The 71550-nt window shown below is 41.0% G+C and overlaps 1 long non-coding RNA gene across 1 annotated transcript; it reads left to right on the top strand.

Moving 5' to 3' along the window:
* Positions 1-21643: 21643 nt before the first annotated feature.
* On the top strand, positions 21644-58543 carry LOC128906637 (uncharacterized). Its single transcript, XR_008465260.1, has 3 exons — positions 21644-21740; positions 23573-23710; positions 58376-58543. It is a non-coding gene; the product is annotated as an uncharacterized LOC128906637 (long non-coding RNA).
* Positions 58544-71550: the final 13007 nt, after the last annotated feature.

Below are 71550 nucleotides of genomic sequence, written 5' to 3'. Positions count from 1 at the left end.
TGGTGTGTATTTGCAGTATTCCAGCCCTTCCGCGGTGTGTGCAGTACCCAGATTGCAGATGGCGATTGAGACCCGAAAGCTGTTGTGAGCAGAGATTTGGTGACTCTCTGATCCAGAGTGGCAGTGGCTGAGCTTCCCCTGACAGCGGTGGTGCAAACTCTGGGGCTTTGGGAGCACTGAAGCACCTTCCCTATTGTTCACGCCTGTCACATATTAATGGATGCAGAAGAGACTTGTCTCCTTAGCCCCGTTAAGCTGTGAGTTTTCGGCTCTGTGTGAAGTAGCACAGGCAAGGTACATGATGAGATGCAAGCAGGGGAAAAAGTGCTTTTACTGACGTTTGCAGAAGCAAGCTAAACACCTGTGAGAAGCGGGTGCTTCAGGGACACCCACGTTTGCAAATTGTTCATGGGTATCTTGGAAATAGCACTTCTCTACTTGTGGAGTGATTAGTTACCTCTTCAGCACTGGCAAAGCTTGTGGATGATGAGCTCTGCCTTCACCTGCAGGTGTTGCCATGGCAAGGGACTCTAGAAGTACATTCAGGCAACAAAAACAAAAAAGGGATAAAGCAAAAATGAGAAATGGGGAAGAAGCGGGAGCAGGAGAAGACAATAAGAATATCATAGTGAACTGGTGCTTTGCCAGTGAGAGCTGACATTGTTTGCGGCTGCCTCCTGTCTCTCGTAGCATCCTAAGGTGCCGGCAGGTAGCTTGTGACTCCCACGGGGCTACCAGTTGCACTTGTGCTGCTGTGCTGCAAACGTGCTCCAGCTGTAAGTAATCTTAGAGGGAAATGATCTTCTTTGTTGCACCCTAACTGTATGCTGGGTGAGGCCCCATTTCCTTCATACCTCAGTTTTCTGCTGATGGAAATGCGGGTGTGTGGAAGGAACGAGAGCTGCGGCCAGTCTCCCACCCAGGCAGGCTTTGGAGCAGGACTGCGGCACCTCTCCTTGCAGGCTAGATACCATCTCTGCCGGTGACGGACTATTTTTGGCCTCTCCCAGGGTAAAGACTTTCATGCACGCTATGTTTATGGCAGGGGAAGTCAGCCCAGAAAGAAGAGTGCTCGGTGTGTGCTCCTCAGGGTGTTAACATCTGTGATATATATGCTTGCCCTCGTTCAGTGAGTGCGGCTTCATTCCTAATTAAGAATTGCAGTAATCAGCCAAGAGGCTTATTGTGTGAAGTTGAGGAGCCAAAAGTATTTGTGAATTCAGTTCGGATTCAATGGATTTTTTTCACCCACCCTAGAAATGTTTCATTTCTACATATTGCAACAAAGTGCTTTCATTTTGTAACAAATCTAATTTCCTTCTTAGAGTGTGAAATGGTAATTTTGTTTTGCTGTAAAGACTATTCTTGGGTTGATCCAAGCCACTAGTATTGTTGTGAGGTTTTTTTGAAGTTTGGTTGTCAGCTTGAAAAAATTAACCGTTTGTACAGTTGGTTACGTGAGGCTGATCAACAGGTCTGGGGCCATGTCTGAGACCAGGGTCTCTGCCAAGAAACGGGATCAAGTGGCGAGGCTGGACAGCCTCCCTGCGTTTATTTTGCCACGGGCAAAATGATGTATCCAACATGTTCCTTACACAGCTTTGTCTTTGCTGGCTGTGGGGTAAGAAAGGGTACATATAAGGTAATGGTTTGTTGCTTTGTTTAAAACCAGTTTATAATTTACTTTTATAACTTTTCTAAGTACTACTTCTATAGCTTTTTATAAATAATTCAGATCCACTTGTTTTTTATGGGTCAACGAATGTACCAAATTCCAGCACAATGTTTGGGGTTTTTTTCTGTCTGGGGCCTGAGAGAAGTCTCCCAGCCAGTGCCCCTAAATAACATCTTGCTGGAGGATTAGATGTTGTGTGCAACCTAGAAATAAGAGCAATCACAGCCTATTTAGGAGATATTAACCCGTCAGGAATCCCATTCCAAATATGATTTATAAAGTGTTACAACATCGCTGCTACAGCATCATCCGGCAACTCAATTAGAAATGCAGAGGATGCCGTTTGAAAGCCCCTTTTGGTCAATGAAAAGACACCATCAGCGTCAATGGTGTGTTAGACCAAACTCCATGGAAAGGAGTCCATTATCAAGGGGTGACCTTTTTCTTTGAACTGAAGTAAAGATGCCCCAATCTTAGACCCAAAACCTGAGGAATGTGATGTGATTCCAGTGTGGGTGTGTTTGTTGTTGCATTTACGCTTGTGCATTGCATATCTAAAGAGAAGCCTTGGCTGTAGTTCAGCCATTTACTTTCACACTCGAGTTTGGATTTAACCCTTGACCTTCTGTGGCATCATCATTCAGCCTGACTAAAATGAAGTACCTTAGGCCGTTTTCTTCCCTTTCTTAGTGCCCAAATGGGCAATGTGGATTATGCCTAAGGTTTCTGCCCTCCTGCTGTGGACTATTATGGCATGGTTGTCTTTGTGCAAGAATCCTTCATGTGTAGTATTTTCGTCTTCATTGTGTCCATACACACATGTGTTCTTGGAGGTGCTTCAGCTTTTTTTTTTTTTTCCTTTTGCCCAGTCATCTGGATTTACTCTCTCAAGCTTTCAGTAAAGGGTGAGTCGCTTTGTGCTTCTCATCTGGGCTTGTCAAATTTTGTTATAGAAATAGATAGTACTTGGCTGATTATATGCTCCTTTTAGCTTTGTTTCTACTACTTGCAAGTGCTCTCAAATGTGTGCCCACTAAAAGAAGGTCCTTCCTAGTTTAGATCTCCTTTGATTAGTATCTTGCAATTTCATGATAATTTTTGAAGCCTGGGCGATGCTGTACACAATAGTATTTATTCTTAAGTTTCCTATGTGGATTCTACAGTCTGTTGATGAGTGGTGACCCTGAGCTACAGCTGCAAAATGGTTTGCAAGTATAACAATTAGAAGTATTTCCTTTTCATTTTTAACATCATCTATGCTATGGGAGCCCAGAGAGTGATGGTCTCTGCTACGCGAGGGCTCCACAAACATGTAATAGTAGATGCTAGCAGAGAAGGATAATTCTTGGCTCACTCATGTGTTCTGCATTTTAAGGCCCCTTATGCATTTTTTTGTGTTAAACGATGATACCTACCTACATAGCAATATTATCTTTCCCATGGCCTTTTTTATACGGGCAATCTGGGGGGAGGAGATATTTCCAAACGTCATCATGCAAGCTAATAAACTATTTTAAATGAGATGACATTGAACTTCTCTCTCTTAAAATTCACTTTTATCCATATATTATTTTTGTGTCTTGAATCAAGTCATTATTGTACAATATTTCTATTCATAGATTCCCCCAAACAGATGTCTCCTGCCATCTTCACATTTTTGTTATTCTATGTGCCTGTATATATTTATTTGTACCATTTTTGCCAAAAACACCACATCTGTTTAAGACGGAAGCATATTTTACCTGCCTGACACCTTGCCCTTCGTACTGGTTATCTATATATTATTCCACACTTGCTGCTTCATGTGTTGCACACAAATGTGGTCTCTGCCATTTGCTTACCCTTGCATTCTCTCTGCATGCCTTGCTATGCCTTCTAATTAGATGCACTTCTGTTCTTTCATTGCTTGTTAACCCTTTCTTTTGAGAAGCAGTTTGTCTTAGCCCTGCGAATGCCCTCCGTTTTTTCCAAAGTCAAGTCTATTTCCCTCAGTAACCTTGATTTCACCAGCTATCAGTTATACCACAAATAATTCAGCCTCTAATTAGTCCATCTGTTAACTATTCAAGTACACATGACTTATCTTTATTATGTAACATAATGGTCAGTCTTCTTACCTGCTAGTAGTGTTTTGGTATGAAAAATATGTTTTTCTACTTAGGACGTTCCCATGTTGCCAATGTGCCCCCTATGGAATCTACTGCAGATTACATGGTTTTATAGTCTGTGCCAAGGAAAGTGATAAGGATTTCCACCTCTCTGATGTTTTTTATTCTGCAATTGTTGTTGCTTCCAAGTGCAGAGGCTTTGTAGTTGCCAGTTTTTCTTCACCTTAGAGAGGTTGGTCCTAACAGATTTTTATGGAAAAAAAAGATTTACCTCTGATAACAAAGGCGGAATAATTTCGGCCTTAATTTCCTAATGCCAGTGATGTGAGCCAAGGTTAGATTTCTGTCGCGTGATGAAAGTTGGTATTAATCGACCACTTGAAATATTTAACCTATATTTTCAGATAAGGCATAGAGTTGAGAACTTTTCATCCATTCAAGACTGTCACAATCTAGAGGACTAAACGTTAGTGGTCATCAAGGTTCTAAATTAATTTTCAGGGAGGTTTCTGTTTTTATACAATATTTGTAATTATTTGGAAAAAACCCTGCATGTTCTGGAAGATTGCATTTAAGATTTGGCTTCCTTGGAACACAAGAGTGAGCATGGACAAATGCAAAGCATAGCAGCGTTACTAGACTGTGGCTGTTGTAGGTGTGCTCACAAGGGTTTATAAGACTTCACCTTATTTAATCCAGAACAACTATCATATGCTTGATAGTTCTTTATTATTACATTCTCCCTGCAAAACGTGGAAAATTTTTCTAGAGCCAAAAGAAACTTCTCCTTTCGCATTTTGTTAAAAACAGCAATCCTGAAAAGACGTCTTCTACATTTTTATTTTCTTGAGCCATATGTCATTGAAGGTCTTACAGTTTATCAACTCCTGGAGAGATTTCAAGCAACTCAGTGAGCAGGAATAGGTTTCTTAGAAACTGGACGAGAATCTTTTGAATTTTACTTGTGTGAAAACTCCATTGTAATTTGTTACAAGTCTGTCACCTACCTTGAAAACTCCTGAGATTACACCCTCCATCCAGAATTTTGCACAGCTATTTTTAGTGCTGTCCCGCAAGTTCCACGTAGCCGCCTTACAAACTAGCCACCGATTACAGCAACACGTTGTTCAATGTTATCCCTGAATCTCCTTTATTCCTTGCACAATTTAGTGGGTCCCAAAAGTTCTTTGATGGGACAGAGAAGAATTAATGCCAAAGTTGAATGAGTTACAGCCGCTACCACCTAATTAAAATGATTTTGTGCCAGTTGCTTTTGTTGGGTAGGATCCACACATAATATAATTTTAATCCTGTTTATATACACTCCTGGGACAGATCTGAGATCAGCGTTGCCATTTAAGTGAGGTTAATCAAGCATACTGTATGCAGCTTTTGTTTCTCTATTGTGTGTGAAAGGTGACTACAGCTGATGGGATCCTGACTGGCCGTTCACTGCGAAAACCACTACTTTCTTGTTAATGGAGCGTCTGATCATTAACCTAACCCCAGCCCCGGTGACTCTTTCTGCCCGGTCCTTGGAACTGTACAGCTGGTGTTATTCACAGAGGAGCTTATAGTTATGAACTGGGTTGTACTGGCAGCGGGTACGTGACTGTACGGAGGGTAGAAAACAAGTGAAAAATAATTACATCTTCCCTAAAAACAAACACTATTTTTTGTATTCTTGGTGCGTTTTATGTATATATAAAGGACATTATGGCAAAATGAAAAAGACCCTCATAAAAATCCTTCTTGAAAAGTATTGTTGCTGACAGCCGTGACCTCTGTGAGTCTGCATGTTTACCCATAATTCATAATTAACAAAGACATTAGAACTGCCACTGGAGGATTCTGGGCTTTATTTCTTTCTAACTGGGCAGTACTAATGCTGGAAGTGCTCCCAATTCAGTGATTTAACATTTCAGGAAATCTTGGAGAGGCAGCAGAAGCCTCCTTATATAGTTCATACTCTGGGACTGTGGTTATACAGATATGGCTGAGATAATTATTCAGCTCTTGTTATTGCTGTAGTTCTGCACCTGATCCCTGAGCCATTAGAGCACTCTGCAGGTTATTACAACTATCAAACATCAAGGTCTCTTTTCTAGTCTCTCGACTATGTGGTTATCATTTTACTTCTTTTAAATCCTCCATCTGCGGAGAAAGCGTCTATGCTCTAACTTGGAGATCTGCTAACGCTTTTTTTTTTTATGACTTCCCAAATGAGGCCCTTTTCTTACCAGCGCATTAGCATAATAATATAAACTTAGAGTTTCTCCACTTGTGTTGTTTTTATTTTCTCCCTCTCGTTGATTTTTTCTTCAAGACACTGCACTTACACTTTAATCTCTGTAGAGGATGAGCACAGTAAGGTGAGGGTCTTCAGAACCATGAAAACCCACAAAATCTTCCCAGGATGATATTGTTTCTGATGGTGGCTTAAGTTAGTGTTCGTTCTTAGCCGATACGCTTCTAGAATGCTTTACATACATTTTGGCTCCTTGCTGCTTTTAAAGCTGGACAAAAATGGAATGAAAATAGAATGATACCTTCAAATGAGGCTTTGACTCTCGCTGGACTTAAAGATTCATTACTTTGTGTGCTGTAGGTGGGTTAGTCCTCAGCATTTAAGATGGGGAAGCTTGATGGGAAAAAATCTTTGCTGTATGTGGGAATATCGGTCTGTTGTCGCCTGGCTTTCACCAATTACCTAAAAACAAAACCAAAAATATGATGAAAATCACGTAGGTCTGAATATCCCAGTCCCTCTTTTGGCTATTCAGGGTGCAGGCATTCTCTCAGATGATGATATTTCAGATAATTTTGTAAAGTAAGAGCCTAGAGCCAGACCTCTGCAGGCTGCGTCATAAGGGAAAACAAGGAGCTAATGCTGCATTATGCACTAGAGAGCTCAGCTTTTGGAAATCTATGTTTTGCATTATATCAACAAAACACCTGCAAAAGGCATTCCATCAGCACCAGGCAAACTGATGAGGGATCTAATCCACCAAGAGTCAGGGGCAGTCGCAAACAGTATGGCAAAAGGAGGAAACATATGGTTGCCTACTTAATATTGCTGTACTGTCGTCCCACGACATATTCCCCTAAATGGGCATTAGCTTTATTGGTAGATCAGAAGGATGTGGCATGCAGGAGAAAATAAAAACATCGTATATGTGGGAGGTTGTATTTTTTTTTAAACACAGTGTGTAATTTAACAGATATAATTTATGTTAGACAGAGGAATAGATGTGTATGCATATTATACTGTTTTTAAAATCATAGATATTAGTGAGCGTCTCAGGAAAGCTGTGGTTTTATGTAATGAAAGCAAATGGTAATTATGCTTTGACTTATGCTTTACTTGTTCTCCGATTATACTTAGGTATTTTTACTGTCTCCCTGCATGGCCTTGCATGAGAATAGCACTTTTACACCAACTCTTTGTTAAGGTCTCTCAGCAGCAAAATTTAGTATTTTGGCTTAAGAAAGCCCCCAGTTTCCCTGATTGTGTTTTATGCTCTATCAGTGTGACATTAAAATAAATGGAATTTACCCATCAGTAACTGGGAGGGACTTGAATATTCTCAGATACTGGGATGACTCTGAAATATGTAGAGATATATAAAGTAAGGATGTATCTAACCAGTTGAACTGGTTAAAATGGTAAAAATATGTGGGTTTTAGGATTGAATGACCCATTAATATTTTCTCTACACTTTTAGGAGCTATAAGAAAAGGCAACTTTTAAACTTTTTTTTTTTAATGAGTCCATTGATTAAGCTTTAAAATTACTGTAGCTGATTAATTGTAAGAGTACATTATTCGTGCATGCAATTCCAACCGGCTACATTGCAGGCCACAAATAGCCTTTCAACTTAGATACTTATGTTAAAAATAGGACCTACATGTGCACATACAAAATACTTTTTCAAAAATTCTCCTGTTGTAAATATACAACACTGTTTGCAGAATTCCCCACCAACATTGTTGATGAAAGCACACAGCTAGGGAAACAAAGATAATTTACTTAGCTGAATATTACTGGCTTTCTTAAAGATAGGTTAATTAGGAGGTAGTATCAAAACAATTTAGAGCAGAAAGAAAAGGCTTTGGGAACAGCACGGAGAAGATAAGCGGTGTCACCCTTAATATAGAGTCCGTTGTTCTACACAGCTTTCCCTTGTTTAAAACCAATGTGCGCTTGCCACTTTAAAGCCATGGTCTTAAAATGTCATGCTTATGTGCAAAAACTTGTACTTGCATCCTGTTGGATTTAAGAAAGATAAAAGAACTGACTTTGGCCTTAGGATTAAACAATCAGCACCTAGTTTTAATTAATCCCTGTCTTTAAATAATAATAACTAGATTTATGATCTTTATTAGCTTATATCTTGCTTTGAAATGTGAAACCACATCAATCAGAAAATGGGTCATGAACTAATTTTGGGGTATTTAATATTATACTAAAAGTAGTGCCTTGTTATGGTGTTTCTCATAAAAGGTGAATAATGGGAAATTGATAGAAATGGTTAATTATGCATTTTCACTTTGTTTTAGGACCACTGCAATAAAACATATTGGGATGTCAGAGTTATGCTTGTGTGGATGTGACGTAAGACTTTTTGATTGCCTGTGCCATCACCATTTCATCGTGTTTGGAGGCATGTGCTGCTGTGAATGACACCCTGTGGCGCTCCAGTACCTTTGGAACTAAGGTGACTTCACTTCTTTTCATGCCAGAAACGTGTGCTGTGTTTATTCTGTACCAAGGAGCAGCAACGGTGGGCTGCTGCAGGCAAGTCAGGAGCTGAGGGTGACAGCAAGGCTGGTAGGGGCAGTCTCGTGGATAAAGGGCACAGTCCTGCAGTGCCGGAGCAAGCCAAGGTCAGGTCTGGTCCGATGATGGGAAAAGGTGATGTCCAGTGATGGTAAGCAGGGTTAAGAACAGATCACCAGGCAAATCCACAGCAAAGTTGTCAGTCTGAGGCAAAGCCAGGAAGGCAAGTTAGTTCAGGATCATAGAGGTAGGTGGCCAGGCACAGTTACATCTGTGGCATAGCTGAGGTGAGGACAGAGGACAAGATCTGGACCTCCTGACCACCAGTGCAGCTCCTATAAATATAGCAAAGAGGAGATGGCCCTGGCAAGGCCTCTCACAGCCCATCCTCACACAGCTCTTTTTATAGCAGTCTGAGCCAAGGGTACAGAGCCGCAGCGTATCAGAAACGGCACTGAACATAGGAAGCCAAATCCGGGGTTTGAGGGCTGCATGTGCATAAAAGTATGGCGTTACATGATCGGCCTTTTGGATAAAGAGGACGGTTAAAGAATAAATCCTTGGTTTCCTGGTTCATAGTCCCTAAGCCTAACACCGAAGTGCTGAACTTCAAATTAAAGGTAAATTGCATTCCTTAAATTTCAAAGTGTTTTTGCATACTTAGCCACACCAGCCCCTCCAGAGCCAGTGGGAAACGAGCAGCTAAATCCTTGTGAACGGTTTAGAAATGTAATGTGTTGAAAAATTGCTGACTGGCATGTTTTGCAGTACTCATTGCTGCCTGGATAGATACCATACACTGAAAGGAAAAATATGCATGTACTTTTCATGGGTGTTTTATAGGCCCATATTCTATGCTATTCAGAACTCGCATCAGCTTTCCAGTGACTTGTACAGATGTTCTTGATTGCCAGATTAAGCCTGTTATTTATCAGTTTAAGAAAGTTAACAAGTTTTAAACACCTAGCAGTAGAAGATATTTACCTGACCACATGGAAACTCTTAGTCACCTGTCTTGCTAACAGTTTTACCCATGGACGAGTGCCTGAATGTTTACAAAATCAGACTGTGCGGGAAATGCTTCAGGCTAGCAAGCAAAAGTTAAGATACGTACTTATCCTTCTATTTATATCGAGTATAGTTCTGAGATTTGACCCATATTTTATACAGGACTGCACTCAGCAATGTGTTCTGCATTATCTTCTGCTACGGAAGAGCTGGCAGTGGGGGATTCTTCCAAATTGGGAAGGACGCGGTGGCAAAGGATGGGCTGAAGGCTGGGAAAGAGATCAGGACTCCATGGGTGTTTCCTGCAGAGCTGAAACTGCAAAGTGTGTCTACCTGTTCTGCCAAAATAATGTTGCCAAAATTGAGCATCTGTGGCGCATTTCTCCTTGGTGACAAAAGGGAATATGACTTCTTTCATAAAGGGGTGAGTTGAGCACTCAACAAATTGTTAACATACAAATATAATACTGGAAAAAAAAGGTCGAATTTTTAGGTAACGCAAAGCCAGTACTACTGCAGGGGAATCTCAGCTGAAATTCACTGGCATGTACACCACAAAACCAAAATGAAAAACTTGGCCACATCCTTAGCTTGCTCCACTGCAACTGTCATTGCAGCAAATATTTTATGTAAACTCACCCTCTCCTTGGAGACTTCTTCGGTAGTTAGGTAATAGGAGATGGTGCTTCAGTAGTTCTTGTTGATTTCTGTTGCAGTTATACCTTAATGTCCATTGCTTTTCTCACTTTCTTTCTTTTTTTATTTATTTTTGTCCCTCAGAAAACAGGTTTTAAGGAGGGTTAGATTTTACTTTGTATTCTTACATAGCAGTCATTTGGTAACGTTAAAAGTCCCTATTCGGTTCTCTGTTTTAATGCATGCATGTCACTAGTGGTTAGGTGTGCTGTGATATATCCTTTTCCATTTCAAAAACATTGATCTAAGTCTCCTTCACTGAGAGGGATTTCTTTTTTTTCCTTCTTTTTTTTTTTCCCTTTTCTTTCTTTTTTTTCTTCTTAAATAAATCTTAATGGAACAACGAAACATTTCAGGTCACTCCTGTAGGACCGCTCTGGTCTCAGTGTAACCGCTGCTGCAGAGCATGGAAACTTGCTGGCACCAAATTGCAAAGTGACTCTGCGGGGGCTGGATGACTTCCAGCCAGCAATGAACCACAGCCAAGAAATGCCAATATGGATAATGCAAACAAGAGAGATTTGGGGCACATTTCGATTTAACCATCTGATTTAATTGACAGAATAAATGCACCTGTCATCGGGTAATATTCTTGTGATTAGTTTTGGCTGTGCTGATGAAACGATGTTAAAAGAATGTCAGAACAACCTGTCCTGGGACTCCTACAGGCAGTTTCAAGCTAAGGAAGGTCAGTTTTCAACTCTTCTTTCTTTCCTCCTTTGTGATTGCATGTGTCTTACTGAGACACAGAACAATTTATCTTGCATATTTTCCCTCTGCAGTCGTTCTTATGGGTCCAGGGTCTAAACAAACACACTTAGTGAAACGATAGCCTGTTCTTGTACAGGTTTGTTAAGGCCCTTCTGTATTTGCAAGGGGATGCATTCACAAGGTCACGGTTTGCCCAATTGTACGTTGTCATTCAGGATTGGTGGGGTTTGTGGAAATGGCAGCTTGTTTAAGAGCCAAAGTGTGGTCTGCACTAGAGCCTTTTACCTCTATAAGTAGCTAGTTAGTAAGAAAGAGACTGGCTTCTGCAGGCCTGGGGCCATACCCACCTGAATTTAATCTCCCGTACCAGGAAGCAGGAGTTGGTTCTGAGTAATAGCATGTCAGGACCTACTTTTGGCTAGGACAGGGGCCATTTATTGAGCCATTTCAGTGGATGAAAAAGTAAGAGATGGGTTAATGCAAGCTGTGTTTATCGTTACTGCATGTGGTGGGGTGCCTGTACGTGCAAACTGTGGATAAAGCCCATTTTGCTGGTACAGGATGAGGAAAAACTCTTGGTCTGAAACAATAAATTGGCAAGCTGGACAAAGGTTTGGATAAAAGACAGATGAGGATCTCCATATTATGGGGGAACTGTTCTATTGGAGGGCAAAGGATCCTAAGGAGGAATTGCACCTCCTTGATAGTACCTGCTGCACCCACTTACCGTGTTGCATGAAGTAGTTGTGGCCACGTGGCTGCACATCTCTCAGTACAGATGGAGCTGCATCTGTCCCTGTTTCAAAGGGGGAAATTGAGGACAAGGCAATTTAATGACTTGCCAGAGGTCACAGCTAAGGTCTGTGACAGCACAGGGAATGAATCTAAATTCCTTCAGGCCCTGGGCCTTATCCACAGGACAACAATTCTGTTAATAAAAAAGAAATAATAGAAGAAGAATAAAAGAATAAGAAAAAGAAAAGAAAAAAGAATAAAAGAAGAAATAAAAGAAAGAAAGAAATCATGGATTTTTTTCAGCATCACACTTCTAGTGGTAGTTAATCTTCATTTGGGCTTACTTAAAAGCTTCACTTTGATATTTATTGGTTTTAAGCAGGGATGTTAATATACTGAGAAGGGAACCTGAATGACAAACCTTCTTGTTGAAAACCTGAATGTACCTTCCGGACAGCCTCCCCGTGAGCAGTAAGCACTGGCCACCCAAAGTGGCGCCAGAGAAGTTAGACGCTTGGACACCTGCTTTTGTGGAAAGGTTAGTCCAAACTCCTGCATCTGCTTCACACTAAGATGGCTGAAGTAGCAGTGCCAGACAGGGATTTTGACTAGATAAATAAATTCAACATTTGAGTATGTTTGTGTGCTGAAATACAATTTGTGAAAAAACAAATTGCTTCTGATTGACAAGTTACAAACGTAGGGTGGGAAATGTAAACTAGCTTTCTTATGAACTGGATTGCAGAGCCAAAGTGGAACAAAATATAAAATATCTTTCTTTTGACTAAAGTAAGATCTTTTTTTTTTTCCTAAGTCCATATGAATGAGTTTGGCAAGAAAGGGGTGAAACATGTCCTGTGTAGAGATACTGCAAAGATTTAGATGCCTTCCAATTCCATTTACGTTCCCTGTCGTATGGGGTTTGAGGCTGCAGTGGTTTATTGCACAGGTGTGAATTTCATCTTGAGAGCAGAATTGCTGTACAAGTGCTCTTGAAAATGTTTTTTTTCCTTTGTCAATTTTCTAAGCGTAAACTTACGTCGGCTTCCAGATAGCACCGAAGTACTGCTTAAGTTACACACAGCTAACCATGAAATTTGGGGTTGTGCAGAGTTTCACTCTCGCAGCTTAAATAAGGTTTTGATTTCAACCCTTTTACACGCTACATAATGAAAGAAGTCAGTTAATGACCGGGCCCTGGAGAGTGCCCTCAGTTTGCCGGTACCAGTGGGAATGCTGTGTGGGGTGGACATAGCATGTGGTACCCCGTGCCGGGTTAGAAAGACCACAGACAAAAATTGCTTTTGATGATGAGAGTGTTGTTAAAATGAATTTCTAAATTTTATTTGTAAGCCTGTGTTAAAGGAGGCTGTTTTCCTTAGCGAATGTCTACAAGTGCTATACAGATGTAGGAAATGTTAAAGCAATATGTATTTGATAAGGTTTAGTCCAAAGGGGTATGTAGTGGCTCCTGCGTGTTCCTAGCATGTTCTCCAGCAACAGGTCTGGGCCACCGAGAAGGTCCTGGCTTAGGTTAGATGTGAGCGTTTGTGCTCTCCTGCACAGTTTTGTTTCCACTGGTGCCAATGTGAAAACTCCTTTTATTATCTATCACCAATGTGAAGGTACAGTTTTTTTCAGCAATAATTTTTGGTTTTGGTCAGTGCCAGTGCTTCAACAAATATATACAAATTTCTCCTTTTAGGAAGCTTGTTTTAACTCTAAATTTTCTGTGACGCTGCCTCCCGTTGTATGTCCACTTTCAGAGGACTGGAAATATTCAACTTGAGAGATATTTTCTTCTAATTTACATGAGGAGACTATTTATTAGGTGTAATTAATTGTATGGATTTCAGGGAGAGTCTGTAAGGCAGGAGCTCTAAAACTTCAAAACAGCTCAGAAAAATGGGTCTGTGCATATTTTAGGTTTGAATTTGTCAGATTAAACACATTAAAATTCTATGAGAGAAGAAACACTAAAATATCACTGTAAAATGAATTCAGCAGATTTGTGCCATGGACAAGGCTCACAGGAAGAGAGAGGAGAAAGCAAAAACAAGTTTGCAGCTTCCATGTGGTTGCAAGCATGGCCACTTAACTCCTTCACCTTGAACTTGGAAAATAAAATTCTATGTTACCATGAAAAATGAGGAGACTGAGGAATATATGGTATCATTTAGAAATATGTTGTAGCTTGTAAACATGGGCCGGTTTCTTTGGGTTTTGGTTTTTTTTCAGTAGTCTTGGAGGGACTTGGCATTGAGAAGAATACCTTAATTTGGTTTTGAAAGTAAAACTGTTCAGCAAATAAAATGCAAATGATGTTTTCCAGTTCCTTTCTGTCTAGTTTTTAACATTCTACAAATAATAAACTGAAGCTTTCATGAAAAAGTTCTATTCCTGCTACCGTCCCTGGCTTTAAGTTTCAGCTAACTCTTGAGAAGATGTGTCCTAGGTAACAGCGGCTCTCCTAAAGCTCTTAAACACTCTTGAAGTGTTACAAGCATCGTTAGAGCAAAGTGCTTCTGGGTGATGGATGTGGGGCAGGATGGCTTCCCTAGATTGGTTTCCTTTGCTTCCTCTAATCTGCTTCAGCTTCCCTATCGCTGTGAACAGCTCACAGAGAGAGAGGAGGGAATGAGCTCCACGTGTGAGCAGATGTGGGGTGACTTGCTCTGGAGGAAGTTGGTGAGGGCGGAGCGGCTGTGTTGCTAGAGGTTCGCACTTGGAAGAGCATCACCTTTCCACAGCTGGTGGCAGGGAAGGGCTTTGAGGCAATGTGGGAAGTTGGGAGAACGTTTTGCTTCTAAGGAGAAAAATGGAGCATTTGGAGAAAGTAAAGAGAACTGATGCTTATTTTATTCAATTCTGTTTCTACATAGGGTATTGGAAAAACAAAGTGACTTTTGATCCCAAGAACAAAAGTATAGCATAGAGTAAATGGGTTCAAATTCTATTAAGTTAATGAGCAATGTCCTCGCTGGGGGTGGCTTTGGCACTAAGTCTTAATATTAATTCCCAGTTTCCATACAGCTATCCCACTGCATCATTAAATCTCACAGGAAATGCAAATACACGTTGCCTGTCATTTATCAATGAAAATATTGTTTAACATTTGCAGTGTATACACAACCCATTATAAAACTCAGTGGTGCATGCTCAGAAGCAAAATGTATTACTGTAGATATCAGTAGATAACTATTTATAATTAATCCTGTAGGAATAGCAGTTCTAACAGTAAGAAACATCTGAACTAAATGGAGGGTGAAAATGCCTTAAGTTATTTCCATGGCTGTTTAGGCTACTGGATTGGTCATTTCAGGGTCAGCCTTCGTTCAGACTGCAATAGAATTAAGCCAGAATTCATTGCCCAGCAAACAGTAAATACTCAGAGAGGAGATGAGTCTTATTCCATGGTCTAGTTTTTGGTACACTGAATAAAAAATGTTTTGTTTAGGTTTGAGTGACTGTACAGATAGAGCAGCTTTTGCTTCAGTATACCCTGGGGTCGAAAGAGTCCGGGTGAGGTCCAGCTAAACCAGCCCTGCAGCGGTGCCTGTCACAGGTGTTTCAATCAGTTCTTCTAAAGAAAGAATTTTTAATTCTCCTTAATATTCACATCATCAATTGGGGAGAACCCTCATTTCCGCCTATTAGCATGGCTTCCACCTGTAGGACATGAAAAATTATCTGAATTGAGTTCATAAGTGATTTTCCTGAGAAATGACTGCATAATCGATTTTTAGCTGAAGACTGCCTTACATTAATGACATTACTGGTCATTCTGCCTCTAATACTTAAACTGTCACCTCTACTTCTGTTTCTTCCGATGTTCTCTAATACAGCCCATTTTCTCCCCTTCTCAGCGCACATATGTAAATACATAGGCCTTTTACACCCGCTTCCTGATGACTGAGAGTTTCCCAGACAGAGCTAAATGACCTTTCCTAAAAGTACGGGGTGTTTCTTGGAAGTAAAATGCATCAAATGGAGATTATTAAACCCAAAATACAGTCATAAATTACTGCATGTGAGAGCGGGGCAGGATCTGTTCTTGGAGCCCTGGGGCCGGGGGCGGTTCCCAGGGGCTGCTGCAGTCGTGCTGTCTCGAAGTTGGTCTGAGCCTGGCAGCCAGCCCCCCCGAGGGGTGAAACCCTCAGGGATATATCACGTTATATATATAGATGACATATATTTATTATATAGACGTAATTTTGTTGGTTTTTTTTTTCTTGTTTTTGAAAGAGTCATGTTTCTAAGCTAATTTGATCCCTGGCCATTTGTTGTTGATTATCAGTTGTATGTTTCTCTCTGCCACGCTTTCTCTTTTAATGTAAAGGATAGTTCTTAAATTGAAACTTGAAATGTACCATGGATGTACCCACCCTTTGCAGTCAATCCCTGGTGTGTTAAGACAGCATTCTAGACTAAAAAGCCTTTCAGATGTGGAGGAAAAAACACAAACGAGAAATGAGTTAAACTCTTGCACATCTGTACAGGAGCATTGGAAAACATTAGAATAGAAGTAAACATACAAAGATGGCAAAATGACTTGTGTTTACACCGCTGTAAAGATCTGTCTTGTTGCTGACCTGTGTTAGCCAGCTTCTGAAAGGCTGTTTTAACATGTAGCGTTTCCAAGTCGTGCAGAGGTGGTTGCTGCCTTGACTGTGTGCACGGCCTCTGACGGCCTTTGCTAGCAGAGAGCACTTGCAGCCAAGCTGACGTTCACACAGTCTTAGGGCATGGCTAAAAACCTTTCAGTCTCTCGGTGCTTCAAGGTGGGCACAACTTGAATGGGCATTCAAAATTTGCTGCCACTTGTGTGTACCTTGCAGTGTATAAGAAACCCTTAAACTTAAGTTGTGTAATTCTTACCTTCTTCAAGTAGTGAGTGTGCGTGTCAACAATATCACCTGCGGTGTGGCTGGATCTCTGTCCTGTCTTTCATCCTTTGCTAGTGAGAATGACTCAGGTGCCTAAAATACCGCCTTAATGCTCCTGAAACATCTGCAAGGAGTGACATGCAGAACAACACATGGTCTATGGGTGACCACTTGTAGCAGACCAGACCTTCTAGAGAGTCCAAAATGACTCCAGATGTGTTGGGGACCTGAATCCTGCATGGTATGTTGATTACGTGGAAGTTTATCTTGAGTACGTCCCGACAGCTCGAAGCTGTGCTCAAAATTCAGTACTGTATTGATGAAGTAGAGTTATGTGAATTAACTGCCTAAATTAATGTGCCTAAGTTTTTTGTGCTAAAAGTAGCACAAAATCATTTTTAAATAGCACTTCGGAATTTTTATCATATAAAACCCAACAACGGAAGAGAAATCTGAATGTCTACATTGTTTTCTAATCAGGGCAGTGTATTTTCCTTATTGGTTGTCTGTGCTGAGAAGGGAAACGATCAGGCATTTGAGGGTTTCTTGTTGAGGCGAACCACGTATTCCCAGCTCTTTGTGGCTCAGGATGCTGCCGTTCACAGAGGCAAGATCCAGCTCCTGCGCTTGCACAGGTCTTTGGGTAGGAGTGAGGCCCAGAGGCTGAAAGAACCGGTCTGTGCATTAGTGTTTCGCCCCTTTCTTCATTTACTGAAGACTAATGAGACCTCTAGTTGCAGTTCATAAGGGATTTTTTCCCTGTAACACATATGTTTAAGACAGAGTCATCATTAGGGATGCCAAGTGTGGCTAAATGTAAGGCAAAAGAGACTTTTGATAGATGTTTTCAGCCATCTGCCGTATTCTTAACACATGGAAGGTTTAATATTTCGGGAAGTTTATTTCCTTCAAACATGAATCTAAGGCAGCACGAGTGTTATATGTTTTAGGAGTTCTGGATTCAGGAAATCTATTAGCTCAATGAACATACATTTCAATTAGCTGTGTTGTGTATGAAATAGGGCATGACAACAGTTTTATTGTATTTTCCTTTATAACAGGCTTTTAGTTGGACTATTACTACAGAAATAGATGTCCAGGACAATTTTGCGTTGCAGTGACCTGTTGCGCTGACTCCGATTTTTACTTATAAAATCCTTTGCACGTCTGTGTTACGTTTCTGCATGAGAGCACTGTTTCTCTCCTTTTGTCCGGATTCTGTTGTCCGTGGGTTTGACTGAACACCTTTGGCAGTGGGAAGGGTGCCACTGAGTCGCTGCTCCCCATCAGCACTGATTTTAAATCTTGCTCTGCTGTTGTGACAAGGGAATGATGCTAACCTCTAATAATGAACGCTACACTTTTCCCCCCGCTTCTGTCTGCACGCAAGTTGAGCAAATGGTTCATTTAAAAACCAATATATTCAGTTCTTACTTGTTCAAAATATTTGGAGGTTTGAGGTCAAAAATGGCTGATTATTCAAAACAGCAAACTGCAAGAAAAGAAACTGTCTTGGAAACCCCTAAAAACTTGCCAACTGACTTTTCTGTTGGTGTGCCCCAGCCATTCCTAGTCTCCTCTAAAAAACCTGGCCCAAAACCTTACAATCTGTCCAAATCACATAAAGATACTGGAAAAAACTGACAAACTTTTCCAGAAAATGCTGAAATCTGAATGCAGAAATATAGCCTATATGTGCTCTGTGATAATGAAACACCCTCATTCAAAGCTGACTGTCCTACTTCAGAGGCTCCAATAGCTAAATGCAGGAATTGGGGAAACTACTGGTGCAACATTTGTATTTTGACAAAAATAATAATAATAATAAAAAAAGTCTTTCCAATCCTTAAAACTGTATTGAAAGAAAAATATTTCCTAATAATAGAAACAGTTTTAAATAAGCTATACCTGATGCAATTTTGGAAAATATAACAAGCAGAAGTCACGATTCTCCCCCCAACAGCAATCAACCAACTGATCCCACTCAACAACCTAAAATGCACGTTAAACCTGTTTGTTTCCACAGCTCAGAAACAGCAACAAGAACGATTTATGTGACTGAGTTAATAGAGATGATTCCATTACAGTTTTGGTGCCCTGAAAGATGGCACACAGGGGCTTTGTATGACCTTTCCTTTAATGTTCAAGTAGTTTTGAAGTGCCATTAAGAGGTGATCAGTGGTAATTGTCTTAAGGATGCCACCCACCCTTCTAATAAGGATGTTCAGTGAGACCTGACCTTAAGGTCTGATTTGATTTTCAAAAAGCTGTTGCCAGATAAGCAAAGCATGTGAGTTATCTGCTTTACACAAACAAAAAAAAACCCAAAAACCAAATCCGAAAAAATTCCACAAACCACAATTTTCATCCTGCCCGAAAAAAAAAGAATAAAATAAGAGCAATTAATTCTGTTGTAATTCAGATTTCGTAATATCAAATGTACTACTGGAAAACAGAATACAGAATATCCCATTTTGGAATTGGCTTCCATAGTTACAAACGCTCTAAACTGAGGAGAGGCCAAACATCTAGTTAATGTTATGCCCATCATCATATGATTAACATTCCCCGATACTATTCGTATAAGGCTTAGATATTTTTTTCCTGTTTCTGTCATTCACGTTAAATTAAGTTCTTGCTTCCCTGCCTTTAGTAGCTAACTTTGTAGTCTGAAAACAATTTATTGTGCCAGCAGAGCAAAGCCGAATGGATCTGTGTGTGGGACAGACTCCGTAGCATTCATGTCAATTATATTATATTAGGGCTTTCCATTAATTTTGTCTTCCAACTTCATGAAACACTAGAAGGCAGATTCATCTTTCCCCTGATGTAATTGTATTGATTTCAGTGGTGCTATTACCGAGGGAAACAGCAATAAATGGCAGGAGAATCTGGCCCCAGAGTTTAGCCGGCCTGAACTTTGTTCCAGAAGAGTTGCCGAACGTGATTGTTATTACTTTCTTTGTTTATTTATAGACCTTTTCTTCCTGTGATCACAGTATTCTGTGACTTTCATACCTACGATCATCAGGCAAATTGCCTAATCCTATTTGACGTTAGTTTTCAGTAATTTAGCATTTGGTTCTAGAATGATGATCTAATTTTGTAAGAAAATCTTTGTTATATTGCACAAGCCATTTTTATTCCAAGGTTTTCTCTTATTAGACTATCTCAGATGTGACATGCCTTCCTCTTTCATATAATCCTGTTACGAACACTCTCTCTGTTTAACCTACTTTCTCATACAAGTTACTTGGATCCCAAGAAGGAATTTGTTAGGAAGGAGATGAGCTGTAGTGGCATCTCACTGTTCAGTTTCATCTATGTTTTACACTATTTTTAATATAAATAGCAGAATTCTCTGTTATCAATAACTAGTTTATTTGTTTCAGAATAACTGCATGATTATGAATGAGATGCTCTGATAATTTTTTTTTTTTTTTATGGTTTGCTGTTGTATTATTTGAGTTGGTGGTGAAGCATGATTTGTGCTCAGGTTTTTCTGGTATAGGATCAATGTCTCCAGCTGCAATTACTAATCTACGGATAGATTTACTAGTACTGTAAACTGCAGCTAAGGTTGACTTGCAGTATCCATTTAGTCAAGAAACACAAAACCAGATATAGTTAGATTGGAAAAAGTGATCTGCAAGTGTGCAGGCGGACTGATTAGCGATAAGAATAAGAAGGAATAATGATTTTTTTTTTATGGGCCTATAGCTCTAGGCACTAGCTCTCTGTATTTATAAATACAGAAACTAGACATCTTCTCTAAAAGGCTGTAGACTGCTGCCCTCTGGTTTTGACTCTGTGGTCATCGTAGGTAGGTGGAATCAATCCAGCGTTCCTGTGCTCTCTCCGTCTGCAGACACGTTTGTGGTGGGATCTGTACATCTGTAGTAACCCAGGTGTTTGGTGCTGCAGTGACAAACCCCCCTTTTATTTTTGGACCTGTTTTTTTGTTTCCTCGCTGCCGTGCAGTGAAATAAGTGATTTTTGTAGCATTGAGAAATCTCCTTGTATTAAAGTGCACGGACCATGCAGTGTTGTAAAACACAGACATACAGAATTGCTGGTGAAATTATGCTCACTGCTTTGCAGCCTCTGCAGACTTACGCTCATTTGAAATACAAGTAATCCTTTGAATATTGAGAACTGTTTCAGGCATGTTGAGGAACTGTGAGAAGGTGTCAGCACTCAGTCAGTAATTGAAGTTGTGGGCAGGTTCCTGTTTTCTGTTTGTGCAGACCACTATAAATTGAGCTATTCAGACACAAACAAACCAGCCAAGCCCTCAAAACTGGTCAAGTACATTTCAGGGAATGCTGGCATGGAAAAATGGTGCCGGTATCAAGCATTTCATTCCAAAATGTAGCCTTTGCGGTACATAGGAAAAAAATAAAACTAACATAAAACCCTGCAACCATCTAATAAAAGTGAAGATGGAAAAAATTGCTTCAAAGTAGAGTCAAAACACCGGGTAAAAGGCAGAAACACAACAGACAAAAATGCTACAAATTCCATACAACATCTGAAATGAGATTACAGTGTCAGGACAATGTAATCATACGCTGAAAATGGTGTTTAAACTGTATTCTAGAAACATTACTACTACGCTGTACTGATATTTAACAGGAAAGTTTTTATTTTATTCTTGCATGTGTCCTAAGAGTGAGATGAATGTGTGTATGTATCAAAAAATGAAGACTGTATCAAAATTTGCTTTAAAAAAGATTACAATGGCATATATATTTTTAAAAAATAAATCACTGGTTCCTATTTTTTAAAAAATTGAATATTTAGTGTATGATAAATGCTAATACAACTTCTGTTTCTGCTAGCCCAGCTATATACTAACTGAAGAATTCATATACATAGTTGAGGTGGATGGCCTGTGGATATTGTACACAAATAAGCTTTCTTAAAATATCTCTTTGCCGCCGTCAGTGACGCCTACTTAGAATAAACTGACCTCCAGGCTTCTAGCACTGCAACTGAAATGGAATTTCTTTTTATTTGCTTTTAAGGAGAAAAACAAATGTCAGTCTTCAGATCGTTGTTATTACACGAGGAATGTTTGCTGTATGAAATACATTCACAGATTGTCCCTAAACATAAGCAGCACATACTGTGTATACAAGGTAAGTCATTATTTAGTTTCTCTGGGGTTTCACATTTAACCTGTTAGGAAAAGAAAAAAGAAAAAAAAAATGCCAGCAAAGAAATCTCTCTCAAGGTTCAGGTGCTACAGCCCAAATGATCCTTTGTGCAGCTGCAACTCTAGTGCTGCTGTCTGACTCCTCAGCTCCCAAGGCTTTGGAAAGAAATGTAGCTGGCTAAATAAAAGCTTTGTGGCAAATTTACAGTTATGCATCACTTTTGAATTTCTTTTATTAGGAAGTTCACTTTATCTTGTCCGGGCCAGTGTGATGTCTGACAGAGGTCAGAGACCCCGTGCAGCTCGCGACTCTAGAGATTGATGGCCAGGAAGGCATGATTCTGCTAATCGTCTTCCCAGCAGTTCCTGTAATTTTATGCCAATCAGACGCCTTTAAATAATTACACTAATTTCTTGGAGATACTTATGAAGTACTCTTCAGAATCTGTGTGAGTCAGGCATAGGCGGTTACAGGGAAATGCAGAGCAAGTTAGTCTTCTGTAAGTGAGAGCAAAATACTGCATTTTGTCTGGAGCCTCTGTGTTCTGGGGGTACCTTTCACACATGCACCTAACTTTGCGAATGGTAAAACTTTATAGAAATTCACAAAGCGATCAGAAAGAGTAGTGGGAGCTGTTAAGCACAGACATCACCTTTGCCTCATAAAATTCCCGAGCAGCATAATCCTGGAGGCTGGGAGAAGATGTTGGGGAAATAAGCCTGTACATCTGCCTGGTTCTCATGCTCTTCCGAAGTGAACTCCAGTTAGCAACTGGCTCTTTACGAGACTCATGCGGATATACAAGCACCGTGTCTGTGCGGACTCTAAAAAGGATAGCAGATGCAGACACGTTATTCTTTGCCTAAACTATAGCCGTAACCATAGCTGGTCCCGTCTGCCCCATAGGCATTAGTCTTCTATTCAGTCTGCATCACGGGAGGTAATGGATGCAGTGATGGAAAACAGAGCTTTTACACAAAAGACACTGACTCATAGTCTTATCTCTGGGCTCTCTTTTCAGGTTTCTTTTGGATTCTGTGAAGTGTATTAGCTATTAATTTCTATTTTACATAATTTTATTTCTTCTTATAGCTGCTTAAAGGTATAAAGGTGGGAATATTTTTCATTTAGCACATTAAACTCAAGTTCTACATAACCACTTCAAAGGAGAAATTGAACAAGGTTCTATTACTAAGCACAAAATCAAATGGATTTGCTCTTTATGGGAGTTTACTAGGTATCAAATGTATAACCCTTTATGCAAGTTCTGTGAGGAGGAGAGGATCAGCTCCTAAAACTTTATACTGGCACCTGTGGGTGAGACTCTGCAGTAGATCAGTAACGATGAATTAACCAGTTGTGTAGTGACTGTTCACTCAGACCTACAGCTAAAACTGGGGCTAATCCTTAACGAGAGTTTTTCAAAAGTGGGAAAAAATGCGGCTTGTTTGTTTTTAAAACCCATTTTTCTTAGTTCTGCACCTTCTGATTTCAAGGAGGAGTGGAGGCAGGAATGCTGAAAATACAGTAGGAAAAACTAACTTTATACCTAGGAAATACATTTTGGATTGCATTAAAAGTCCTGATCTTTTAGGATTATCGTCTCAGATTTGCAGGCACCCAAAAGTTCTCAACTCTGTAGATAAATACCCGTGTTTGTAAGAAGCACTTGGTGTTTTCCTGATTAGAACTAACTGCTGAGCTTTCTCCATTGCTAAACATCTTGTTGTCACATGCGTCTCCAAATTTTTGTTACAACTTTATTAAATATTCTATTTTTAAAAAGATTTCTGTTTTGCGGCTCTGACTTACAGAGTTCACTCTTCCTCGGCTCCAGGAAACCACTAAAGCACATGCTTAATTGACTACATTCAGCTGGATTAAGCTCCTGTTTAAACGTGAAGAATACGTGTTGCTGGGTCAGAGCCTTGAAGAGTCTACGAGGCAACTGGGTGAGTAGGGGCTACAGAGACTGAAAGGGTATAACGCAAGATCTTCAGTTTTGGATATGAAAGTCGAAGTCGCTGGAATTTATATTAGTTAAAATGTATTTGTGTATGTCAATATCATATACTACTGGGAGGGGAAAGAGGTGGAGATGGACGGTTTGGTTTGCTTTAATTAGGGGGCGTAAGGTTAACTTCTGGCTTTGGGGCAGGTGGGATGCATGGGGGTGAAAAGAAAGCCTATGATCTTGCTGAATGTTCATGAAACAGCACGGTCTAGCAAGTTTTATATGGATGCTAGAGGAAGCTTTAACCAAAAAGGCTATTCCTGCTCTTTGTGTCATACTAATGTTATTTTCCTTCGTGGTTCTTGATGAGTTGAGTATGTGGCTCTCAGAACAATCATATTTTCTCTAAGAAAATTAAACTAACATTACAACTTACTGTTGCAAAATGTGAGGCACCAAATCTCTAAAAGATGTAGGCACTTGCATTTCCAAAGCCAACATAAGAATGAAATGTTTGCTGGTGTTGTTAGGGTATAGAAAATACAACTTAATATTGAATTCAGATCAATCTATGCAATGCTTAGAATGTCCCAAATTATGTTAAGTCAAATAAAAAGTCACTTTGCTAACATTTTTTCTTACTTCCTTGCACACCGGTTTGCTCTCTTGTGCATTCAGGCTGAGGGAAGGTAACCTCCTTTTTACAGACGGATTGTGCTCTGCTGTTTCCGTTTGCATGATGTAAATCAATATATGTGTTCAGAACCTTTCCAGCGAAGGGTATGGCTTTCTTTCCGGTGTATTTTTTGTGATACAGACTTAGAAAATTCCTTTTCCCTTCACATTTATTGCATGTATTCTTCTGTAGAGTGCCCATTCTGTTCCACATTTCCAGAGGAATTTGGGTCATTGTTTACTTGTGGCTTCATTAAAGAACATCCAGTAGCTACCAATTTCCATCATCAACCTTTGAATATCGAGCACGATATTATAATACTCTTTGAAAGCACTGCATGTAGCACAGAAACCTGCGAGAAGCAGAGCAGCTCTAGTCAAGTTATAAAAAGAGCACTACCATTGCTGCCTGAACAGAAGGAACGTGTGGGGAGATCGAGGGCATTGCCATGACAATTCCGACTGGCGGATCTTTGTTCTTGTTGCTTTCTGACATACACTTTCTTGTTCCAACATCAGGTGTAAATGATGATTATGAGAAGCCGTGCTTGTTGTGGAGAATACATGGCCAAACACCTCTTCTTCTGTTTGTTGGAGCTACAAAATACGTGGTCAATGGAGTCTAATTTGAATGAAATTTTATGGGCACACAGAGGTTGGAGTGAAGCAAGGAATGCTCTACTTTGACCTCTGTAGCCTCTCTACAGAGAGCTTAATAGAGAAATGTTTTAAATTACAGTATGTTCCAATTATTGTACATTTATGGGACGGTGTGAGCTCCCTCTACGGGCTAATTTAACGTCTGCAAATTCCAATAATTCTTTTTTGTAACAAAGCCTCTGTGTAGCCTAGTGGATAAGGTGCCTGCCTAAGGTTTCTAAGGTTGTGCTCTTTTGAGCGTGTGCAAGATGGCTGCCACAAAAGTGTTTGAAGCTGCCGCGTTTGAAGCTGCCGCGTGTGTTTGAAGCTGCCGCATTTGAAGCTGCCAGGTTTGAAGCTGCCGCGTGTGTTTGAAGCCGGCGCGTTTGATGTTGCTGAGTACGTTTGTAAATTTGAGGCAGACTTTAATATTGTTAGACGGTAGGGGAGTCCTTTTCAACCTTTTTTCATTTTTCACTTGAACTTTTAAAAAGTTTTATTTTAACTTTTTTTTAAACTATTTTAACTACTTATGTCAGCTGAGGAATGCTGTGATTCACAGCCATTATTGTAAGGAGGCTGTTATGTATTTTTAGTGCTGCTGGGACCATAGGAATTTTTGAGTGACTTTGACTGCAGACAACAATGTGGAGAATAATCCTGACTGTGAAAAGTGCTGTTGGGGCTGCAGAAAAGTACAGAATAATTTTGACCAAGGGCAATCATGGCTGCTTTTAGAAGAAATACGAGTATGCCCGGGTGTTGAATTTGTGAGTTGCTGGGACTGGGAGGAAAAAAAATTGCCGGAAAGAGAAGTTGGAGTTTTGTAGAGAATTGCCAGTATGTTCAGCTAGCTGGGAGCTGAGAGCTTAAAAAAAAAAATTCCGGTGGGACTGTAGAAGAGCCATCAGTGATGGCAAGAGTGAAGAACTTAAGCTGCTTGGACAGTAGGGGGAAAACGTAAATGGTGCCCTTTGTTGAAAGCCATGAACTACCAAAAATGATAGGAAGTAAATGCCGAATGTATTTGTTGAGAGATGTAAGGTGTAGTTTGTTTCTTCTGGAGGAGAAATGTTTTGTAATGTTATATTATTTAGGAATGTGATTTTTGAAGTCTAAAAACTGCCCAAGAGTCGATATGGGACTGGAAAGTCATCAGCTTTTGGGTGGGAGAGGGAGGGACTTTTAAAATTGTCTGAATGCCGGTTTTTGCCTGAGCAAGCAGTATCTTACTATAGATGTGAAAGTGAATATTGGTTGAAAGCTAGAGGTTCATACAATTTAAGTAACTGGATGTTCTACAAATGTGAGTGATTAGCTATTGGTAGACCACAGGAGGATGACTTCTACTATTGTTCATCATTCAACTGTGATTTGGGAGCAAATGTTTTGTAGTTCTGGGTCTCTGGAGGTCTCCTCTCTGTCATTCCCATCCAGACCTGGAGCATCTCTTACTGCTCAGGTTTGTTCACTGTCTTGGATACCCTCTGGAAATCCCACTGGCTCTGGTAATCTTTCAGGCATTAGAAGGTAGATGTGGTAGCTGGCATATTAACATGCGTGCTTTTTTACCATATCCATCCATCATTTATCAGATTGAATTCTTGGCACACGACTGGGATCAGTGAGTCTATACCACAGTTCATCTGTATCGAGATGTTGAGATCACAGATTATTTTGTTGATAGTGTTAAATCTCCTTCAGATTGAATCAACACCTTTTAATTTTTCTAGACCTGTCTCCTCTATTCTAGTGATTCTTTGTTCAGATGCGCTTTGTTTTATCATCTGAGCAGCTAACACTAAACATTGTTTTGTATGGAATTACACAACTGATGAAATGATAAAAAATTGTGTGGTACATTACAAAGAGTTGGGTAACTGTTCATGACTTGGCTTCCCCGTGAAGGTTTGCACTTAGGGATTTTTAATTTCTGTACAATAACAGACGCCGAATGGATCCAATTGATACTGTTTGTGATAAATCACTAGTATTGTACCTTTCTGTTCTCCAGGCATTACTTTTTCTTATTTTAGAATATTTGTTATGTTTGTTTCACTTGTAATGTTGTTCTTACTTTCTTTAGTTTATCAACCACCTCATGAAATTAACTTCAGTGTTTTCTTCGCTGATTACCCAGGCTTTTCATTACCTTGAAGTATTTTTTTTAGCTAAACCAAAGTAGTCTCTGTGCCCTGCCTGGTAAAATTCCAGAGGAGCTCAGCTGGATTACCAGTCCCAGCGCCTGGCCCCACTTGCTGGCTTTTACATAGGTTTGGTGCAATGTTTTGTCCTGACTCAATGCATAAACTTCCTCTCATAGTTTCAGTCATAGATATGGGGCGCTGTGATCTCAGTTACCGTATCAGATGCGATGTTTTTCTTGATCTTCAGTAACCTCTTTCATTTTACTGTTAATGAAGTTTTTATTGAATGTCATCAACCTTAACACCATATGATTCAACCATTTTTTTAAAAATAATTTTGTATTACACAACAGTGTGGTTGCTGCTCTATTTCCAAGCTCGGTAAATCAGATGGTTGCTTACTTTTTGTGTAGTCTTTTTTAACAGAAAATTTATTGGCGTTCATTCTAAACTTTTAATTTGGGTTTTTCTTCTGTGAGTTTCTTGCTTCATCCTTTCCAGTGTGTAGAATTCCTTTTGTTTTACTATGGTCATTGCTAATTTTAAGTGGAATGCCCTGTTAGCTTGTTTATCAGTGGATCCCACAATCAAGTTCAGTGCAGCAGTCCTAAAACTTTGCCTTCAGTTTATGTTCTTGCCCTTAACACAGAAAAATGATTACTGATGGTGATAACGCTGGAACGTGCGAGTAGCTTTACCTAAGAGCTTGCTCCTGGTGTAAATTAATCGGAAAGTTATCCAAAGCAAGAGTATTGCATAGGCCCTCGATAAAATGTCTTGACTTCTCTAAAACAAAGGTGTGAAAATTTCAGACAAGTCTTCAACTATTTAATAAAATTAATAATATAAGCCCTGGTAATTTAAATTCCCCCTGTTTCTTAAAGTTTGTGTATTTTTTTTATCCCTTTGTCAATTTATATATGATTAGGTTTTGAGGAATGTAAAGCTATTTGAAACAGGAATGTTTCAGTTTTCATTTGTGATCCTGAAACTTGCCTCTGTTAGATGAAGTTGGTGATACTATGCTGGTTTATAAAACAGCACTGATAATCAGCCTCATGAATCTCATTTCGTATTAAAATCCTACAATAGTTAATACTTTTGTTGAAAATATTTCTTGAATAGTTGTATAAAAACTATCAGTTCACTGTGCACAATGCTATGTATTTTTTCAAACTGTTAGAAATAGTCTGTCTGTGCACTCTACTTTTTAAGTTTTCCTCATGGACTTTTAGCAATTTGTGATATTACTAGTACATAGTTGTGCTTAAAAACTAGTATTCTAGTTATACTTAATTATGTGTAGTTATATTCTGCTCTCAGTCACATATGAAAGGTTACCGACAAGTTAGAATATACGAAGGGTTTAGCTTATTGTTTCTTCTCCTCTATTGTATGGTTAATGCACAAATGGGATTATAAGGACTCGTGATGTGAGGTTTGCTTCTCACGTATTCTCCCTTACTTTTAGCCGAATGAATAGTTTGCATATCTTGATCTAATAGTTTTTTTTCAAGAAAATTGTCTTTGGGCAAGTAGCTGCACGGCTGTAGTTGAAAATTACTTACGTTACTGTTTCTCAAATTCTTGGCTTCCTTTTGTTTTGGAAAAATATCGTGTTCCCAGTTAGATGGACTTCCAGCTAGCTAAACATGGTCCAGCTCTGTTTCAAACTGTGACACCTAAAATTTAGCTGGAAAATCCATACTTAGATGGAGTGGCCTGATTTTAAAAATGCTGAACTTTGAGAAGCTCAAGAATTGGCAGATGATTACTACTTCTAAGTTGCACCACACGCATAAAATTTTGAACACAACTTTTTGAGCTGTACTTTAGGCACCTTGATTTAAAACATTAACCTTCGTCTCTTTTTAATAAGCACAGACTGTGTTTGGCATCACACATTCCTTTCCCCCAAACAGCTTATAACTGGAGCAAAACAGTCAAAGCGTAGCTAGGATATAGTGTGACATCTGGGAAATGGAATTAATGAGATACTTATTTTTCTTGTATTTGTTTAGCTATGGAAATGCATACCAGGCTTTTGTCCATCCATACCTCATTTCTTAATTTTGTGACTATAAAATTTGGATCTCTGAAAAGGGAAATGGAAAGTTTTTTTGTTTAGCCACAGAGTGAATACATATAGCTGCGGAACAAGATTTCACTTGATGCATGGTTTATCTCTTCGTATACCTGTCCTACGGAGTGAGGCAGTCTTTTGTCCTACTTAGCCTTAGTAACATACCTGCAAAGTTGCAAAGTAGTGGATTTTGGATTATTGCGAACATAAAGGCAATCAGTTACAACGGTAAGCGCTTTTTTTGCACAATCAGCATACCTTGGGGTTGGACTGGTGGTGCAGTGATGAAGTATTTGCTATCCCGTGGTTGATCCATCCGTGTTCACTCGCTTGATTTGATCCAAACTAGGAGATCATCTATTTCATTCCCTTGCCAGAGAACACAGAAGTGCCATTTCTGTTGGCATGATAAGGGACGTTAATGGACAGAGTTGATCTAATAATGTGAAAACTCTCTGGTTCTGTTTTGGTTTCTTCGTGTTCTTCGTTTGGCTACTTCTGCTTCAGAAAGATATATTTATCTCATGCACACCTGTATGCATTTGTTAACAAGTTTATATTTATTTATATTCAAACAAAACATTTTCTACTGCATGGTCGTTATTTTTTTAATAATTCATTATGCTCTGCTGAGTAATTCCATCCAAGAGAGAAAGCAAAGCCATGTGACTTTAATGACTGGTCAAATACACTTGAAAACTGGCTTGCAGAATTAGATTGGTGTCACACAAATAGCGGAAAAGGTTTTCTTTACAAAAAGTGCAGGAAAAGCAAGGAAGTGTTACTCAATTGGACAATTTATTAGCAATGAAGAATTCTACCTACTCTTTTGTTATACAGTAGATACAGAACTGAAATGAGTAGTGTGGATGGATGGATAAAGAGGAGTCTTTTGTCAGCTGAAATCCTTAACTCGGGGTCTGTGGGATTCCCCCTTGCTTTCTGAAATGTTGGCTAAACAGCAGCATTTTTGGCATCATACACAGGTGCGGCTTTGCTCTCACACCTGAAAATCCAGCAAAGAGAAAGCAGCCAAGAAGCAAGGTGCTGGAGGTGCGGGTTTGTGGATTTACCTTTCCACACTTTTGCTAATCTTAAGGCGTACTTCAGCGTACAAAACTGAAGAAGCTGGCATGTGTGGAATCGCACAGTACGCTGGGGTTGAAGGTGATCCCTAAAGGAGCAGCCAGGGTTTTGTTTCCCATGGATTGCAGTGCTTTCCTACCACAGCAAGTTAAAGCATGCGTCTAGCAAGAAGTGCTTTCTGTCTGAATTTCCAGAACTAGGATACCCGCGTTTCGCTTTTGAGCAAATGCTGATAAATGATACTACTTGAGAACAGGCGGTATCTTTAACATCTGTATTTTGCAGTTGTAAAAGGATGGGTTCTGTGAGCGTGAAGCGTTGGTGTCTTCCGTCAAGAAATACCCTGATTCACATATGAATGCAACGGAATGAGACTATACATAAAATTCCTTCCATTGTTGCAGGACTTAAAATAAGTAGCTTTAATCCCTTAACTGTGCATGGGCAAGCAAGAATAGGTGTTGTTGTTTATGCTCTGTGAACAGACACGGGAGCGAGATTGGTGCTGGCAACACTTTTCCCCCATGAATAATAAAGTTCTGCACATGAAGGGAAATCGGAGCATTAATATAGAACCTTTTCTTTAAGTTTCAGGACTATATTATGCATCCATATCTTGGGCCCAATAAAATGAAAATGAATGAATCCTTTTAGTTTTCCTACTGTTATGGCTTTAAAACAGGCGAAGTCTTTTATTTTTTTCCACTGCAATTTAATCTAATTTTAATATTCCCCAGATAATAGTGAAATAACCAATTCTGTCCAATTCTACCTTAGATAAAAGCATCAGCCTGTTTGGAACATAAACCTTATTTTACCTTTTGTTGAGCTGCCCAATTTAGTAAGAGCAATTCAGTGCTACATCTTAAACGTAGTATGACTTAGAACGCTGGAATCTGCCTGGAATGTGAAAAAAGGGAATAATTTATATTTAATTGGTCTAAACCTACCTTTCCTAGGTCAATAAGAAGAGGAAAATCAGCAGCATTAATCAAGATAAAATTATCAGCTGATTAATCAGTGTTCTAATTACTGCATAGTTCTTTCCCTTTTCAGTTTTAATTACTAAACTTCATTGTCTTTTCCATATGGCCATCATGCATTCACGGTACACTTTTTCTCCTGGTGAGATCATTAATATAAAAAATGTACATTCAAGACATTACTGAAGATATAAGAAATTGCTACTGCCTACTAAGAAATTACCAAGGAAGCTGCAAATCAGCCATAGGTTATACAGGAAAAGTCTAATAAATCTACTAACACTTAAGAAAATAGATATAGTAGAAGTGCAATTATGATTATCAAATCAACCTTTGTCCTAAAGCGAGTTATACCAGTCTTATTTCATCAAATCTATCTCTTGGTTAGGTCAGAAACTAATCACAATCTGATTTAAATTGGCAAAATACATGGGAGACCTCTTAAATTCGTGGGGCTAATGTAGACCACACAAATACTCTCTTAGCGGATCCTCTTTAGCAGAACATTCCTTCTTAGTAAGGCCTAGATCCTCAGAGGTGTTTAGGCACTTCACCACCAATGGAGTCATTGATTTCAGTACACGTTAGGTATCTAAATATCTTCCGAGGATTTAAGCCCAAATGAATAAATCTGCCAGGTATTATATTAACAGAAGTATCTTGACTTATTTAGTCTCTGTGGAAGTCGTAGGGAGAGTGAAGAGTTGGGCGTCATCCTCTAATGTTGCTTCTGAGTAAGGAAGGAGGTTAAAAAAGTCCCCAGTAGAACCGAGTTTCTACTGAAATCTTACCATCTCATAACCATGTTGGTCTGTAATTTGTCTCACAGATGCCTCTCTGTAAAAGTCAGGAGCTTAAAAGACAACCAACAGGATGGCTTCATGCACACAGGCTAGGATTTGTGGAAGAACGAAGTCTATCTGGGATACGCTAGTTTGTAAGTTAGCACCTAACTGGAGTGAAGTGAGGAACACGTCACTGGTCCCCAGTAACATCTGGCGCTTCATTAGTGACAGCATTCAGTTCTGTACATTTGGGAAATACAAAACACGGTCTTGCATCATTTTAATTTTTTAATAATGCTTTAAAGCATTTCCACTGCCTGTGATTTCTTTACCCCTTAGCACTAAATAAGTGAGGGCATGCCAAATGCCTGTATGCGGTGAGCCTCGGCCTCTGTCTTTAATTCCTGATAGCAACATCTCAAAGATCTGCTTTTCTAGAAAACATGGCGACTTGGCTCTAATTGTGCTCCCATTTCCTAAATATTTGTTGTATTCCTGATCAGAACGTGTTAAGTGAGCATAAGTACAATGCAATTGTGGAGTTTCTCAGTTGTCCTTTAGCCCATAGATAGCTCGTGAGACCAGACAAGATGAATTGCCCCTGAAAAATACAATTCCCTAATTGAGTAGCGTCTTGTGAGGGAGATGGGTGCTTGGGAAGGGCTGTTCCCAACGCTGGGTGGCGTGTGCACTGCCAGCCGGGCTGCTGGCCAGGACGGACACGAAGCCTGGGCCAGCACAACAGCCTTTGCTCCTGTCCGTGCGGCAGGTTTTGTCTCTGCTCTGCAAGGTGTCTGGGCCTGCGAGCGTCGCATGCCCTTCAGAATGCTCCGCTCTCCCCTGCTCTGCAGCCATCAGCTGCCATCCAGCTTCCAACAATGTCTTCTAATTTTTCGAGTATTTCTGTGTGCTTGTCTGTTTCATTTAAAAATCAGTTTTTCCTGAGAAGAAGTAGTCGTACCAGTTATTTAGTTAACTGATTAGTAATTGAAGGCCTAGTTTGGAAATTGTACAAATTTCCTATGAATATTCATAAAAAATAATTAACTTGGCTTCTTATTTAGAACCCAACAACAGTTCACTTCAATTTGATTTTTTTTTTTTTTTTGATAGATGAGTTAATTATACGCTGAGGTCTAGTTGCTGGGGTTTGTTTCCTACGTGGTGATTGACTAACTGCTGCCGGTGACAATAATCCTGGTTTGGGGGGCTTTTTCTCTATTTTGCTTTGGGTTCGGGTTTTTTGTGTGTGTGCGGTTTTCACAATGTTGGTCTGTAGCTGTCGGGTGGCGCGTCACCATTCTCCTACAAAGAACGTGGGGGCCCTCATGCGAAGTCCCTTCCCCGTTGCAGGGTGGGCCCACTCCGCCTTATCTTCTTCCCCCAAAGCAAAAGCACCCTTGGAAATGAGGATTGGCCTCATCCAGCGAGGAGCAGATCCCCGCCGGACCGCAAGTAAAATTCGTGCCGCAGTGAAACCCCCAAAGTAACTCATCCACTGGCTTTTACGGGAGGCCCGAGGTGGCCGGTCACCTTCCCAAAGCCCGGCTGGGGCAACTGGCCCTGCTTTGTGGTGGCCGGGAGGGCTGAGCCTGCCGGAGCCCCCGCCGGCAGAGCAAGGCTGCCATCTAGTGCCACCCGCGCCCTCCCCGCTCGCCTCTTCCTTCCTCTCTTTGCTTGCTTTCTCCTCCTTTTTTTTCCTTTTTTTTTTTTTTTTTTTCTAAAAGGTTTTTATCCCGTCAAGGAAAAACTGGCTCTTGGAAAACAACCAACTCAGTTGGAACTCGGAGATAATAATCAGTTTCTCTGGGCTTGTGAAATTGGCTCATTAAGCGTGCTTTTTAACAGAAAATATTGGAAGCGATTAAGTCTGCTTTACTGAGTGGGCATGAAATGGCTAACCTTCGGCCACCCACAGCTCCTAGGTGCCTGGCGTCGTTTTATGCATGCAGCGTAATGTCTTTACTTGAAGTGCTGTTTATTCATCACCTGCTTATTTATCTCTTTGCATTTGGCAGGCACATCGATCAATGTTAAACTGTCACACAAGGTTATTTTTCTTTTACATAACAGTAGAGGCCTAAGGTAGTGGCATATTAAAAGTAATAACTTTCTGACTTGTAGCTCAAGATGACAGCACCATTTGTACGTGAATATATTACAGCCAGAAATTCCAAGGAAAAAAAAAAAGGAAAAAAAAAGAAATTAAAGAAGTTAAAAAAAGCAGATGATGTCTGTTAAGTATTAATGTTCTTCCAAGGTCAAAGGCTGGAAGACAACATTCCCTGTGTTGCTGTAATTGTGTGCCTGTGTGTGTTGTGAACGTGTCTAGTGAATGGCTCTCCACCACAAGACAGATCCTCCTCTGACCCCTTGGAGCTATCTTCAGGCCTAATGTCCCTGATAAACCCTCAGGGAGATGACTTTACGTAGGCTGGTGAACACCCAACCTGATTTATCCATGGTGATCTGGTAGTTTTGCTTAGAAATGGATTGATTCATCCTACTGTTGGCTGTAAATACAGACGTGGTGCCCACGTCCTGCTCGCCAGCGGTGCTGCCGGGGCTGTCCAACAGTCGCCCGAAGTGGGGCCACGCACACAGAGAGCTCGTGGCTCGGGCTGGATAACCAGGGAGTGGTATCGCTCTCAGCAACCATGCACAACCATCTGAAAACCAGCAGAAAAGGCAATGTAGAAGTCTTTTCATTCTGGTTTCTCTCGCCCCCATACCCCCCTTTTCTTTTTTTGGTTCTAGTATTCTGTTGCTTTCAAACACTGCCCAGCTTTGATAGACTTCCTGTCTTGGCACAGGGCCAGGCAAGCTTTCTCTGTACAAACAGGTTTTCTTTTTATTTTCAGTCCAGCCTAAAAATGCCTACAGATAGAAGAATGTCAGATCTTTTTAGTGTTGAATTTCAAAGCGGTCCTTAGAATTCTTTCCTTCCCTTGATCTCATCTTTGGATTGCAGCTTGGACTCGCTCTCTGTTTCTAAATATAAGCTGTGGACAGTGGCTTTCTAATAAAATGCTTTGATAGTCTTGTGTACATGGGAATTAAGCGTTGGGCGGTGGTGGACACTGTGTCAGCAGCACCGTTCGTGCTGACATGAAGCACTCCTCCTCTCCCACCACTGTATATGTTGTGTGCCAAAGTACCCTTACTAGAAGGTGTGAATGAAGAAATGGAAATGTTTGAGAAAGCAAGGCCATGAAATGCACTTGAGCTTCATGTAGACGGCATCTTGCTTTCTGGATTTAGCAGAATTCATCATTGAGGCTGGTCTATCTTTGGATCTGTTAATTCACGTATTCCTTCCTGCTCTTGGGCAGACAGTTCTCTTTTATCTCATGAAGCGCAAACCTGGAAGGGGAGGGAGGGGGGAAGCTTGTCCATTAAAAAAAGAAGCACCTCCACATGTCTATGCTCTTTGGATCAATATTTGCATCAAAGTGGTTTAAATGTGTGTGGCTCTAGGGCTGTCCATTCTTTCAACCTGACCTGCAGCATTGATTAGGGCTAGTATAAGGAAGGGAAAATAGCAAATCTGGTAAGATAAAATTAAAAAAAGCGAGGAATGTCACTGTGACTCCTGAGAAAAAGCACTTAAAGTGCTTGCATCATTTGTATGAACTCAACAACCCCCTTAGAGACTGCCCCTCTTCACCACCCACACATGGCACTTGTGGTTCATTTGATCGTATTTCTGAGCGTAACAAAGAATATTTCAGATTTTATCTGAACAAAGGTGAAACCTCCCTGTTTCGGATATATGAGTTATCTTGGTTCTGGATAAAATATTCACACTCATTTTTTAATTGCTACTTCACTCTCTGCTTGTATATCCTAATCCATGGAAGGCACAGAGGAACTTTATGGTGTGGATAAAAATTAACTTCTTCGTGTTTTCTTCCTCCATTAAGACTGCAAGCCCTTCCCCCAACTCAATTGACATTATACATGCAGGGAGTGCAAGGCAATTTACACCCGTAAGAGATTCTTATCTGAAGAGGAGCACAATTAAAGCAAAGCTGCAGGACTGACCCTCAAATTTTCCTGATTACAAGCTTTCGCTAGCATTCTCGATGAAGGAAACGTTTACTTTCCTTCCCTGTTTTGCTCCTTCTGTTTTTTGCCCAAAGTGTCTTTCCAATTCATGTTGAAGCGATAGAGATTGAAATCAGTAAGAGAGAGGTCACTTGGTGAAATCTTGCCTTTATTTACCGGGTCTTGGTTTTACCTTGCCTTGACTTTACCTGGTCCAGGATTTCACTTGAAGACTTTGACTGCCTTTCTGCGTCTGCTGGGATTGGATGGTGTCTTGTGGCAAGACCAAGCCTTACCTTTTTCTTTTTTTTTTTTTTTTTTTTAATCTATATACTAATTCGTTTACAATTTCTGTTGCAGTGGATAAATTCGAAAAGGGAAGTTACAGTCTTGGATCTGCGTTTCTTTCTCTTTGGTCTCAAATGGACTTTTGGTATTGAATTCACTGGCTGTAGGATCAGCCTTTAAACTTTGACCTGCATGTGTGATTGCTTAGGCAACAGCTAATTTTGAAGCAGAAAAGATTTAAGATCAGCTTTTTTGAAACGACTTCAATTTTTTGATAAAGAGAAACAGAAAAACAAAATGACAGAACATAGTATAACACATAAAACTGAGAGGAAAAAAATGACAGCTAAGAAATTTATCATGTAAACAAAGAAGTCCAGCCTATTGAATGGAATAAAATTGAATAAATAGAATGATCTCCCCTCCACGGTCTGCAACAGCTCTGCTGGCAAAGCACTTAGCACCTACTCAGATTAGGCCACATGCATACAACAGTATTAAGTTAGCCTCACAAAAGAGGACTTCCAGTATTAAGAGTGATCAAAGGATTTTAGCAAGGCAGGCTTGCCCACAACCATAAAGGTCTCCTAATAAAGTAGAACTGAGCAATTAATTTACTTGACAGAATGTCTGTGAGCGGTTTGCAATTTCCTTGTATTTACTTGTTATTCAGTGTTACTTGGCATTTTTGTGAACATGTTTACCTGCAGAATTGATCACGAACATGGCTCTATAACGATTCCATATCTGATATTTTAAATTTGAGCTGGGTTGGTGACAGCTAATTGGTCATTTCAGTCAGAGGGAGAAGTAGAGAATTAGCGCGTCTAAGACATTTGCCCAAATGTTAAACCTCTGTTGGCCCCATAAACCTTGCCTGCGGCAGTTGGCATTTATTGTCCGTTCCACTTGTCTCGCTTCACGTGTCTCCCAGACGTAATTTAGGGTGCTAGCTGCCAGTGGCCCTGTCCTAAAACTAATATACAGCTACCCGTAAAACAGTTCTTTTCTGACCTGGCATTGGTACCTCCTATGTTTTGTTGTCTTACAGAATTTTATTATCCCTAAGGATAACGGCTCCTGCAAAACGGCTTGGGATTTCATGGCTGTCATGGCAAACGTGGGCTTGTGGCACGTACTTTACACATCAGGCAGATGGGCATACGCGCTGTAGTTTGGAGGCTCGTGTGGAGAAATTATGACCCTGGGCCCTTTAATTCTCCACACGCTGGACCTGGACTGTTTCATTCTTAGCCTTTGGAGGCCGGTGGTTCTAACTTGGTTTCACGTGTACTTTGGAGTTAAAAAATATTTATTTCTGGTTGCATTATATTATCAACAGCTGGAGAGATGCTGAGATTGGGACCACTGGAAATTCCAAGGCGTTAATAGCCAACCAGTTCTGAGGTATTTTCATCTGAAACCAAACTTCGTTGCTGTGCAGCGTTTTTAATTCATGTTATTTGGCCATGCACAGCAGGTGTGATCACTTCTGTGGAAGAATGCACAGCAAGGAGGCTACAAACATAATAACCTCTATAATTCTATACAGTCTAGTTCACCAAAGTTCTCTTATGAGGCAAAGTACCAGCTTTCCATAAAGCGGTGGTTAGCTCCTATGGACTTAGCTTTTAAAGGAAGTCATGCTCGTATTCCCCCATGTCCTTCCTATTTTCTCTCCCTTCTCCTCCTCGAATTCTTTCCTCTCTGACAGCCATATGGCAAGTGTAGCATTTATTTTTGCCCACCAGGCAAGAAATTCAGGATTTGCTGCTGTAGTTTGTCCCGTGGAGTAAGTTTTAGGGTAAATGCTTCTGTGTTTGAACAGCGATTGTGGAGAGTAAAGAGAACGTAAGGGTAGAACTAGTGCAATGAATTCATGCTTGATTTTCAACAGGCTGTGTTTTCAGTCACCTACCTTGTAACACCTCCTAGAATTAGGTCACTTATGTAAAAATGGATATAAGTTTCTAATGTTAGATGGGCAAGTTTTGTAATTTTGGCTCCTGTCCATTCCCATGTAAAGGTAAGATTGTTTCATGCTTTCAGTGCTGTGTTCTAACGAGTCTGTGCGTCTTAAGCAATGGGTCTGTCCCACTTACAGGGCTAATTCAGCTCCCTCCGGGTTATGTGCCAAAGGATCCCAAAGCTCTCATTTACATTTTCTTAAAGTATGTAATTTTTAACTTCCTAAGAAATCTTGCCCCTGCTTTTGGTGTAAGCCTATAACAAACTCAATGCTTAGCAATAATGATGTTTGAGAAATACAAAAAGAAAAAGGTAATTGCATTATATAGTTTCATTTCAAAGAATATCCAACAGAAGTATCAGTTTAGAGGGTCTCTATTTCTGAGTCAACATGATATACGGACCTGTGGACTTTCAAAGATCAGGTTAGTGTACAGAAACCCCGTATCTATCTTGTGCGGCCACCCGAGATTCTGCTGGGCAAATATGGCAAGACGTATCAACTCAAGTTACAATTGGCTAAAACGTGCCCTCTTGAAATCTGCAGCATTATGTGGGCCAGACTGGTCTTTAGTTTAGCACTGCAAATAATGCTGGAATAGATTACCCAAGAGATGGGAAGCATTCTTCACCCCTCTGAGTCTCTAAATCAGTACTGGATGCCTTTCTGAAAGCGATGCTCTAGCTAAGCCCAAAACTGCCCAGTTTGATACAAGATTTTCTTGTGAAAAATCACTGACTTAAAATGTAGGAGAGGTTACACCGGACAGTCCGTGGATCCTTCTGTCTCTAACGTCTGTGGCTCCAAGCACACGCAGATGCTAGGGGTGGGCTCCCTCGTCTGCGTGAGTGGCGGCTGCAAGCAGGGGCCTGCATTTGCGAGAATGCAAGGACTTGCCAAATATTTGTATCCCATGGCGTATAATACAAGCTAAGGGTTGCCGAGGGGTTGACAACCCTTTTTTTCATACTGACTAAAGCAGTGAGAAAGATGAGCCTTTCTGTCTGCATGCTATGTTCCATGCCTCTCTTGGCCCTGCACATACAAAGGTACGTAACCTTCCTCTGTCTCTGGAGCCCTGCTGCCCACACCAAAATCTTCCAAACGCTATTTAACCCTTGATCAGCAAGTTGTCTCCTACTCAAAGAAGATGTTGGCAAGCTGGCTGGCATCCAAGAAAGCCACATCCTGTCAGCAGAACATCCTGCAGCTGTGCGTAGAGCACACCAGTACCAGTTAGGATAACAGAGCTTTTGGAAAGTCTTTTTCTCTGTACACCAATTGTCGCTACAATCAGTAATGACCAAATATGAATTCTACTTTGTACTGAATGAATGGGTGCATGAACAAATTAGAATTATTTAACATAATTATGTGACATAACCAAGAAGGGAAAAGCCCTCAACCCGTTAGGAGAGAACTATCTTCACACCGGTGCCTATCCTCCCTCCATTGCAAAAAAGCATTTGTCTGTTTCTTTATTACACAGCTTGCCTTTATGGACTTTGAATGCATCTAAATAACGAAGAGATTTGAATATTGTTTTGATGTTGGTAAGGGCTCAGCTCTACAAGCAATTGTTCAGCACCCCCAATTAAATGTACTTGTTCTGTCCTCTTTGTGGAGCCCTAGACACACACGAGAACTTTTCTCATGGGACTCCTTGTGATGGAGAGGAGGCTAATGCCCAACCAAAGGCCTTGAAAAGGGGCAGAATGGCCCAATACTTCCCAACTGTGAAATTTTAAGACTTTTAAGGCTTTAATTTGGCAGCAGGATGAGGACCTCCATATACCTCTTTGCTTTTGGGAAACTGTTACCTCTAGGTGAGGCGCGGCGCTTCTGTTCTTGCAGGGTAGCTGAAAGGGTAACACAAAAGTCAGCTTTTTAACTTTAGTGGATACTTGTTAATGCAGAGCAATGTTAGGCAAAAGCAGTCCAGTACATAAGTAATTCAGGGGATTTTTTTGCTCCTATTTAAACAATTCTTGACTGAAGCTGAGAATAGGTAACAGAGGAAGAGACATGTCAGATTCTGAGCTGGTTACAGTGCTCTTTTCACCTCTACTTCCACTAAACTGATACTTCTATTGGACATTCTTTGCGATGGAGCGGTAGAAGGCAATTTCCTTTCTCTTTTTATATTTGTTAAACGTAATTCTTGTTGATTGTGTTTCAGTTATGTACTTGCATCGAAAGTCGGGGCAAGAGTTCTTAAGAAGCTAAAAATAGTCCATATAATGATCTCAATAGGAGGGAAATTATCAAAGTGAGGAGGAAAAAGTAAAGGGAATTAAGAGATAAACTACCATAAGGCCATGTTAATAGTCACTCCATGAACTCTGGAAAACCAAGAATCCTAAATTCTCTGAAAAAAACCCAAAGTGTCTGTCAGCAAGGCCTCATTCAGCTGTTCTCGCATCCTTATAGTTGATGCCAGCCCTTTTATAACAGTAAATTTGACTTTAAACTAACTAAGGGAGGATCACAGAGAAATAATAGTTAAAACTGGAATTTTTGGAAGAATTTGTAAGAATTTAGGAACTCGAATTCTTCTGGGAATAGATGCCTATCATCATATTCACATGCCTAAATTATGCGCCCTTAGGCTATGAATTTCAAATACACCTTAATCTTCCAGTAGCCTGGTATACAAATGAAGATGTTTCTGTAGCAATTCTAATTTCAGGAAAAGGACAAAATGCTAACTGAATACGATCAGAGTGTTACGGATATTAAGGTGATGCACATCATCTAAGAGGGTGCCAGGATGTAATATTAGCTGTTTTCTCCTCAGCTTTTCAATAGAAAGTATACCCAAGGAAAAACACACTCACGTAACAAGTCTTCATTGACCTTACCAATGCTTTTGACGCTATTAGACTTCTAGCTCTGTGAAAACTGTTGGCAATATTTCCGAACTCCTGGATGTCCAGAAAAGTTTGTGAAATTATCCGTCATCTGCACAATGGTGTGCTGGATAGAGGCTGTGGCTGGCACTCCGTTGGATCCATTTGTAACAGCAAAAGGAGTCAAGCAAAGGTATATTTTGGCACAGACTGTTCTTTGGACTGTTCTTTGTAGTAATGATTGATGATGCCACTAGAGACATGATGCCAGGAATATTTATTAAATTTTGAACATCTGGCAAGCTCTTTAACCTGAGCAGATTGAAGGCCTCCACAACACTGAAGGAGAAGGTTATATGTGAACTTCTTTGCGCAGGTGGTTGTGCTTTCGTTGCACACACTATAGAAGACCTCTAGTTCATGACCAACAAATTTGCTGTGGCAGCTAAAGCCTACAGATTTATCGTCAGTCGGAAGAAAAGCAAGGTTATGCACTAGCCCATAGCTGGAAAAGCGTGTGCAAGGTATAGCCTCAGAATCAACATATTTGTGTGGGTAATGGATTCAATTTACTTTTTAAGAGACTATCAGATGTCTAAGAAGTCATATGCTGAATTAAAAATATATGTTTTGCATGTGAGATTGCATCATAAATTGACACCTGCATGGTATCCCACAGAATACCAGAATTAGTGTTTATTTTGCTGTAGTAATTTCCACATTAATCTATGGCTGTGAAACATGGACAAGTCATTGCTGGCACATCAAAGAGCTGGAAAAATTCCATCACCAGCACCTTCAAGCTATTATGCATATCAAGTTGTAGGATAAGAATCACAAATAACAGGATTTTGCAAAGAGATTGCACAAACGCTATTGAAGCAATCATTATAGAAGCATTATTTTACTGGACTGGACACGTCCTCTGTATTTAGGACTTAAAGCTCCCACAGTATACGTTGCATAGTAAACTTACAACAGACAGCAGATCAGAAGTCAGAGAAAACGAGAGGCGGTTGTCCAGAAAAAATCACTCCCTGGTTGCTACACAGATGCCATCATTTGGGAAACTCACCATCAGCTATTAATATAGAGTACTGCAGTGTAAAGTGAGACGTGTTGGTCAATGGAGCTGAAAAAGGATTCACAACTGAAAACTTGTGAATAATTTTGCCCTTGTTGAACATCTGTGATTAAATCACAGTATCATTATATGCGGTTGTACTAAATTCAATTTTGAAAGAAACCAAATCATAGCTGAGGAACAATTTAGGCATCCATGTCCAACAGATGATGAAGTTCTGCTTTGGGAAACCATCGCGGAGAGTAATGTTAGAGCCAGCACTAGTTACTGGTGATGCTGCTCCCTGGCCAGCCTGTGGGATTACGTACGCCCTAGGTTTCAGGTGGGCACAGCTCTGCTAATGGAGTGGAAACTGGTTGAGAGAGAGTTGGGTGGTGGTGCGAAGTGTGGTGCGAAACAAGCTCCGCAGCAGCCGGAAGGAGAAGGCACGAGCTCGGCTTCCTATCTGGAAGTGCTGCCAGTGATTACACCTGGCTCCGGGAAAACACATTTTTCTCCCCACACCTTGCAGAAGGCGCTGGTTCATAGGGAACGGAGAGCTGCAGCCCGCCGCTCCTGGGATCCTGAAGCGAAGTGCACGGGGGAGCGGGCTGGAGGCTTTGCGGCATGGAAGTTCCCTGCAGATCAGGATTTCTTCTCGTTTCCCCCATTTCAGGGATCAACGCAAGAAGCACGCTTGACACAGGCCTCCTCCCCAGCAAACAAAGGGACAAATGTTCAGGGGTGTTCTTCCCTCCTGCTTCTTTAATATGCAAGCTTATAATAAAAAGGAGATTGGAGGGAAGGAAATAATCAGATCAACTGCTGTCATTTCCATTTAATTGCTGTGTTTGCCGTTTCAGCGCTAAGCACTGAAATGTGCTCAAGACGATGTGAGGAACACAGCATTTGGTCTGTAGCTGTTCTTTAAACAAGAGTTATTCAAATAACAACCTAAGATGGCAGGCGCCCTGGAGTAGTTACTGCGCTAAACAGGTCAAAGGAAGAGCACAAAGCACATCTCACATTTTAGGACGTGTCTGTAATAAATGTAAACAAGCCAATTAGAATATATTGTTTGCCAAAATGAAACTTCAAAACCAGGGATTATTGTACACAACGTATAAGGAAATGAAGCGAAAGCAGTTTGGTGTGTGTAAAATGGATAGGCAGTTTTTATCTTGCTATCCTTTTTATCTAGAGCATCTGAAATTCAATAAATATATTCACTTGCCCTACTTTTGAGAGTAATTTTTCATCAGATTTTCAGTAATTGGATATCACGTATTTTATGGTTTTACTCTGCGTTGTTGGAATAGCCAAAAAGGAATAAAATGATAAATTGAATTACTTTAGGTTGGGCAGTTTTTATGGGAAAGTAAGATAGACTGGGTGCCTTAGGAGTAATTCTCTAGACCACGTTTGAAAAACTTTTAGGCTAGTAAAAAGTCCAATCATTGGCATGCCGTATTTCACCTCTGAAACAAGATACTGTTTACTGAAAGAAAAAAAAAATCAACAGCATTTTAGTGTAAAACCTGTCTAGATTTTTAATGAAATACTGGAAGGAGGAAATACTTTTGTCCTGGCAAGACCTCAAGGGTGCTTTTCTTAATTTCTCAGTTCATTTTATTCTCTTATCTAAAGTATGTAAAAGGGATTCTGTATTTAAGTTATGAAAATGTGCATATTTTATACCACAAAAGAGAACCCAAAAGAGAACCTTCCCCCCGCCCCCCTCCTTTTTGGTAAATATTCTTTCAGAAGAAACACAATCGATGTAGTCAGAGCTAACAAGCAGATGGATGTATTTGAATGCCATTATCTTATGTACAATGATATTATCTCTTTCATGAAAAATTCAGCAGTTTGGGCTGCTTTAGTCAAGGAGAAGGAGGAAGTAGGAAAGAAAAAATAGTGAGAAAAACATGATCAGACTTGGAATCCCTGAGGGGGTCACATTGCATCATTTAGCAGGAGAATAAGCAATGCAGAAGGAGCAAAGTTGGTGGAGTTGCTGTCTGCTCTCCTTATGGCGTTCTTGGCTCCGAGCTCTCTTCAAGCCCTGCAGCTGTAGGTGGGCAGCTCTTGGGCCTGCTAAAGCATCACACCATGACATTTTTATCATCAGTCTAGGAGAAGAAAATAAATTTGCTAACAGAATATAGTTGGCAGGCTAATACTGCCTTGTCACATTCCAGACATCTCCAGGTCTGCCCTGAGCCAGAGGAAACAAGAATGAGGGCCAAGAAGTTCATGATGGACATGTTATACAATGAACAGAAATGCATTCAAAAGTGGGGGGGGGGGGGGCTGCTCTGTAGTAGAAATCAGGTGTTCCTCGTGGTTTCAGAAATGGAGTACTTGCGCGTGTGAAATACTTAGCACCTGGGAGGTGGAAGGCTCCGTTTCTGTAAAAGCTAACCTTAATCCTCTCTGACTTCTGTGAAATATTTTATTGTCTTTCGTTGAGAAAGCCCACACCTTAAACTTACACTACCAGCGTATAGGGTCTTACCCTGCTCTCGGTACCCTGCTCTGTCAAGTAAACTCCAGCACCTGATGGAAATCATGTAACGTGTATGCAAAAGATTAGGTTTTGCTCTCGCTGGGAATGGTGTGTCAGAATGATTCCCACTGCTGCTATTTGGTGCTTGTGGCATTTTCTGCTTATCTGTGTGACTTCTTCAATGGTGGTTGAACTTGAAGAGAGTAGAGAAGGTATGCCTTTCACCACAGAGTTTCCAGGGGAAAACTGCCTGGAAAAATTTAGGTTCTCACCCGGCAACTTTAGAGTTGAACCACGTCAAGAATGAACATTTTATACCGCACGTTACAGCAGGAAAGCCTACGATATAATCACTCGGCTGGGCAGCTGAACTATGTCAAACATTTGGCAGAACAGAAGAATAAAGACTGCGATGGGGAATTTCATATTGATGCGTGATAGAAGAGTCGCTATTCTCTTCGAAGCTGTGCTCAGAAGCTATGCTCCCGTAACCTTACAGCATGGCATGATTTGCATCAGAAGACAGACTGGTAAATTAAATTTATCTTTACTTGCCTACCCAGTAGAGTGCCTCTTGCGTCTGGGTAAAAAGACGGTGTTCCTGAATCATGGGGTCTGTACTCCAGAAGCATCATCTTCCAGAGGGTCACTGTTCTATAGGGCATCCATCCTACTTGACTCAATGACATTTGGAGGGCAGCATTGAATTTAGCTTTGTTTACGTTAAAGAAAAGAAAATTTCAGAGAAATAAGTAATTGAAAAAAGACATTATGCAAACAGTGCAACTTGTTTGGGGTTCTGGATGTGTCACAGAATGTCTTAATGATGAATGTTTATGAAAATAACCTTCCTAAGTAACCGGATAGATTGACTGCGGCTTTCCATAGCTCAGGTTGTGGGAAGAGACTTGCAAACCCAAATCAGACCTTCAAAAGTCCTTCCCCAATATATGATGTTTGTACCCAGTCCTGCTGCCTTTTTCACTGTGATTCGTCCGGTATCAGAGCAGGTAAAAGTAAGGTTTACTTTGGTGTAAGGTTTTGAATGTCATTGAGATGTTCTGCTTAACAAAATGGTTTATCATTGTTTGAATTTTAGTTAAAACAGTACATCAGGCTTAAGTATAATGGGTTTCTTAGACAACTTTAAAATTATTACCTCTATTTGGGATTTTTTTTTGTTTTTCTTTTTTCCAAAATGATAAGTTACTCGATTCCTGTGTCTTGGCCCTTTAGAAAAATAAAACTGTTAGTTAAGAAAATATTCAGGTCATTCCTATAATAATAACCCCCATTTTTTCTTTTTGATGAAATGAAGTTTCTTGAAAGTGCTGGCATTTGGTGAGCTGAAAGAAAAAGTAGGACTGAAAAAATATTCAATCTAAGTTGTAAAGGAGCTTGGAACCACACCACAAGCATCATAATTAACTTTAATAATTATAAATGTAAATGCAGACAAGCCACAAGGTTTTAATGGTGTGCCACATGCTTCTGCTAATTATTTTAGAGTTTGGACACATTCAGTGCCAGCTAATTATAAACCCTGCTATGGAAATCATCTGTTTATATTAGACTTATTGATCTCTAGTGTTTAAGCAATATGAAAAGGGAAATCTACAATGCTGTACCATCTGCTTTGTATTCCTAATTGCTTTTAAAGAATCAAATATATAAATAGTCAGCTTTTTATATGTTGGGCTTCAAACTCATTCAAGAAACATGTTTTGCAAATCTAAGTGAACACAAAAGAGATGGAGCATTAATATTCTCTCTTCACCTCCAACTTTTTCCATCCTTGGGTCTCTGCAGTTCACTGACCTCGACATGGGAGAACAAAACACGCGTGTCCCAGAAGTCCCACATATTGGTCAAGCCAGCTGAGAAGTCATGCAGTTTATCATTTACATCTTTTAATTGCACATTTTCTTTTACTCCTTGCCATCAAACACACCTTATGGCCATGAACATTTCTTGTTATTCCACTTAATGGATACACAAGAAAAGGGGAAGGGAAATTAATGTTCAAACTAATGATCGCCTCCTCTGGGAAGTATTTGGCTTTATGGCAGATTAGGCCTATTGGGCTGCATGATGGGCATTTGGCTGGGGGGAAAGGATTCAGACTTTGATTTTTTTTTTCCCTTTCTTTTTTGTTAGAAGTGCCGCTATTACGTATTTCTACTATTTCACAGTAATTTCTTCATAAAATTGCTGATTTTCATGCCGTATAAAATGTCTGTTTTCTGTGCTTTAACTGCTTGCAGTGTCACTTTTACTGGGATGGTCTGTTTTGTTAGATATTTACTATTCTTTGACCCTTCAAAATGGCATTAATAAAAAGATGGTGCATTCGGAGTGCTGCTTGGTGCTTGCAGCACTTCTGGGAGGTGGGTGTTCCCTAGACCCATTTCACAGATGGAGGAGACAGGAACAGAGCTGTAGTGCCTCGTGTGTGAAAACTGTAGGTATTCCCAGCTCTCCAGCCCTTTCTGGTGTCTTGTCCTCTAGATTTTTTGTTCTGCTTTTGCAGTTCTTTTCTGTGCACAGAGCATTGGAGAAATTTTCTTTTTCTAAAGTTAGAATTTCTAACTCAGCCTAATTGTTTTGTTGCCCCAGGAGAAGGCGTCTCATTCGACGCTTTGGTACATAATGACGTTACTCCTGGAGGAATCCTGCAGTGGACATAACCAGGAGGGTGAAGATGCAGAAGCGTGTCTGGTGCGAGTTGTCACAACTCTGTGACCTTTGGAGCCCGTGCTGTTAACGGCAATTTGCATAGGACAGGAGTGTGCCCTAAGAATTGCTGTCTTTCTGACAAATTGAGAAACTGGGCCAGATCCCCAGCTAGTGTCAGTCGTAGTAGCTCTACTGAAATGCATGGAGCTGTGCCAGGCTGCACCAGCTGGGAGTCTGGCAATAGCCGCTTAAAATTAAACAAGTTAATGCACTTGACTGCTGCAGTTAAGAGGTCCTGAACCTCTGCTGCTTTGCCTATTGAGAAGTTGCTTACTCCTGCCTAGATGACTCGACTGCCCTTACATCCCTGTTTCCCAGCCTTGCTTTGCACGAGGTGTAAATGTCTGTGGTGGGGCACGGTGGAAGAGAGTTGGTCCTTAAAAACACACCTAAGAGCTATATTTATGGCATGGATCACTCTTTTGCCTTTTTTTTTTTAAATGATGTTGTTCTGTTCCCTGTGTTTGTTAAATTGCTCAGCTTAGCCTGGCACTTCAGAAGAAAAGTCTGCCACACATGGCTTTATGCTTATCCTTTTCTAGCGCACATGCACACCCTTATTTTAATCTCTCTGCGTCTACGTTAGTAGTGCAGGCTTCTATTATTATCTGAGCTTATTATAATTAGGGCTCCTGGTTTTCTGCAATTCAGCAGGGAAAGAAGTGCAGCTTCAGTTTTCTATTGCTTTAAAATTCAGGCTTCTTCCCAAAAGTGAGGTACTGAGCAAAGAAACAACACTGGAATAGGCTTTTGAATGACCTTTCCAGTAAGTCTCACATTTACAGTGAACAATGTAATTTGGAAGCTTTAAGAGAGCTAGCCGAACTATCCATCCGCATAAACAGTAACACTGAGAAGAACCACTGGCCACGTAGCGCCATTTGTTCTCTTCTCCTGGTGTTGGGGAGCAAGTAACAAGAGTGTGGAAGGATGGGTTCCTCTTGGTGATGCTTGGTACAGGGCACGCTGTGACAATATGGGATCTGGTTTTGCAGCATGCAGTGGGTCAGTGCCTGCGATGCTATGTGGAGAGAAACAGATATCAGTGGTCTAGAAGAATTTTATCTTGGGATGCATTTTCTGTTGCATCTAGCATCGCTGTATCTTCCCGAATGGAAAGCCAGGCCTCCAGAGGAGGCCACTGCAGGGTGGTATAAGCACAAGCATCTTCCTTTCTGAGAATAGATGTAGGGAGGATTATGGGTTTTTTTCCTGCTCACAGACAATAACTATAATTATTATGACCTATTTGTGTTCAGGGCCCCTGTTGGAAATCATCAGCTGAGTCAGTGATGATCCGTCTGCCTGTCCTGCTTACCTTTTCCAGAATGTAAATGTTATACCTCTTCTGCAGTACTTTCAGAGGGCTCTTCTGGTGCCATCAGCATTTTAACATTATTATTAAGAACTGGATTACTCACTTTGCACCTTCTGATGGCTGGGAAAATGAAAGCGGAATGTCAGATGCAATTAGGAGAGATGCCACCTACTGCATTCCCCCGACTCCTTGTTTGTTGCCTTCCCACATGACCCCCATTGGGAGTAAAACCTGCAGTAGTCCTCAATGAAGTTATCATTGACGAAGCTTCGCTGTGAGCACAGCTCCGATGTCATCTAGATTACTTAGGGCTTTTGAAGATCATGGAAAGCACATAACATTTCATCAAAAACGGTCTGTGAGCAGAAAATAAGAAGCAAATTAATTACATAGTTTTATTGGACAAGGAAAAAACAATTATATCATTTCAATAGCCTTCAGCTATAGCTCTAGGTACTGTGATGTTAAGTAATTTAGTTTTAACTTGCCAGAGGCGGAGATTATTACTATTGCAGAGGCAAAACTTGATGGAAAAAGTTCTCTGGCTGCATTGGAGGTGGAAGCAGTTGGTTTTTTGATGCTGCACTTGTCTGGACAAAAGGAATTAGTTATACAGATTTAGATGGCAGCTGAACACTTTGACATTTTATAACCTGTAACTAATGCATCACAACGATCGAGGCCCCATTTGTTTTCCACCGCTTTGGTGTTACATCCCACCATGTAAAGATGACATGAGCCATCACCCACTTAGCTGAAACATAGGTGTCCAATGTATAACCTAGAATGTAAGACTGCTGCCTAAAAGCTCTGCCAGAATCGCAGCGATACCGCAAACCGGGATAGCTCCAACCGCGTTGTAACTACAAGGCTTTGTAACCTCCTAGGGTGAGAATACGGTAGTTTGGTATGATGATGTATCAGTCTCCTTGCACCTGAACCTCATATTCTCTTCAGAGCGAGTAGATGGGCTTTTGTGTAGAGAGTGTCATAAAAGCAGTAAAAACTCTTATTTTTGGCAAGCAGAAGCTGTTTAAGACCCAAACTAAACTGCTATAAAACAATAATTTTAAGGAGGAGTAAAGCAGTGTTAACCTGCATGGCAAGTTTCAGCTGATATACTGCGAAATGGCTAAGATATTAAACTCCCCTAAGATAAGGGTTATAATAGGAACTCCAGTGACCCTCCAGTACAGTGGGGCTTCCGTGGTACTATAATTAGGGTTATTACGATGAAGTCAGGCATATAAATGTTAACATTCTGCTCATTAAAATAGTTCTTTTCAGAGAATTAAGGATTCTGCATTTTACATTCATAAAGTGAATAATATAAACTTAACTTGCGGTTTCTTTGATTATGTGTTGGAAAGAGTTAAAATTCTCTATGTAGATCACTGTAGTTTTATTATGTAAGATGACCTTAGGAACTGTCATCCCCCTTGAATTTATACAAAGAATTCAAAGTAAAGGTTTTCTAGGTTACACTTCTTTTTTCAACCCTTTGTCCTGTCAGCTCAGTCCTAGATATCTTCATCTGCCGACATGCCCAGATGTGCAGTGAATGTTGATTTGAGCTGGCCCCTCAACCCCTCCCTGCTGGTGTCATTAAAACCAGGGAGGTAGCTGCTCCCCTGGCATCTTTGGCAAGGCTTGGCTTTACACTGCGGACTAAATTATTGATGAAGAGCACTTCTGTCGCAGTGTGTTTTACCCACCTTTAAATGAAACAGTGCGGATAGAGCTGTCATTGCCTCCTCACTCCCTGCAACTTCTACATGACATTTATGATGTGGTTCAGATTGCACTGAAGCAATTAATTTCCAGTAGAGCCTGCACTCGGAATGAAGTTCCCTGACAATTACCAAGGGCTGGTTTTTCAGTGAGCGTACCACACAGTCATTGATACAGTATACAAAAGAAAACATGACAATATACCGTGGAGGTTTGTTGGTCTTTTTTTGTGAATCTGATGCTTAGTGTCTGAACATCCTTTTCACACCAACACCTTTTCTTAACAATGGGGATGAAACCTGGAGTTCAGACCCATGCTTTGGGCCTGATCCTGCTACGCGGTGAACACCCTCAGATCCTGCTGCAATCAGTAGGACCCAAGTTTTGCCATCTGTTGAGAAAAGCCTTACCAAAAATGCCTGTCACTTTTGGTAAGAGACAGCCAATATCTTCACATCAGACATCTGTCTGCACCTGGAAGCAAAGCCTGTTTTTCAATTCTGCATTCGGCCATTAAAATGGTGCTGGTACTATCAGAGCTGCTATTTTATATCTCTTCTAGGTGCAGTCTGAACACAAGGATAGACCTTTCTGTAAAGAAGGTGTGCTCCTTGCTTAGGATTTGTGTAGGAGAAAGAACGGAATAGATTTTGTTTATATATGTTGTTTCTTTCATGCTTAACAGTCTCCCTTAGACCTTGACAGCGAGCTCGCCACGTGAGCCATCTGCCAATCTGCGATGAGGAAGATTTTTGTCCAGGCTTGGCATTTATGACCTGTCTTGTTGCAGAAGGGAAGAGTGACCTGAACACAGGATTGTACCTCCTACTTTTCTTGAAGCAGAGCCACCAGCTTCCACCTGAGTAGCTACAGAGATGGACAGAAGTAGCCGTGTTTCGTATTTTAGTTGAAGCACAGTACAGCTCTGTCTCCCGTGATGACAGCGCTGTCAAACTAACATGGGGTGAGAATTTCAACTGGCACCTATGCATCAGGGTGATGGGCACTTGAGGAATGCATAGACAAAAATACAGACAGTATATTGATGGATAAACTAATGTGTGGACTTGTACTTACATGCTCAGGCTCAGAGGTGAATATTCTGACAACTGAAACATTTTGATACAAGTACTTATCAAGAAAAGGTGTGAACTGGTTTGGATGAGATTGAATGTATCTTTCCCCAGACCATGAAACAATCTGCTGGAGATTTGGAAAGACTAACGTAACTTGCCTTTCCTACAGTTCTGGTGTTCCTGCTGTACCTGATGGGTTGGCAGTGCCAGAAGGTGACCCTCTGAAACGTGGTCTGTCTTTTGGCCCAGGAGGTTCTCTGGTGTGAGTGCTAGGCTCAGCAGAAATATATGGATCTAAGAGCCTCTCTTTAACCATTCCCTTTAAAAAATTGTAGCCGTACTGCAGTTGTCTGTGATTTTTTTTTCCAAACACATGAGATTTAAATTTCATTCGAGGAAGAGGCACTGGAAATAAATCAAGTAAAGGGATTTTTTTTACATGGCATATTTAGCTAGAACGAAACTAGGAGTTCTTAAAAACACCCAGTGTTCCTACCCGCCCCCCCACCCCCCAATCTGATTCAGATAGGGTTCAGGGTGGCAGTGTCTGGATTATTCCAAAGGAAGGGCTGGCCTCCTCCTACCAACAAGGAAGCTCTTCCCCAGTTGATTCATCTCTGTTTTGTGATAAGCAGAAGCGTTTGTGCATGTGGTTGTGTGTAAATCGCACGAGTCACTCGAAGTTGTTGGTGTGGCTGCATTACTGCAAACTGCCTTAAAATCTCTCATTGGTATCTACCAGAGGTCAGAGGAACTAGTACTGGAATTGCTGGAACTTGAACAAGATACTATGAAAAGTGCGTAGGGAATCTGGTGTGTTCTTCGTATTTTAGTGAAGTCTCACTTTTAATGATTTTACCATCGTTCTGCAGTTAAGGTTAAAATGAAAGGCTTAGGGGATTCATTGGAGGATTATGTTGGAGAATGAGGGATGCTTATACAAGGAATTTGTAGGATAGCAAGCAGCTTTTAATGAGCACTTCAAAACTCCTGTAGATATTTATCAGATCTCTTTGGTGAGACATGAGGAAGGTCTTCTAACTAAACCGTTCACCTTGAAGAATCTTGCTGCTTTTGTCCACTTTTGTCCAACATTTCGTCTGGTCAGGGAGAGAGCTTTTTCTGCCCTGGATCTGACAGCACAGATGCCCACGGCTCTTCACTATGATGTTTCAAGTTTGGCTATTTTAGCATGAAGGTTTGTGTCTCTGCCAGGACAGTGTATTTCCCTCTGGACGCCTGCAATAAGCACCCTCTATTAGCTGTGTCTACCTTGCAGATCATGTACTGGTTTATCTAGGAGTTTGCTGGTACGTTTGCCTACTGTGGTTTTAGCAGCAGATGCTGAAACAAGATAGTAGATGGAAAATTCAGTTTGGTATCACCTTCATTTCTGTCTTCTCAGTGGCTAGGCACCAGTAATGTGCTATATTTAAAAAGGTTTAGAATTTAACTGTATAAAAAACTGTGAATTCATCAGTTGTTTCCTAAGGCTGACGGGCTATTGAGCAGTGCTCCTCTGGGCATCAGCGTGTGGGCGGACAGCAGGTGAGGTCCGTCCAGCCAAACGGCACTGCTCTCCAGTGCCCCTTCCCTTCGGCAGCTGCCAGCCCTGGCTCCAAACCCCTTACCTCTCTACACAACCCATTCTTGAGTTGTTCTAAGCAAAGGGAAAGAATCAATGATCTTGTCTCCGCTCCCACATTTTGAACAAACCAATTTTTCTCCTGTTTCTCTCTTTGGAGAGGGAACAAGGTGATAGACCTGTTCCCGGCCGAGTCCCTCTTTGGAGGGACGTATTTCAGGCTGTGTACTGACAGGTCGTTTCCCTTTTCGTCTGCAGTTCATTGAGAAAGCCCCAGTCCTGCTGCTTGTTCTCTAAAACACGCTGGGGATGAAATGCCTTGGAGAAGACTTGATTAGTTTAGTCCCACTCCTTCCACCCCCTTTTTTCTATTTTTTAAATAAACCAGGAGTTAATTGTCATACCTACTTCTGTAAACTATTGTTGTAATGTAAGCCTGATATCTGTTTTTCATGTAAAAACGGGCATTTTAAAACTCCAATGTCTGTATTTAGCAATCTAAATAAAATTGCTTTATCTTCGAGGTTCAGGAGCCTATGAGGGATAAGGTATAGAAGGAAGGGATCCCCACGCGATTGAAGAAACGGCGTAGCAGCACGTGGCATAGGAGGAAGTTGAACTCGCCAGAGGTGTGGAGTGCCAGGGCAGCTAAGGCAGTGATGACCATGGGAGGCAAGTTCAGGCTGGTGCCCAAGAGAAAGGGATACAGGTGGTTTTGGTGGGTCACACGTGTGGACAGACACAAGCCATTGGGGACAGAGGTTTGTGGTGGTGAGCAGGAGAGAGTTAGGGTAGAGCTTTATGGAGGAGGGTTTACTATAGGAGGAAAGTGTTAGGAAGATGGTATAGATTTGGAAAAATCCCACATTTTACCATACTTGAAGTGATCTTTGCCTTCAGAGGCACAAAGTGGGGAGCTACTTTCCGCTTCAGTGGTGAAACTCAGAGAGGGCAACGAGGAGAAGGCTTGGTGCTGCTGCAAAGGGAATGCGCTGTCTTGAACTAAGTGTTGATCCTGTCTGCTGAAGGTGGAGAAAAGTAATGATGAAAGAGAGATTAATTTATGTCAAAAAAATATATCAAAAGGCCCATCTTCAAAATATATACAAAAATGTGTATATGTGACTTAGGGCACATGATTCTTCACCGCTATTAGCCAATACGAGATGGGAGTCTGAGCTCTGATTTTTTAATGGGGCAGGTTAAAATTTCTTTTTGAGTTAAAGTTAATATATTTAAATACACGTGAACAAATTCCTTTGTCTCCTGGAGAGTTAGGACCTGACTCTCTGCTCTGTCGTAGCACTTTTCTGCTGGTGCTGCAAATATGCTTTGTACAAGTGTTAAAAAATGCTGTTACGAAGCAGAGAATTAGACCTCAGTATGTAAAATAGGGAGATGATGCAGAGTAATTTGAGTAGGAAATCCTGGGACATTAGCGATGCTCCAAGTGCAAATTTTAATATGGATTTAACTGCAGAGCTGCTACTGAGGCCTCCATAATGTTATTTTAAGGTTAATTTGGAAACCTCGTTTGGTGTTTTGGCTGCCTAACAGCCACTGTCATTAGTGAGAGTCGCATGGTTGAGTTCCAGGGCTCTGCTCTGAAAATCTCCCTCTCCACAGTTGTTTATGTACATAGAAATAAATGAGCAAATAGACCGTTCTTTGAAAAGACAATTTTGTGTATAATAACGTGTTAATGTTTTAATCCAGTCATCTGTACTCCCACAAGGCAGGCAAAGGAGCTTCAGATCTGAGTTCTGAACCTTTTCTTAATGACAGATTTCTTTGGTCAGAAGCAAGTCAAGCTCTCCTTTTGTCATCCTGGCTTATTTTTCAGTCTTGCTGTCTTTCCGCAAGACAGCGGTGAGAGATCGCTATGAAACTAATTAACGTCTGACAGACAGATCGAACCAAATATCCAAAGGATTCAGAGTATAGTTCATTCGCCTTTACAAAACAGAATACCACACGGCAAGAAACGTATAGATGACATTATTATACTAACAAATAGCTAAGGGAATTTTCTTGCTCATTTTATCCAAATTAGACAATTTAAGACAATTATGGTTAAACTCCCCTCCCAGACCGCAGCTCAGTTACCTTGATGTGTTGGTAGTCGTAAAGAGATACATATGAAATATTACCTAAGAGGGAAGCTGTGTGCTTTAGTGGACCTCTATTGTCTCTCAGAGTGCAACCACAAGGGAGAAATAAGGGTCATGTGTCATATATGCGTAGCCAAAGTATAGAAGATTTATGACTTAGTGAATATGTAGATATGCTAGTGTTCTTGACCAAACTGTGGAAGCTGTCCTTGAGTGTGTCTGAGGTTTTACAGTTTAAAAAAAAATACTTCAAAGCGAGAAAGAGACAAACAATTATACACACGCAGTCTTGGAACACTTGGGCAGTGTTCTCTGCAATCGCAAAAATAATGACTGCTCATCCTAGTCTCTTGGGGGGGAAATTTCCATATTTTTGCTTTCGAGGCACTTTCAAAGCCATTTACTGCCATAATTCATACACCGCTGGATTAAGAACCATATGCCTCTTAAAATCAGCAAGAGGCTATGTAGCGGATTTGCTGATTTAAGGGAAAGGAAAAAATAAAACTAAAATAGGCAGATTGAGACCTACTTTTACTTCAAAGGATATAATAATACCAGTTTGTAAGTCCACTCATTAAGAAACAGTTCTAAATTAATTGGATAGGGTGACAACAAAAAGTATCACACTCCAATATGTTGACCACTGCATTTGATTCTATACTTACTGGAGTATCTTTTGGTCACCGGTTATCCATATGTTTACTGTACATTCAACATGAGTTGTATCCAGAGGCTTAAGCAGTGCTTGCGGATCAGGAGAGCAACATTTCAGCTGCGAAACAGACGTTGTTCTGTCAGAAATAAGGGATGGTCCTGTGACGTTAACTGAGCGATCGCAGTTTGCTACATTAGATTACAGCTTGATGCTAATTCACCGCACTTTTCAGCAGAACATTCACTGATTTCAGTGTTTAGCAGTAAAACACCTTTTGCTGTGTTATTACCACCAGCATGTCTTTTGGATTATCTAGTCTGTTGTCTGGAAATTCATGTCTTTTTGGATCTATGCTGGCTTGCAGCTCACGCACGTCTTCAGAATCCAGTATATCTCACCCATCTGTGTATCGATACATACTCACCATCCCTGTAAGCACAAAGAAAACTTTTCAAACAACAGGCTCTTCGTCCCTGAGCGGCATGCGAATGATAGCAAAAGTGACTGCCCGAGTCTGCAGACAGCCTGAAAAAATAGCTTCAAAAGAGTTATGCAAAGGTCACTGATGAACTTCAAAACACAGCCAGAATCTTCTCATAGTTAATGGCTGCAGCAGATGTATAGCCCATGTGGTCATAATCCCTGTACGTGGCAAGGAGGTGGGGAGAGGTGCATTGGCGTAATTGGCAACTGCCAAAACCAGTAAAACATTCATCTGGTCAAAAGGATGTCATCTGCTTTCAAAGGGAAAACGACCTTTATGTCTCTTGGTCCCTTCCCACCATATGATTCTGTACATCTCCATGCAGTTCCTAAAACTGCTGTTGTTGTGGTATAATATCTCATTCCTGCTAAGAGGTTATATGAATGAAGGAGAATTTCCTACTTCCCCTCCTTTTCCTGGAAAGACGCTAGCCATAGGTGAACCTCATTACAAAACATGGTTTGAGAAAAGGCCATTTGTTTCCTGGGAATTTTGTAGGGGCCAGCAAGTTCAAAAGCATCTACAAAAGAAAGATCCCAGGGATCTGAGAGGCAGGACATGACTGTTGTCAATATATATCATGCCCCAAGACGGATTGATAAGTGTTGCGTCTGTCACATGGGGCTGTAAGTGTTTACAGAGCAAACTATTGGAACAAGCTGCTCTTTTTTATTTTTCCTGGACCTACAGGAGATCATGGCCTAATTGAGTCCTAACCACTGTTTTCTTGTGTTTCAGCCTTTCAGAAATGAATAGAAAGAGGGTTAAAGTGTGTTGCGTTTCAGTGTGTTTGAGGCTTGCTCTACAAACGGATTTGCTGAGAGAATTTAGTTTAGAAAATTAAACCTTTTGTTTTTTAATGAAGAAGGGTAGCTACTTTTTGTGCTTTGAAGGGGTTTGTAAACCTCTACGTCTGCTTCTAAGGGAGAGGTTCTGCTCCGTTAATCTGGGTGAATCCTGAATGGGACTGAAATGGGGCTCAGGCCCAATGGTGTAACTCATTTTTCATCATTCATTTCTTCTTTTGAGGTCTTAAAAGCTTTCACACAGAAACCTGATCTAAACCTCCAGTTGCCTCCCTGCCTCTCCACAGATGCGTAGGAAGTCTGAGGATATTGATTGAATGAGGCCCCCAAATATATGCCTTGGCATTCACTTTTTACTCCTGTTTGAAAGAGCAAACAATCACATGCCTGCAATAACGTAAATTTTACTTTCATTATGACCGTGCTCCCACAAGCTAATTACATTTCAGACACAAAGCCCGTCAACTTTCCTGCTCCGTGGTGATAAAGGAACCTGCTGGGTAAAATAGCCACCACTCATGTGTTATTTCAGGAAATATCTAGCTGACTGTGGGAGAGAGTTCTTGTTTTTGTATTGAAGTAAAGAAACAAAACAGGAAAACTCTAGTAGATTTATAGTAAATATAAGTGGCTATAATGATCAATATGATTGGACAACATCGTTTAAAATTAATCATAGTCTTTGTTTAAGGAACCTGTCTGGTTTTGCCTTGCATGTTCTTTTTCATATTTATTGAGAATACTGACTGAAATTGAGACCCCTTCCACTGGGATTTAAGGTAGCGTGTTTTCCTTTGCAGCCAGGGTGGGCTGGAGCTATTCCAGAGAAGTGCTGCAAAAGCAGCTTAATTTCCTTCCAACTATTTCTTACTACCGATGTCCTAGAGGTTGTCACCTGAACCAGCTTAACCAGCTGTCTGAGGAGGAAAAAGCATTCAATCAGTCCTCCTGCACTTCAGTGCTAGTGCAGCCAACTTAGTTTAGAGATCTGTTTTAACTAAGCCATCTCATTTTCTGTTTCCTCTTTTTTTTCAGTTAAGCAAATGAAAGCATGCACGGATTTGGATTTGCCAGCTGAAATGCGAAGGGGGCGACTTGCAGCAGAGGGGTGGTGAACAGCCAAAGAAACCAGGGGTGAAGGCGGCATCTTTCACTGCGTGGCCCTTTCCATAACGCGCTTCTGGGTGGAACATAAAGGCGCTTCCAGAGGTAGGTTTAGAGGCCCAGCTGACAGGTGCTCACTTGCTTAGCTGCTGTGCCTTGATTGCATTTGATTGTGTGCCCGTAACCTCAGCAGATTCCAGAAAGGAGCCATAGCCTACTTATGGCAAGTTCCTTATGCAATACGTCATGCTTTTGGTGTGTAGCTTGGCCTTGGTGCAGTTCTCGGGGGAAGGAGTGAACTCAAATGAGTGTGAATGAGGTTTTGAGGGGAGCTGTTGCTTTCTTGCCTGACCTGCGCCATGTGACGGGACATATTGTTGTTTTGGTTGCTGTTACTTTTGAGCTGTGATACGGAGGAGGTACCCACCCCTCAGGACATCGAGTTACAGCTTCTGTCTCACTCTGTGCCTGGACAGGGGGCTGAGGAGCTACAGATGCGTCTTGGTGTGTTCTCTGGAATGGGTGGCATAGCAGTGCTGTGGGGAAAGGCTGGGAAAGGAGAGCGAATGAGAGGAGAGGGGTGATGAATTTTTTTTTTAACTGCCTCCAGTAAATGAACACTAGATTCTTAGGAGGATGCCCTTTCTACTCAAGAAGAAGATAATGTGAGTCACTTTGTGAACAGCTGTCGCATCACAAGTTACTAAACATCACATCATTCTTATTCAGTTTGGCGGCACTAAGCATGATATAAGATCCAGGAAGTTGAACTTGGCTGTAGTTGTTGAACATTAAACCCTTGTTGATAGTTTCAGTTCTTCACCAGATTTCATCATGCTGCTTGATAACCTGATATCCAATAACTTCAGCTTCATAAAGGCTCTGCTGGCAGAGTGAGAGTCCAGACACACAAGGGCACGGCTCTTCAGTTACCTGGCTATCTCACTTAGTAAAATCAATAGGAACTGGTGGTTCAGTCCCACGTGAATCTGGTCCATAATCTGTAGCAATGTACAGTATGTGCCCAGATGTTTAATAGTCTCAGTTGCGGTGAATGGTATTTGGGCACTTGTCTGGAATTACTGCTGTGTGAATTACTACTTCATGCTTTTGGCCTGTCACTAATGAAACTGTGTGATGCGCATCCCCATTCAGAGTCCACAAAGCCTGTGCACAACCTGTATTACCCCTAAGGCCTCGAAGTCGCATGAAAATCATACATTGGTTTTCTGCAGGGTTTTTTTTTCCATGGAAATAGTCACCCTGAAAGGTCTCCATTGCAACCACATGAACGTACTGACAGGCACTTGTCAGTCTCTTTAACCTTTTTGCTTACCTTTATCCACTGGAAAGAAATAGTGCATGATTTCTAGGACATGGTGATTCAGACCCTCTGCTTTGCTGATTAACATGCCAATCCCTCCTTCAGTGGAACAACGTGCATTTGTGCTAGTGAGAGTCTGTCCCAAAGGACTAAGGAAGTAGGAGTGTAAAATAAAGTTTTACTCCAATGTTATTAAATAGCTCGGAAAAGAGCACAAATACTCCCTTTATATATGAAAAAAGCCTGAAAGTTTAGGTAAATGTATAAGTATCCCCTCAAGTAGTGCTTGGTTGAACACTTTTTTCGTTAAATAGTTGTTCTTCTGAACATACTTGGTGTTTTGAGAGGAAATGGTGAGGACATGGTGGCTTAAAAAAGCCCTAATAGTGCAAAGTAATTTTTCCCATACATTTTCATGACTACTTTTTATTATGCATTGCACACATCCTAAATACATAATTACATGCTGTCTTGTCCAATGGAGTAAATAATACGTATTTTTTTTTTAAAAAAGAATGAATATTTAACAAATGGAGTGCAATGGCTTCAATGTGGGGACCATAATATGGGTTTTAAAAGCCTGCCTAATTATGCACTTAACCAAGACGTGAGGACAGTTCCTCTAGAGCCATTCTGGCCTGTCAAGTAAATAATATGCATTTTACAAAACCAACTAATTATGGATTTACCCACGGGACTGTAAAAGATCTGAAGATGCAGGTAAGTAATATGCACTTTATAGCTAACCATGCATGGGGAATTTAATTTAATTAAAAATGTGGTAGGTAAAAAAAGAAGGAGTAAATAATGCCTATAATCTCTCAAAAGCCAGGAAATTCAAGTTAAGTTAGCTCCCGTGCCGTCTTGAAAAAGTCAGTATACCGGTGAGAAATAGCCAAGAGTGGGATGCACGTGGGTGGAAGCACTTCTGTTGGAGGAGAGACCTCATTGCTGTCCTGGAGCTCTCTGTGGCGGAAGCGTCCCTGCTGGCTGGCAGGGTTGCAGGCCCGGGGCTCCTCTTTAAGAGGATGTTGTGGGTTCAGGGGTACGGCGTGCCCAGCACCTGCCTTCGGTCATACTTAGGCATTTTTCCCAGAGATTTGTATACCAGATTGGCTACAGGCCTGACTAGGAAAAAAAAAAAAAAGGAATGGAAATCTTGGTTCATGTTTGTTTTTATTAACATGCATTTGCTAAGGCGCTGGAGGAATTTTTGGACCTGCTTAGGGGATACGAAGACTACTTGCTGCAAGGTGAGATTGCGCTCTTTCTTAACCACCAGAAAAGAAACACTAAGGCTTGAACGCTCCATCATGTGTCTCTCTTTGAATCACATTGTACTGAAAAGAAGGCAAAAGGGAACATCAGGACTTTTAAAGAGTTGAATAAGAAAGACATTCTGAGCTTAATCCTGCAAGGTACCTAGAACCTTGTGTGTATTTTAGTGTGGCACTAACACTCTGTATACACAACTGCATGAAAATTCACGCCTGAGGAGGACTGGCAGACTACCTTGTAATTTATGAAACCACGTAAATCCAAATCTCAGGTGAAAGTATAATTAGGAGTGTTAACCAGGGTAAATGAGTAGTGCAAGTGTTTGTACATACGCACACTTAGATGTCCTAAACCAGTGATTTCTTCACTGAAGGCTTTAATGGGCACATCCCAAAGGCTGCAGACAGCACATTTCCTTAGGAAACAGTCACTCAGTAATAAAACAGTGAAGTTAGTTAATTGTGACACATCCTGCCACTTCTCGAACAGTACACAAAGCAAATTTTTTTTGGTTTTTTTTTGAGTCTTCCCCTTTTTTCCTGAAGTCTGAGAAACAATGTTGGGACAGCTAAAATGTACCAGTACCCTCTCAGTGATTGCTGGGTGATACACAAAAACATTGTCTGACATTTTTCCCCAGTTTTATACACCAAAGTTGTATTCTGCATATAAATTCCTGCAAGCTATTGAGATCACAAGTATGAAATCTGAAACTGCTGGTTCTATGATGATAAAGGGACATGCTCTTTAAAAGAACCCATTTTTGCTGCAAGCAATGAACATGGTATGTGGAAAGAGACCTAGATTTGAAGTGGAGTTTGAAATGCTGCAGGGATTGCATTACATCCTTCTAACACTCTTCTTCCTTGGTCAGATAGAAGCTTTTTTTCGTTGTTTATGTGTTTACTTTGAGAATGTCAGATTGGAAAACTTCTATTAACCCTCCTCCTGGCTCCCTTTCTTCCCCCATCTTTCCCCATCACCTGCCTCCCCAGCAGTTACTGAATATAGTGGTTCTGTTTGGGATCTGAAGAACCGTGTTGTTTAGCGCCAAAACCGTCTTCTCCAGCTTTTCCTCTTTCCTTAAAAATACACTATTCTTTTTAAAATGCAAAGTGGATTTGCAGTATTTGTTTACTTACTGAAACCAGATACAGAAATTTATTATTAGGAAATCAAGTTTCATGCTAGGAGAGATTGGAGCACAGCCAAATTAACAACCTGGTCTGTATTTTCACTGTATTATGGTCTCACCATTCTGCTTATGTTTCTCGCAAAAAAAAACCCCAACAGCAGTGATCACTGCAAAAAATCCCCAAGCCCACAATTGATGTTTATTGCTTAGAAGTGGCTGCTTTTTCTTCAGGTGCTTTGGAAAGCAGAGGAGTGAAATGAGCTAGTGGCAAGCTGTGAGGGTTTCAGGACCAAATCCTGCAAACAAAACTCACCTGGAGCTTTTGAGGAGTGAAAGATCAAGACTGCAGTGAACAATTTCTTGCCAGCAATTGCCTTGACCGTTGGGTCACCATTGGAAAAATAATATGATAATCTTTACATTAACTTCAGTAGTTTTCTTTGTGCCAATTGCTCCTATTGTTGCTGTGCTCAGCGAAGCTGGCAGGACGGGAGGTGTATTACTGGACTGCTTAAGAGAAGACTTGCTTGAGTTCTCAAGCAAGGTGAATAGGACTTGGAGAATCTGACAAAAATGTTTTATCTGAGCTGTTCTCTTAATTAAATTAGTCCCATTCCAATAGCCAGCTGAATAGTGATGTCAAGGAGGAGACAGCCACCTTACGAAACCTCTCCTGTAAAACTTACTGTATTTTTAGATTCTTGGATTCTTTCAGTGCCATCTGTAGTGCACACATCACATTCTTCACCATGCCATTACCTTACAGAAGTAGATGAAGAACAAGAATTTATTTTATCTAGGTCAGAAAGGGAATATGCTGAGAAAACTCCTTTGTGAAGGGAGAAATCAAGCCATTGCACAACGTTAGGGAACACAAGATGCATGAATTTAGATATTCTTTTAATAGTAACGATTTTAGGAGCAGCATGTCTGGATCACGTACCAACTGATGCTGATGTTATTGCTGGCTTAAAAAAATTCTTGCCTCAGCTTTAGGCAATTTAAGAAACATTTTTGGTTGCTTGCTTCTCCGGTGCCTGATGGCCAAATCCTGCTCCCTCTGTCTGTTGGGGAGCTCTTCAAGAATCGGTGCCTTTTGCTGGGTGGTTAAGACTCACAGGGTTTGGCCCGGGGAACCTTAGGATGCGTGTGTGGAGGTTTCCTAGGTCTGAGCGAGGAATTTTTGGCGTTTTTTTTTCTTTAACTTTCTTCCTAAGCACACCGCGAATTCAGAGGGAATGAGAATAAAATTCCTGTGGAATTTTCTTGAAGCAGAGGGGAGAGTTGTGCTGGCACAGGGCTCGCCAGCTCTGGAGAGGCTGCAGGAGCTGCAGAGCAGCCGGGGCGCGTAGCGTAGAGTGTGAGTGCCCTCTGCTGCTCCTGCGCACGCCGCACACGCCGGCACAGCCAGCTTTTGCTTTGTGATGTTTCACACAGGTAAAACCATCACAAAAAGGTGTTCATCCTTGTGATGCACAGTGAATGAGAACTGGTTGCACCAGACGTTTTTAAGGAACTGGCCGTACTCTAAGCGCGGTTAGAGTTAGTGGCATCACCAGTCAGTGGGATTTACTGAATTGACACCTACTGTAAGTATCATAATATTTTTATGAACATTTAGACTGGTGAGTAATTTCCAGAGCTATAGTAACAAGCTCTGTGAATAATGCCGGTATCTATATATGAATAAAGTGAAATGCTTTGAAGCACTTAAAAGTAAATTTTAATATATTCCCTTAGTGCTCGGGTCATTTATGGTCATAGTTCCTAACTCATTTATTTATAACAGAATTTAGTGGGAAAGAAAAAATTAAGTTTCCAAGGTGGAGCTTCTACAAAATCTAGCAAATCTATTTTAAACAAAGTATTTTAGCTATTAAGTATTTGTATTATTTTGTTCTTCTCCATATAACTTATACTGACAGCAGCTTTTATGGAATACTAATATTCTCTCACACACATTACATATCTAAAGCTACTAATTACAAATCACATTTTACACAAGCTTTGAAAAGGAAGCTCCAACACTTTGTAGAATATTCTTTTAAATAGCCTAGTACAATATTAAATAATCATTAGACAAAGATTATTATAAAATCAGGCTGCCAAATTACTGACTTTGTGTTTTCTGTGGCCCTAATCTTTCATTTCTTCCTCAAGCAAAACTCCCACTGATTTGAAGAAAGCAAGATTTAGGTCTATCGCAGCAAAGTGGAACATCCATATGAACTACATTGTAGCTGGATATAGTATTTCTATATTATCTAGAAATCAGGTGCAGATTGTATATTGTGAACCTGCAACTGGGAAGCTGCGTGGCTCTTTGCCAACTGGTCTGAGGACAGGAATAAGAGCTAGAGTGTCTTCACAGTTCTACTTGTGAATGTCAATTGGAAACAACTTCCAAGTAAACTCCAGGTTTACAATAAACAGCATTCCGAAATCTGCTATAAAAGATAGTCCTCCGGTTCTGGGGTAGCGCCTTTCCATGGGACCCGAGGAACCACGCAGCCCGAGGTACGCTGTGCTGAACAGAGGCACCTTCTCTCTGTTGGCTCTCTCTCAGGAGACACCTGCTGTCTCATGGTGACCTCCTCTGATTCATCAAAAATGCCTCCATTCTTTCCTTGTCCTGAGTTCAGCACTATTCTGTATAGAGCCTTAAGCAGTTTAAAGCGTCACCATGAAATTAATGCTGTGAAAAATCAATACAATCGTAATTTAACGCCACGCAAGTTAGCTCAAAGTGAATGTGCTGTAGCATTGACTGGAAGGAGCATCTCACAAGTAGTGCAGGTGGCGCAATACATCTGTGCCTCCTGACACCTCCGTTCAAATATGTGTTTGTTTTGGTGGCTCAGATCGGTATTTTTTCTTGCTCCCCACAATGATGTAAATCACAGCTAATTTAGTAGTCCCTACACAAGAAATGTGTATTACAAAGCTCTGCAAATCAGGACTGAAGTGCCCTGACAACACTGTGTGTGGTAAATTCATGCACAGATATATCTTCCCTGTATCTTCTTCTGCTCCATGCTATTGTTCTTTTGCTTCCGCAAGGATTGAAACTCACCTAAATCTTGAAGATAAATCAAATTCATAATCTTAAGTGGATATGCAATTCCAGAGAGAACAAGCCTGACAAAGACAGTGAGGCTAATACAGTCGTAGGACAGCCGACTAGCCTAGGGCTTTCCTTTAACGGTGCTTCTTCTGCAGTCAGACATTGGCACAGATTCGGACCTGGTACAGGCAGGAGCTCTTGAGAACGAGAGGAGATCCTGGGCTATTGAGACTGCTCTTAGCGCCGCTCGCTGAGTTCAGGGGGAGTGTCAATGCTCCCTGCCCTGGGAGGCTGCAAAGAAAGGTGCAAGTCTCTGGCCAAGTTGGAGGCTGGGGTGAAACTTGAACAAATGATGTTCAAGCAAGTTCTGGGCTGAGAAATGGCTGAAAACAGGCAATGCTCTGGCCATGGATGTCGGCATTTCTGTGTGCTGGTAGGTGGGTAAATACAAGCATGGAAGAGAAGTAGTATCTTATCTTAAAACTACTGTGTGTTTTATTTTGCATACCATAGCTGATAACTGAGTTGTCTTCATAATGCAAGTGTATTTTCACTGTTTGGATAGTAGATCCTTAGACCAGTTCTCTTCATCTTATGTCTTACACAGTCAGAATTTTAATAGCAAAACTTCAAGCTAATTTTTTTTTTGAGTGTTGGGATTTAGCCCTTCATCTGAAATAGATGTCTGGATCCGGGCAGTATTTAATAAGCTTGGCCTTCTTATAAACACCATTTGTCTTTTCTGTTTAAAAGCATTTCTACCGGGAGTCATGGGTGATCAGGGCTCCCAAGAGCTACCATAATACTATGCCCTGGATCATCTAGTGAACTGGCTCTTGCTTAAACACCTTCCCCTCCAGTTCTGCCATCCCACCTAGCATCTCATTTTCGGCTGTGAAGGCTGGGGAGCAGCTCTCACGAGAGCTGCTGAGAATATGATTCTATGAAATATCAGAGGTAGTTTTTAAGAGTGCATCTCGCTCAGTATCACACAGTACTATAAACATTTCATACAGGATCTATCATATAGTGTGTCTGACACTGATTTACAAGCTGTTAATAGATTGCTGCTCTGGAACTGAAGAGAGTAAAGTAAATAAACTAGCTTCAGCTGAGCCTCAAAATGAGAAATAGTTGTTGCCTCTACTGTTACCAACTTTGTTGGCTTTTTGATGCCTCACAAAACTAAGGAGGTGGCAGACTGCTGTTTGCGTTTTCGTTAATGTTGGAGTTCTTACGCGTTTCCCTTTAGAAAAACGGGTTTTGAGCAGTCAGAACATATGGTCTTGTAACTCCACAAAATTGTAGCTTTATTAACTTAGTGCAAGTTGTTTGCAAGAACTCAGAGTTCTGTGCAGATATGGGAATGAAATCTGTACTTCTGCAGGAACGTCTATACCAATCTGAAGAAGTTAGCATGGCACAGGGCAAGAGTTCGCTAGAATGTTTTCAAAAAATAATGTCAAGCCAGAAATGAAGTATAAATTCTGGTTCATATGCTCTGTACCTTGCCTGTCTTCCACAGAAAGCCAGGAGCTACAGCTCTAGTGAGCCCATCTATAGTACCCCTTTCTGCATTTCTTCCTGCCCCAGTCCCTTGCAAAGGCCAAATTCAGAGTACTCATTTCACAACTCAACGGGCTGGCCTGTTTCTCTCCAGCAACTAGTTCCAGCTTATGTCCGTGTGGGATGGCCCCATCCCAAGCCAATCATTACGCATGCTACCTTTTCCTAGCTGGAAAGCATGCGTAGTCTTCTGTCTTCCCGACTCCTTCCTAGGGTAGGGAGATTGTTTGACGTGTTCTTCTCCATCTTGAGGTTCCCTGTGAAATTGTCAGTCTGGGTTGCTCAGCAGCTTCTGTCCTTTTATGTGGATAGCAGGGATATTTTAAGGAGCTGTGAGAGAGAGGATCCTTCTGCTCTAGAACTAGAAGCAATCTTGGTGACCGTGAAACCCAAGAAGCCAGTAAGGCCTTATTTGGTCCAGTAGCCAAATAGGATATTTTTGGCTGTTTTAAGCCCCCCACCTCTAGGCTAACAATGCAAATTCGTGAGGATAATTGTATATCAATTTCATACGCAGGCCCCTTTATTGAGAGGAAATATCAGAAATTAAGCCTTACAAGTATCCAGAAGCAATTATAAAATGAGTAGATTATAGCGGTAATACTGTAAATGGGAATTCACTGAAATGTCAAAGTACTTGCCATAAAATGTAGCAATAATATGATACTAAACACAATACAGAGAGCTTTCAAATATTAATACCTTTATTATTTTCTCTATTAATACTGATAAAGTTCAAACAATCATCACCAAGCTGATCAGGGGAATAATAATATCATTACCATCATCTGCTGGAGGGAGCTATAATGGTGCTGTCATTCTGTCCTACTGGAAGATCACTTACGAACCGAGTTGGATTCTGACATAAATCCCTGGAGGTAAATGACAGGACATTGCAAGGCTCAGAGGATAATTGTAAACTCGCATGCTAATGACTCAGACTTGTAAAGATACCAATCATAACAAAACCAGTAACAAATAGTAAATTAATTTTTCAGCTTGCATGGCACTGTCTGCTCAGGAAAAAAGTTCATTGTATTTGAAGGCTTAGTGAGCTTTGCTTGCGATATTTATTCTCCTATTATTTCTTTTATAGTGATCTGTACATAATACCACCGCTCATGGCTGGTTTATTTAATGACCTAATCAGCAGGCAATTCCTGGAGTTTTTAACAGGATAGATACGCTTTTTCCTGCAGAAATGCCTGCTTTGCAGAGGAGGCTTCTGAGCTACTCGGATGAAGAGACCTCTGACAGATGCCGATCGGAGCATTATTTGAATGTCTTCTAAAATCTGTAGCCACTGCTCTACCGCACTGGGTCATGTTGAGGCTCTCTCAAAATCTGCGTGTTTGTCTACGTATAGCTTTGCTATCACAACCGTAGTGAGTAACATCGGCATCTAATCTGGAAATTCTGAGCCAAGTCCAGCCTCCATTTATGTACGTGGTACCTAATTTTAGTCTTCAGTATGCCGATATATTTTCATACGGCTGAATTCCGCCCTCACGTTCACCAGCACGAATCTGTCACATCTTACTGACTGCTGAGAGGACGTAACTTTGTCATCTGCTGAGCACTCTGCTTTTCATCAAAATGTATACCCTGTGCTTCTCTTTAAAACAGCGTGTCACAAGAGACACAGAAGGCGTGTGCTTCATATTAAGCATGCATGCAAGTGCTCTCTTGGATTGGGAGCACGGCGCTTACCTGCTTGTGGGAACAGAGCCATGCAGGTGAAAGCAGAAATTAGTCCTTCTATTTCTTGAGGCCACACAAAGAACAAAATACGGCCGCCTTTGTTATTTATATAAACTATGTGTGTGTCCATGGGAGATTTTCTTGCTATGCTTATCTCCTCCTTCTTACCAGGTTTATGTAAGCCGGTCATAAAAAAGGTGGAGAACAGAGTACAACTAGTCCTCTTTTTTCCCTATTCAAAATAGAATCCAAAATTTTGCATTAAGATATACTAATTCTTTTTTTGTTTTGAATGAGCTATGAAGAACTGCCAAAGTTGCATCAATGACTGATTCTGTTAAAAAGAACTATATCAAAATAAGCTATTTACATTAGAGAGAGGATGAATATACAAAACCATTGTATTACCTAAAGGTATAGATACTCCTACAGGACCGTCTTTGGGTGTCAGGGTTAACATCGGGGCATGGCTAGCTGCTCAGCATGGGCTGAGGAGTAGCAGGGCCTGGGGCAAAGCTGTGGGCCACGTTTGTTGGAAGTGATGGGTACATTCCTGTTGCATTGTGGAGGAATCTGTTGCTGATCGTGTACTTCACAGGTATGTTTTTAAAGTTATTTTTGCTTTAGAAACAACAAAAAAAAAGAATTTGCAGAAGAGCAGCCTGTGCATTTAATTATAATACTGAATATTAATTAATAAAAAACATCAAAAATAAGTTGCTGGCTGCTGTATAATTAGGTATCTACACCCATCAGATCAAAGTATGTAAATGAACTACATTCTAATAAGCCCCACTGTTTAGCTCAAGAATGATAATGAATCTAATTTGCCTGCCTTAACTTAGCCAAAGCCACTAACTATGTGATTTTCTTTTCTTTGTACATTTTTTTGAGTTGGTACAAAACCGAGATAATCAATAATGGGGGGTAGTCTCCTGAGTGATTCCCGCTAATGCTAATGGGAGTTAATTGCTTATATTTAGAGGAGACTGTGCAGTTTTGGCACCCCAGTGAATATAAATTACACAGCAGCGGAGATTGCACAATGGGCTAAATCATCCCCACCCACAGGAGGAGGAAAGTTATTTGGGGAAAACCGCTTTATTCCTTCTGCGGCACCTTGTCTTTCTGCTCATGGGAAGGTTTTGCTGGGCAGGTGAGAGCGGTCTCACGGGTCTTGTCATGAGGCTCCTCACTGGACCTGGGACCCGTGGGACATGTTGTGGGTGCCCACAGCCCCTGGGCAGAAGAGCCAGCTCGGGGCCAGCACACTGCCGCTTTGTGTGGCTTTAGAGATGGCGATACGAGGCTCACTGTGCCAGGAGGAGCCAGCTCTGGGATTCCTCCTATTTTCCTGGCATCAGATGGATTTGGCTGTCCCAGCTTCAGACTCCGCTGTGTTTCTTTCAGCTCTTTGCTGAATAACCACAAAAGAGGGAGCAGCATTTTGTCTGTGCTCCCACCCTTTCCCCGTCCCCATGTTTCACTTGCATTTTGTCCTCTTCACTTCCTTGCCCGAGCTCCAGGGCACAAATGAAAACTCTGCTATAGGCCGTTGGCACCAGAAAGTTCGTGAAATTACGGGCACAGGGCACAGCAGCTGTGGGGTTTCATTTACCCTTTGTTGTGTTGGCATCTGCTTGCTGTGGTTCAGCATTGAAGGGCTTGGAAAGTCCAACTGGAAGAATAGCATCAGCTCAAGGCATTTGCAGCTCCTGAGGCGTCACGAGGTGGGGTCAGACAGCCACACCGTGCTGCGCTCTCCCATCGTCATCTGGGCAGTACTGTCTGGAGGAAGGTCCCAGCCAGAAGGTCTGGTGGTTAGTTTGGCACCTTGGAGGTGTCCCATGGCGAAACCAGCCTCCGCGGGGTGACATCCAAGGAGCAGCCGACTGCTGTTTGCCTCCTTGCTGGCACAGGCATGGTACTAATGAGGGGACGCTGAATTTTGAATGTGATTACGAGTTTGCCAGACCCTGTTTTGAAGGGCTGGATTGTTAATTCTACTATTAACGTTATGTAGAACTGAAACTCTGCCACTTCACTTAGTCTCCGCATATCCTATTGAAATTAAATTGGCCCGACGTGCCTTTATCCATTTTTAAACAAGAAACAAGACAAAACAAACAAAAGCTATCACGGTTTAGCTGAGTCTGTGAAAAGTGCTGTATTATCTTAGCTACAAAAAACCCCGTAGACTTATCTGAAGATGAAATTTTGCATATTGTTAGTCTATAATTTAGGCACTTCAGTATTTAAAAAATTATATGGCTGAGTTATTTACAGCAGAAGAGAGGGAGTTGTGCGTACAGATTAGCTTCTTGTCATCATGTTTTTAAATCTGTAATGGGCATAATGGAGTCAGCTGCACAATGGTAATTTGCAAAGCCCCATTGATTTCAATGAAAGTGCAATGAGGATGGTTAAAGGTATTGGGAGGGCTGGTGCTTCCAAATGAAGAGAGATTAAAAAGGCCAGTATTAGCAAAAGGAAGAAATAGAAATGGATGGGATTAGATAGAAGGCTTATGATACAGAAGTCCAGGCATAGGTTACCTGATCGGTGTAGTGAAATCTTCTCCACGTATTTAAACAGAACTAAAAAGTTTTGTGCTTCCATTTAAGGTATTTGGCTTATAAATACGTGTTTTCATTTCTTATGAGCTGTATTTCAAACTGATATTCACAACTGCCCACTGCTTTTTAGGTCATTCATTACTCTTGTGTTTTATCAACCGAGCACAAAAGGATGAATGAGCAGCAGGCATGTGTGCTTCAGCTGGGAACGGGAGCAGCATTCCCAGTAGCTCATCCCTACTTGAGCTGGGAATGGGAGCAGCATTCCCAGTAGCCCATCCCTACCTGAGCTGGAAGAGGAGTAGTGCCAAAGAAGCGAGTGTAGGAGTGACCTGCTTTCAGTTGCTCACAGCTTTGCCAAACCTGAACTGCTTGAGCAGAAGTTGTCAGCTCCAGCTGTCTCCCTTGGGCTTGAACTTTTGGAAGACTTTGGCTGAAGTGATCCACCTGTTTCCAGAGAAG

The sequence above is a fragment of the Rissa tridactyla genome, chromosome 3, assembly GCF_028500815.1.
Source record: "Rissa tridactyla isolate bRisTri1 chromosome 3, bRisTri1.patW.cur.20221130, whole genome shotgun sequence".
In the NCBI taxonomy this organism is placed as follows: Eukaryota; Metazoa; Chordata; class Aves; order Charadriiformes; family Laridae; genus Rissa; species Rissa tridactyla.
The sequence above is the reverse complement of the archived record's forward strand: the minus strand, read 5'-3'. Positions and strand labels throughout refer to the sequence as shown.